Genomic DNA, 71617 nt, shown 5'->3' with positions numbered 1-71617 from the left:
ATCTCTAGGGTTAGAGCCTCAGTTTGTCAGGCTTGCCCAACAACACCTCCACCCTGTGAAGCATCTCCCGGGCCCTTATGGTCTCTCTGTTTCTGTTGCTGTTCTGTGGAGAGCAGGCTAGCTGGCCCTTGAGACCTGATCTCATTCTTTGTCTCTGCCTGCCATATCCCATCTCTCTCCCACCTCTCTCATATGTATGAGTGTATGAAAGTAAAAATGAAAATTTTTCATACATTATATTCTAATCAGGTTCTTCCTCTCATCTCCCAGATACTCTTCACTTCCACATCCATCCATGCCTTTTTCATTTCTCTCTTTAGAAAACAAACAGGCAAAAACAAACAAACAGAATAACACAGACAGCACTGATAGGTACCCTATCTGGCTTGAACCCGTACTGCCGCAGTTACTGTGAGTTCATATGTGTGTCAGTCCTGTTGTGTTTGGAAACATTGTTTCCTTTGTGTCTTCCATCCCCACAGGCTTCTAAAATCCTTCTTCCTCCTCCTCTGCATAGCTCCCTGAGCCCTGGGAGGAGGGGTTTGATGAAGACATGCCATTTATGGCTGACTATTCCAAAGTCTCTCACTCTCTGCTTGTTGTTCAATTGTGGGTCTCTCTATGTGTTCCCATTTCTTGCAGGAGGAAGCTTCTCTGATGCTGGTAGAGACACTGATCTACGGGTATAACAGAATGTCATTAAGAGTAATTTTAGGGGGCTGGAGTGATAGCTCAATGGTTAGAGTGAAAGACCTGGATAAATCCAGACCCCCACACCCCCAGCAGAAAAAATAGAGCCAAAAATCTAAGCAGGGAGAGAAGAATCAGAAATCTAGGATTAGCCAGTTCAGTGACTCTGTTTCACGAACTAGCTGAAGATAAGGTTAGATTGTAATCTTGAGAATAATCTTGAGAAACAGGGAGTTACACCCTTGTGATTATCACTGGTATTTTCGGGATTTTCAATGATGCCCTCCCTACCTCCTTTGGATTACTGGGTTGTGGTTTCTTTCCTTAAAAGCCCCTTCTCCCAGCTACTTGAGGTCGAGCTCCTCCCCTGTGTGGGTTATGTGTCTCGGCCCCAGTACACTGGCTCCTGTCCTATCAATAATCCTCGTGTGATTGCAGCAAGGATGGTCTCTCGTGAGTTATTGGGGGGGGGGGATCGTGTTATCCCGAGACTTGAGTGAGAGTCTCCCTACAGCGGGGCTCTTTCAAGAGCACTGACAGCTCTTTCAGAGGTCCTGAGTTCAATTCCTAGTAAACACACGGTGGCTCTGATGCCCTCTTCTGGTATGCAGGTGTACATTCAGATAGAGCACCATACACATTAAACAAATCTTTAAAAATTATTAGGGGCTGGAGAGATGGCTCAGTGGTTAAGAATACTGACTGCTCTTCCAGAGGACCTGGGTTCAATTCCTAGCAACCACATGGCAGCTCAAAACTGTCTCTAACTCCAGTTCCTTGGGATCTGACACCCCCCCCCAAACATGCAGGCAAAACATCAATGCCCATAATAAATAAAATAGGTATCTCATTCTGTGCCATAATGAAGATTTTCCAATTTCACGTGGTTGTGTTTGTTAATTGTTGGTCTTAGTGTGCTGTTCTCAATGGACTGTTCAGAAAGTCTCTTCTGGGGGGCTGGAGAGATGGCTCAGTGGTTAAGAGCACTGGCTGCTCTTCCAGAGGTCATGAGTTCAATTCCCAGCAACCACATGGTGGTTCAAAACCATCTGTAATGAGATCTGGCGCCCTCTTCTGGCGTGCTGGCATACATGAAGGCAGAATATTGTATACATAATAAATAAATAAATCTATATTTAAAAAAAAGAAAAAAAAGAAAGTCTCTTCTGTGCCAATGACTTCAGTACCACTCCCCATTTCTCCTTCTGCCAGATTCAAGGTATCTGGCCTCATGTTGAGGTCTTTGATCCATTTGAAGTTAATTTTTGTGCAAGGTGATAAATATGGATCTATTTGGATTCTTTTACATGCAGACATCCAGTTTGCCCAGCACCATTTGTTGAAGATGCTCTCTTTTTTTCCAGTGTGTATTTTTGACTTCTTCCTCAAAAAGGTATCCAAAATTTGTGGATTTATGTCTGGGTCTTCAATCTAATTCCATTGAGCAATGTATTTGTTTTTATGCTAATGCCATGCTGTCTTTAATTTTTTATTTATTTTATTTTTTATTTATTTATTTTTTTTTTCAGCTCGGTGGTTTCTTCTTTATTGATGTGCCTCCTACCTCCCCCCCGACAATGTTAATCCCTTCCATCCACCACCCCCCCCCAACAAGAAGGTACTGAAAGGAAGGGAGCCTTCTTGGGCAGTTAGAAAGGGAATAGAAACCAAAACAATCAACGGATGTGACAGAGATTGACAATCAAGAAGTCTAAAGCAGAGTGGGAATGAGGGCGACCGAGGGGAAAGAAAGGAGATGTACGGAGACTGTGCCCACCACTACCCCTCCTGCTGAGAGGGACAGGAGAAACAGCCTCACACATTAAGTGCAGGTCCTGAAGAAGGAGATGGTGTTTTCGCCTGAAGGAGGAAGTAGATGTCAAGGAAGGAGCGCCACCTCTCCTTGTAGAATGGAACCCCCCACCTCAGGGACAGCAGCTTCACAGATCGTAGACGCTTTCATCACTGTAGGCGATGTGTAGAAAGAAGTCTTCCTCGTGGTGCTCCTGGTATAGCTGACCCATCGTGGCACTGGTGGGTGGAATAACATTGTTGACAAAGAAAAACAAGGCATCCTCAGCACGGAGATGAATTCGCAGCCAGATCAAGAAGTAGAATTGACCCACTGTAAGATCTGAAGGCACCAGGTATTTCTTTTTGTCCAAATCTCCTATCCGAGCTTTGGGAGCTTTTTCCACTATCACCGGGACCCGGTCTGGGTATTTCTTTCGGATTTTCTCGCCCTTAGAGTGGCGCTTCTCGAACGGATGCTCCTCTTTGTACACGAACTTCATTCTCCCAAGAACCGGGCTGGACCAAGCTGGGGCCGAGGAAACGGGGAGGGGGGGAACGACACCACACAGACAGGGGGCGGCGGTGGAGGTGGCGAAGGCCTATTTTTTTTTTAATTGAAAAAAATTTCCGCCTCCTCCCCGCCTCCCATTTCCCTCCCTCTCCCCCTCATGCTGTTTTTATTACTATAGCTTTAGTGCCATTTTAGATCAGGGATGGTGATACTTCTGGAAGTTCTTTTATTATTCAGGTTTATTTTAGCTATGCTGCTTTTCTTTCTTTCTTTTTTTTTTTTTACACTCGAAACTGAAAACTATCCTTTCAATTTCTGTGAAAAACTGTGTTAGAATCTTGATAGGGATTACATTGAATCTGTAGATTGCTTTTGGAAGAATGGTCATTTTCACAATATTAGTCCTACCAATCCATGAGCATGGGAGATCTTTCCATGCTCTGATCTCTTCTTCAATGCCTTTCTCTCTTCAGTATCATAAAGTTTTTATCATACAAGTATTTTGGTTTAGAGTTGCCTTAAGTTTTTATTCATTTATTTTTATTTATTATACAGGGTCTCTATATACAGTCCTGGGTATTCTGGAGCTCACTCTGTCGATCAGGCTGCCCTTCCAACACTGTTTCTGCCTCTGAGTGCTGGGATTGAAGTCATTCAACAATACGTTTGGCTTTATGTATTTATTTATATTGATGATATCATGAAAATTCCCTGACTATTTTTTTCAGTTCATTTGTCATTTGTATATAGGAATATATAAAGGCTACTGAGTTTTGTATCTTATTACTTTGCTGAAAATGTTAATTAGTATAAGAGTTTCCTGGTAGAGTTTTTAGGGTCATTTATGTATACTATCATATCATCTGCAAATAGTGATACTTTGACTTCTTCTTTTCCAATTTGTGTTCCCTTGATCACCTTCATTTGTCTTATTGCTCTGGCTAAGACTTCAAATACTATATTGAACAGATATGGAGAGAATGGACAGACTCATCTTTGTCCTGATTTTAGTTTGAGTGTCTATGTTTAGGCTGATGCTGGCTGCGGGCTTGCTGTATATGGCCTTTATTATGCTTACCACTATCCTCTCTAGACTCTCCAGGGATTTTACCATGAAGCATTGTTGGATTTTATAAACAGCCTTTTCTACATCTAATGAGATGATCACTTGGTTTTTGTTTGTTTGTTTGTTTTTCCGAGACAGCATTTCTCTGTAGCTTTGGAGCCTGTCCTGGAACTCCCCTTTGTAGACCAGGCTGGCCTCGAACTCACAGAGATCCACCTGCCTCTGCCTCCCGAGTGCTGGGATTAAAGGCGTGCACCACCACCGCCCGGCTGATCACTTGGTTTTTGTCTCAGCCTGTGATGTGGTAGATTATATTTATTGTTTTACATACGCTGAACCATATTTGCATCTCTAGGATAAAGTCTAGTCAATTATAGCGGATAATCTTTTTGATGTGTTTCAAAGAAAAACCTCAGGGCGAGCCAGCTGTAAACCTCAGCTGCTGCCCAGAGGAGGGGGATGGGGCGAGAAGGGGAAAGCCAGGTACTGACTGGCTGACATGAGGACAGACACAGCACGGGAAGCGAAGCATTAGCAAAAGAGAGCAAGGAAGCCCAAAATGCTGGGGAAAGTCCAAAATTTTAAGAAAAGCACACTTAGGAAAGAGATAGGAAGATGAAAAGAGAAAGCTACACTTTTGAATAACCCAGGAAAATAGGAAACTTATGACCCTACAGGGCTGCCATGGGGCAGAGGTTCTGGGAAGAAACAGTACAGTATCTTATTAAAGACTAATTATTCCATTGGCATGGCTTAAGGTGAGCCCACCTTCCTGGGGTGACCCTTAGCAGAGTGATTGAGTCAGCCTCGCTGGAGCGTTGGGTTTTCACTTAGGCCAGAGAGTCTATTCTCTTCACCTGGGTCTCTCTTCTAGCACTGAGAGCACTTGGTGGGATTTCAGCTGATGAGGTAAGCGGATGTCACGGGGTAATTGTGGAAGAGAAGATGTTTTTACATCCCAGGAAAGATGAGAGAAAGAAGAAAAGTCAAAGCCGGGCGGCGGTGGCGCACACCTTTAATCCCAGCACTTGGGAGGCAGAGGCAGGCGGATCTCTGTGAGTTCGAGACCAGCCTGGTCTACAAGAGCTAGTTCCAGGACAGGCTCCAAAAAACCACAGAGAAACCCTGTCTCGAAAAAACCAAAAAAAAAAAGAAAAGTCAACTTGAAATTGAGACAGGCTTAGACCTCAAGCATGGCTTATTGCTATTGAAAATATCTCTGTATGAAATGAATAGGGTTTCATGTGGGCAGCTTCACAACAAATATTAACTGTGCTGGCCTTTTTTTAGGATTAATTTATTTTGCTGGGCAGTGGTGGTACATGCTTTTAATTCCAGCACTTGGGAGGCAGAGGCAGACGGATCTCTGTGAGTTCAAGGCTGGCCTGATCTATAGAGCAAGTTCTAGGACAGGCCTCAAAGCTACAGAGAATTCCTATCTCGAACCCCCCCCTCAAGTTAATTTATTCTTATTTTATGTGTATGGGTGTTTTTCCTGCATGCTGTCTGTGCACATGTCTGCAGTGCTCTTGGAGGCCAGAAGAGGGCAGTGGATCTCCTGGAACTGTACTTACAGAGAGGGTTGTTAGCTATTGTGTGGGTTCTGAGAATTGAATCCAGGTCTTCAGGAAGAGCAGCAAATGCTCTTAACTTTGGGGCCATCTCTCCAGCCCCTCCCTGTTTCTCAGTTTCACTAAATGGCCAGGTGTGACTTTGAATGTTACTCTTTCTGCTTCAACCTAACTGGTTGGGATAATAAAAGTGAGCCCAAAGGCCTGACTTCAAGACTTTACAATAAGCCAATACTGTAAGTCAAGTGAGCTCCTTATTTCTGTGGATGTTCTAGAAAATCTGTTCTCAACCTTGAGGAGAGAATCGTGAAATACAGAAAAAAATAAGAAATACAGGTGGTTTTGCTTTACAAGTAGCATCTAAACTGGGTAGAGGTGTGGGACTGAGCCCTCAGTTTAGGTACAAGCAGAAAATAAATCCTAGAAGTGTTGTAAAGTTGTGGGTGGGGACAGAATTTAGAGGAAAGAAACAGAAGTGTAATATTCAACTGTATTGCAATAGCAAACCCTAGGACAACCCAGCAGTGGTGGTGCAGACCTTTGATACCAGCACTCAGGAGGCAGAGGAAGAGGCAGGTGGATCTCTGTGAGTTTGAGGCCAGTCTGGTTATAAACCTAGTTCCAGGACAGCCAGAGCCGCCCAGAGAAACCCCATCTCAAAATACCAAACCAAACCAAAACAAAAACCCAAACCTAGAACAGTAAATATAAGATGGCAATTTAGGCCAGGTGGTGGTGGCACACACCTTTAATTCTAGTACTAAGGAGGCAGAGGCAGGCGGATCTCTGTGAGTTTGAGGCCAGCCTAGTCTATCGAGCAAGTTCTAGGACAGCCAGGGCTATACAGAGAAATTCTGTCCCAGAAAAAAAAATTAAGTTTACTTGTCAAGGTATAGTCATTGGTAGGGCATTTATTAGTGGGATGTTGTTAGAAATAATAAAAACCTGCAAAAATGCTTCCAATAACTAATCATTTAATAAGTTTAATTAATTGGGGGTTATTTTCATTTTTGGCTGTAGGTAGATGGTGTCAGAACTGATTGATGACACACCCCTGTGGTGTCCTGAGCCATGGAGAATCCTTTGCCATTGTAGCAAAAATCTTACACATTTGGTATCAGAAGGATTCTGGGGCTAGAAACAGACATTAGGCATCTTTGTGGTGCACAGCATCAGGTAACAAATGTATTAATCTGAAAACAATTAGCCCAATAGTTGGTCTTGGTGGTGCATGCTTGTAACCCCAGAACCAGTAGGACCTAGGCAAGATGACTGTGATAACTGATGCCAGTTTGGGATACATAGCAAGACCCTGTCTTAAGAAATCGAAAAAGGGAACAAGCCCCACCGGCAGCCAACCTAGTCCTGGGACACTGGCAGACCAGGATTGAACCAATGACTTGACTCAGAGTCTGTGATCTCCACGGGGACTGGAGTGGGACTGAACCAGCTATCTAGGACAGAGAGAGACCAAGCTCCACCAGGAGCAGAAGCCAGGAGCAGACCCAGTCCCGGGACACGGGTGGATCAGGATTGACCCAGAGACCAGATCCAGAGTCAATAATCTCCACCGGAACAGGTACAGGGGAGTAACCACTGAGTGAGTGAACCAGAGCCAGAAACTGCTGAGGGTCCAGATGTGAATCCGGGACCTTCAAGGGAGTAGACCTAAGCCAACGCCCTGGTGGGTCTGGGCGAGAGTCTAGGACCTCCCAGGAAATAGGCCTGAGCCGTGACCTCTGCCAGTCTGGGATTGAGTGAACCTGGGTCCTCCAAGGGGATAGGCAGGAACCAGACATCTCAGCAGGACCAGGCATGAGTCTGGGACCTCAGAGAGAGTAGGCCCGAGCCAGGACCTCTGTGGGTTCAGGCATTGGTCTGGGACATCAAAGGGAATAGGCAGGAACCTGGAACCTCTGTGGGTCAGAGCTGGAGTCTGGGACCTCTGAAGAAGTAAGTAGGTCCTCTGCGGGTTTGGGCACACCCTAGCCTGAGGCATCTGAGGCAGTAGACTGGAACCAGAAACCTTTCCAGGTCCAACTGCAACCCAAAGACTTCTGCAGGATGGAATCCAGACCAAGATTTAAAGATACGCCTCAAAGCCAGTAACCTAGGCCAAAGTTGCCCAGAGGCAAAGAACTCCACCTTGGGCAACACATTCCACAGGATTGGAACTGACGCCTAGGAAAGAGGGCCTGAGGAAACAAGCTCCACTGGAGCAGAAGCCAGGAGCAAATCCAGTCCTGGGAGCCAACCCAGGTCCAGAGTCAGCAATCTCCTTCATAACAGGTCCAACTCCAAGCCAGGAACTTCTGCAGGAGGAGATCCAGACCAGGATTTACAAAAGCAGATCAAAGCCAGCAGCCTAGGCCAAAGTAGTCTTGAGACAGCAAACTCCAAGGTAGCAGACCAAAGCACAGGAGCACTAAACTATCTCCAGGAACAGGAGTAACCAACTGCGGTAACTAGGACTGTGACACTGACTGTACCAGGAGGAACAACCATCTGAGCTTTGGATTCACTGACACCTAGAAGATTATTCAACAGAATCTCAGACAGCCCCAGCCACACCTATTAGAGGAAAAGATGAGTAGAAATGGTAAGATCACCTGCTACACCACAAAGTGCAACACAATACCAGTAACACCTAAAGACCCTACAAAAGCAAGACCTGAACAACCAAATATGGATGAACCAGAAGAAAATGATCTAAAAAATAACCTCAAGAGAATGTTTGAAATTCTTTTTTTTTTTTTTTTGGTTTTTTTCGAGACAGGGTTTCTCTGTGGTTTTGGAGCCTGTCCTGGAACTAGCTCTTGTAGACCACCAGGCTGGTCTCGAACTCACAGAGATCCACCTGCCTCTGCCTCCCAAGTGCTGGGATTAAAGGCGTGCGCCACCACCGCCTGGCCGAGAATGTTTGAAATTCTTAGAGATGAAATGAGAAATTACCTTAAAGAAATGGAGGAAAAAACAAACAAAAGTTGGAAGACATCAGCAAATCACTTAAAGAAAACCAAGAAAAAGAAATCAAACATATAAAAGAAACTATCCAGGACTTGAAAACTGAAATAGAAACAATAAAGAAAACACAAGCCAAAAAAATTATAGAAACAGAAATCATGAGAAAAAGATCAGGAACCACAAATACAAGCATGAACAGCAGAATACAAGAAATGGAAGAGAGAATCTCAAGCACTGAAGATACAATAGAGGAAATAAATTCATCAGTTAAAGAAATCATGAAATCTAACAAAAGCTTAACCCAAAATATCTATGAAATATGGGACACCATAAAAAGGCCAAATCTTAGAATAAGAGGTATAGAAGAAGAATATCAACTCAAAGGCACAGAAAATTTATTTAACAAAATCATAGCCGAGGGGGCTGGAGAGATGGCTCAGCGGTTAAGAGCACTGCCTGCTCTACCAAAGGTTCTGAGTTCAATTCCCAGCAACCACATGGTGGCTCACAACCATCTGTAATGAGGTCTGGTTCCCTCTTCTGGCCTTCAGGCATACACACAGACAGAATATTGAATATATAATAAATAAATAAATATTAAAAAAAATCATAGCCGAAAACTTTTCTGACCTAAAGAAAGATATGCCTATGAAGATACAAGAAGCTTAGAGAACACCAAATAGACTGGATCAAAAAAAAAAAAAAAGACCTCTCGCCACATAATAATCAAAACACTAAACATACAGAATAAAGAAAGAATATTAAGAGTTGCAAAGGCCAAGTAACACATAAAGGTAGACCTATCAGAATTACACCTGACTTCTTATTGGAGACAATGAAAGCCAGAAGGTCATGGTCAATCATTATGCAGACATTAAGAGACCACGGATGTCAGCCCAGACTACTATACCCAGCAACATTGTCAATCACCATTGAAGGACAAAACAAGATATTCCATGACAAATCTAGATTTCACCAATACCTAGCCACAAACCCAGCTCTACACAAAATGCTAGAAGGAAAACTCCAACCCAAGGAAGATGGCTACACCAACAAAAACATAGACAATTAATGATCTCATTACAGCAAATCCCGAAGGAAAAAATGCACGAATTAACAACACCAACGATAAAAACTAAATTAACAGGAGATAGCAACCACTGGTCATTAATATCCCTTAATGTAAATGGACTTAACTCACCTATAAAAAGGCACAGGCTAACAGATTGGATACGAAAACAGAATCCATCCTTCTTCTGCATACAAGAAACACATCTCAACCTCAAAGACAGACATTGTCTTAGAGTAAAGGGTTGGGGAAAAAATATACCAATCAAATGGACCTAAGAAACAAGCAGGTGTAGCTATCCTAACATCTAGCAAAATAGATTTCAAGCTAAAATCAGTCAAAAGAGACAAAGAAGGTCATTTCATATGAGTCACAGGAAAAACCCATCAAGAGGAAGTTTCAATACTGAACATTTATGCCCTAAATACAAGGGTACCCTCATATGTCAAAGAAATACTTCTAAAGCTTAAATCATATATTAAACCCCACACACTAATAGTGGGAGACTTCAACACTCCCCTCTCACCACCGGACAGGTCAATCAGACAAAAATGAACAGAGAAATAAGAGAACTAACAGGTGTTATGACACAAATGGACTTAAGAGACATCTGTAGAATGTCTATAGCATATTCCATCCAAACAGAAAAGAATATACATCATGGAACCTTCTCAAAAATTGACCACATACTCGGTAAAAAAACAGACCTCAACAAATACAAAAAAATTGGCATAACCCAATCTACCTTATCAGATCACCATGGAATAAAACTAGAAGTCAACAGCAATACTAATTCCAGAAAACCTACAAACACATGGAAATTAAACAATGCTCACCTGAATCATCAGCAGGTCAAGGAAGAAATAAAGGGGGGAAATTAAAGACTTCCTAAAATTCAATGAAAATGATCACACAACATACCCAAATTTATGGGACACAATGAAAGCAGTGTTAAGAGGCAAGTTCACAGCACTAAATGCCTACATAAAGAAGCTGGAAAAATCCCACACTAGTGAATTAACAGAACATCAGACAAAAAGACGCAAACTCACCTAAGAGAACTAGATGACAGGAAACAATCAAATTGAGACCTGAAATCAACAAAATAGAAACAAAGAAAACAATACAAAGAATCCATGAGACAGAGTTGGTTTTTCGAGAAAATCAACAAAATAGACAAACCTTTATCGAAACTAACCAAAAGGCAGAGGGAGAATATCCAAATTAACAAAATCAGAAATGAAAAGAGGGACATAACAACAGATAGTCAGGAAACATAGATAATCATTAGGCCATATTTTGAAAACCTATACTCCATAAAATTGGAAAACTTAAAGGAAATGGACAACTTTCTGGATAAATATCACTTACCAAAATTAAATCAAGACCAGATAAGCAAATTAAACAGACCTATAACTGCTGAAGAAATAGAAACAGTCATCAAAAGTCTCCCAACCGAAAAAAGCCCAGGACCAGATGATTTCAGCTCAGAATTCTACAAGACTTTCAAAGAGGAACTAATACCAATACTCCTCAAATTATTCCACACAATAGAAACAGAGGGAACATTGCCAAACTCTTTTTATGAGACTACAATTACCCTGATACCCAAACCACAGAAAGACAATACTAAGAAAGAGAATTACAGACCAATCTCACTCACGAACATTGATGCAAAAATACTAAACAAAATACTCGCAAATCGAATCCAAGAAAACATCAGAACCATCATCCACCATGACCAAGTTGGCTTCATCCCACAGATGCAGGGATGGTTCAACATATGAAAATCTGTCAACGTAATCCACCTTATAAACAAGTTGAAAAATAAAAACCACACAATCATCTCATTAGATGCCGAAAAAGCATTTGTCAAAATACAACACCCCTTCATGATAAAGGTCTTGAAGAGAGCAGGGATACAAGGAACATACCTAAACATAATTAAGACAATATACAGCAAGCCAACAGCCAACATCAAATGACCAGAAAAATAGCTTTCATTTGAACAACCTTCTCCCTGATTTCACACATCGGCTAGGATGCTCACCTAATGTGCAGTCTAAAGCTCCTTTCCACATTTTAAGATTCCTCCAGGCTGTCTTGGAACTCTGTAGGCTGTAGTCTGTCCTTGCCGCCTGTGCACCAGTGCCACCCAGCTATAAGATTTTCTCTCTCTCTCTCTCTCTCTTTTTTTTTTTTTTTTTTTTTGGCTTTTTTAAGTCAGGGTTTCTCTGTAGCTTTGGAGCCTGTCCTGGAACTAGTTCTTGTAGACCAGGCTGGCCTCAAACTCAGAGATCTGCCTCCCTCTGCCTCCTGAGTGCTGGGATTAAAGGCATGTGCCACCACCATCCGGCCAGCTATAAGATTTTTATCAAAACTTTTAGATGCATTTATCTTCTTTTGAGTGTATGAATGTTTCACTTGCATGTGTATCTGTGCACAGATTTGTGCCCGGTGCTTTCAGAGGACAGAAGAGGGCCCTGGATCCCAGAGCTGGAGTTACACCTGGTCGTCAGCTGCCAGACTTGGGAGCAGGGGACTGAATTTGGGTCTTAAGCAAGAACAATATAGGCTCTTGCTACTGAGCCAATTCTCCAACTCCCTTTTATTATATGTAATTGAGAGTTATACTCTCTTCAATGCCCAGTTTTCCTTACCTTTCAGGCCCTAAAATAAGATTATATAGGAAGACTAGTCCCTGACCCATTGAGTTGGGCAAGACCATGGGACTCATCCTGTCCACTGGGTTCTGAAAAGCTTAGACAGGAGTCTCCAGACAGCAGTCTTCCCTGGAGGCCTTGTGTGTTACGGACATTTCACAGACAGAAGACAGGAGCTGCCTGAGGTGCTGAGTCACACTGCGTCATCACAGGGGGGAAAGCCTGGAGGTTGCCTGGGCCCAAGAGAGGCTATGCTTGAGTTAGAAAGAAAACTTTTCCTGCCGAATGACACAGATCTAATTGCTGGGAAGGCTGAGGCAGGTGATCACAAGGTCACAGTTTGCCTGCCCTACAGAGTAAAGTGAAGGCCAGTGAGATTCTATCTCAAAACATTTTGTTTCTAAGATTTATTTATTTATTTATACAGTATCCTGCCTGTAGGATACTGAAGAAAAGGGCACTAGAGCTCATTATAGATGGTTGTGAGCCACCACATGGTTGCTGGGAATTGAACTCTGGACTTCTGGAAAAACAGTCAGTGCTCTTAACTGCTGAGCCATTTCTCCAGCCCCCTAAGATTTATTTTTTTTTTAATTTGATTTTTTTTTTTTTTTTTTTTGGTTTTTCGAGACAAGGTTTCTCTGTGGTTTTGGAGCCTGTCCTGGAACAAGCTCTTGTAGACCAAGCTGGTCTCGAACTCACAGAGATCTGCCTGCCTCTGCCTCCCGAGTGCTGGGATTAAAGGCGTGCGTCACCACCGCCCGGCCCTAAGATTTATTTTTAAAGTGTGTGTGTGTGTGTGTGTGTACACTGGTATGGTACTGTACTGATACCTGAGGAATCTAGGTTCTCTCACTCTTGTATGTTTACATCTACTGTAGTGGGCAGCATTTAAGTGAACACCAAAGGCTCACCTATTGGTATCCATTCCCCTGTATGATACCCATGAGGGCTGGACATATTGAAATGCCTCAAATCTGTAGGACATAGCAGAAGTGATAGATGCCACTTCTCAGAGTAGGTTTTTTGTTTTGTTTTGTTTTTGTTTTTGTTTTTCGAGACAGGGTTTCTCTGTGGTTTTGGAGCCTGTCCTGGAACTAGCTCTTGTAGACCAGGCTGGCCTCGAACTCACAGAGATCCGCCTGCCTCCGCCTCCCGAGTGCTGGGATTAAAGGCATGCGCCACCACCGCCCGGCTCAGAGTAGGTTTTGAAACCTGTAGCTTCTGGCTTGGGGAGATGGCTCAGTGGTTAAGGGTACTGTAAGCTTTTCTTGAGGACCTGGGTGAGATTTCCACAACCCACATGGTGGTTTGTAGCTAAGACTCCACTTCTAAGGGACACGACACGCTCTTTTGGTCGCTGTGGGAACCAGGCATGCATGTACTACACAGACATACGCGTAGGCAAACCATTCATACACATCAGGAGATCCCCAGGATCTACGCGGTAGAGAATAATCAGCTCCTGCATGTCGTCTGATTGCCACATGTGTGCTGTGGCTCCGGTAGACCAACCAGGCTGGCCTCGAAGTCATAGAAACCCACCTGCCTTTGCCTCCTGGGTGCTGGTATTGAAGGGGTGTGAGGCCATAACTGGTAGGGCTTTTTTTTTTTTTTTTTTTTTTTTTTTTTTTTTTACCACATCCTAGTCTGAGCTGGCGTCAAACTCTGTCATAGTTTATTTTCCTATTGCTGTGACAAGTATCCAAGTGAAAGCAGCTGAAGGGGTGGGGCTACTTCCCCAGCATCTAAAGGGAACAGCCCCTCGTGGGGGTGGGGGGTGAAAGCAGAAGGAGCCTGAAGCAGCAGCTCATCCCAGCATAAGTAATGAGATCACCACAGAGGTCAGATCCTTCCACCTCACTTAACCCAATCAAGATAATCTCCCAGAGGTAAGGCAGAGGGACACCTCTCACATGATCCGAGATCCTGTCAAGTGGACAATTAACACTAACAACTATAGAAACAAAGGAAAATGAAAAAGAAACTAATCTGGAGTTAGTAATGGAGGGGCGACACACACATCTGTAATCCCAGGAATCGGGAAGTCAAGTACAGAGAAGGGCTACAAATTCAGGTCCAGCCTGGGCTGCATAATGAGTTCCAGGTTAGCCTAACCTACAGTGTGAGACCCTATCTTAAACAAACAAACAAAAAAAATCCCAAACCAGGCAAGGGTACGTGCGTATAATCTCAGTACTGAGGAGGCAGAGGCAAGAAGATCGTGAGTTCTAGGTCATCCTGAGGTACACATGACACGGCTACATTTCCTGCACGGTCTACATCAGACCCCCTCAAACAATATCCAATCAAGGGATGAGGGGAGGGAGAGCAAGCCTTTAATCCCAGCATTTGGGAGGTACAGGTGGGTAGATCTCTGAGTTCCAGGCTAGCTTGAAATACATATTGAGTTCCAGACCAGCCACAGCTACATTTCTTAAAAAAAAATAAATAAATAAACGTAAAAAAGGAAAAAATAAACGAAAATATAATAAAAAATAAATTTACCCAGATGTGGTGACTCTCAATGTAATCTCAGTACCTGGGAGGTAGAGGGAAGGATCAGAAGTTCAAGGTCATCCTTCACTCCAAAGCGACGCAGAAGCCAGGCTAAGTGATGAAAAAGCTTGTCTCTAAAGCAAAGGGGTTGGGGACTGGTCGGTGAGATAGATGGGCTTAGTGGCTTAGAGCACGTGTTCCAGAGATCTCAGCTCTGTTCCCAACACCCAAACGGCAGCTCACAACCTTCTGTAACTCCAGTTCTAGGGACTCTGATGCCCTGTTCTGACCTACTCAGCTGCATGTGATACACATATATAACTGCAGGTGAAACATTCGCATGCATAAAATAAGTCAGCCTAAATTAAAAGTAAAATAGAGGGGGCTGAACCTGGTATACATGTATTTCGTTTATTCTTGCTTGTTATGTGATGTATGTGGATATGCCTGCACCATAGAGCACAGGTGGAGACCAGAGGACAGTTCTGTGGAGTTGGTTCTCTTTCCACCTTTCTGTGGGTGCTGGGGATTGAACTCAGGTTGCCTGGCTTGTGCTGCAAGCTCTTCACCTGCTGCACCATCTTGCTGGTCCTTCTGGTATAATTTTGTGACGTGGGAACCTTTGAAAATGAGGATGCAAAGAAATAGAAAGCTATATATATCTTATGCTTCGGATAGTGAAGAGTGGACTCTCCTGCAGAAGTGTGGTGGCTGAAGGGGTGTGGCCAATGGTGACAAGCGTGGCACTTGGATAGCCTGTGCACAGGTAAGGATGCTCCTTTCTTCTGAGTACAGGTCGATTGCTGCTCTGCAACCTTTGTTCGAGAGTGTCAGAGAACTTTCTATGCTTCCTGATTTGCTCTACCGTAGTGGTTCTCAACCTGTGGGTCGGGACCCCTTTGGAGGGTAGAACAACCCTTTCACAGGGTCACCTAAGACCATCTACGTATCAGATATTTATATTACAATTCATAACAGAACGGTAGCGAAATTACAGCTATGAAATACCAACGAAAAGAATTTTATGGCCGGGCGGTGGTGGCGCACGCCTTTAATCCCAGCACTCGGGAGGCAGAGGCAGGCGGATCTCTGTGAGTTCAAGGCCAGCCTGGTCTACAAGAGCTAGTCCTGGGACAGGCACCAAAGCAACAGAGAAACCCTGCCTCGAAAAAACAAAAAAAAAAAAAGAATTTTATGGTTGGGGTCACACAGCGTTAGGAAGGTTGAGGGCCACTGGTCTGAGGAAAGGGCAAGGGGAAGCTGTGTTTGTTGACTGTCACAGCCGAGACAAAATATCTGCATGAGGTTATTGAAGGAAGACTCATTCTTGCTTAGTCCCAGAAGGTCCAGGCTGTGGCTGGTGAAGCAAGGCTGAGCCATCATGGTGAGGTGTACGTGATGACGACGGTGGAACGAACGGAGGGATCTTTAAAGGCATGCCCGGTAACCCACTTCCTCTCACCGGGCTCCACCTCCTAAGAGCCCATTCACAGATGGACTTCTTAATGGATTCATCCACCAATGAAGATTTGTACCTTCTGTTGCTCAGTCAACATTTCACAGCACCACCGGAGGGGACCAAACCTTTTGGGGGGTCATTAAAGAAGGGAGGAGTGGTCTTCCTGCTCCTGCCGTCATTCCAGATGCCACATTTGGGGGTGGGGAGTGGCAGTAAAAACTGTGAACTCTATTGTTTTTTTTTTTCTTTCTTGAGACAGATTCTCACTGTGTAGCCTTGACTGATCCTGGAGTACAGGTAAATGAACTGGCCTTGAACTCACAGAGATACATCTTCCCCTGCCTTCCTCTGCTTGGATTAAATGTGTGGGCTACCTCAGCTGGCATGAATCTGTATTCTGAACCGAAGGCATATTAGCTCAGGTGTCAGCGGTAGCTCTTGGCTTGCCCTGGCATCTTGTGGCTCACCAGTTTCTGAAAGGACCCCTCCCCCCTTATATATTTAAGGAAGGAGGTTTTCCATGCAGCCGTGAACCACAAGGTGGTGGTTACAGTGCAGTCAGGTGGCCTGTTAGCTTCCTAGTCTTAACTTTCTCTCTGGCCCAGAGCCTCTCTCTGGGATAAAAATAAGAAGTGTGTGGCAATCCGGAGCAGACAGGTGCTACTTAAGGAGAAAGAGCACCCGAACCCTGCTAACGTGCCCTAATTACTTTCGACCGCAGAACAGCCAGTGAAGAAAGTGCAGGGCGAAGCCACAGCCCCAGACCGCAGGACTTCAGGACTTGGATTTCCACTGTACTCTTTTCAAGCCTCCAGAGCTGTGGGCTCAAACCGAAAGCCTGCATCAGGGTCCCTGGGGGGCTCGTGAAAAGGCAGGTTGTCTGTGTTGTCTCTGGAGAGTCTGGCTCCATGTGCCCACAGGTATTTGAGAATTTTCCTTTCTTCCTTTCCCGGATTCCACAGAGTGCTCTGTTACTGAGCCCACTCTCTCTTGTTTGCTGTCTTTCATTTTGAGATAGGGTCATTTTGCCCAAGCTGACCTTGAACTTGTATTGTTCCTTTCTTAGTCTCCCAACTAGTTGGGATTACAGGCCTGCACCACCAAAGCTAGACTGAGAGTTTTCAAAAAAAAGAAGTTTTATTTTGTTTGTTTTGTTTTTTTACTTCTTTTTCTTTTCTGCTTGCCTCTGCCTCCCGAGTGCTGGGGTTAAAGGCATGTGCCACCACTGTCCAACTGAGTGTTCATATTTTTACATGTGTGTGTTTGATGGACGCACATGTCTGTGGAGATGCATGTCCGTCTACCCTGCTGTCTTGAGAAAGGGTTTCACACTGAGCCCAGGGCTAGGCTGGCAGTCAGAAAGCTTTACACCCAGCTTGCTTTTTGGTTGTGTTTTGTTTGTTTGTTTTTCAAAGCAGTGTTTCTTTTTTTTTCTTTTTTTTTTTTTTTGGTTTTTCGAGACAGGGTTTCTCTGTGGTTTTTTTTTTTTTTTTTTTTTGGTTTTTTGAAACAGGGTTTCTCTGTAGCTTTGGAACCTGTCCTGGAACTAGCTCTTGTAGACCAGGCTGGCCTCGAACTCACAGAGATCCGCCTGCCTCTGCCTCCCAAGTGCTGGGATTAAAGGCGTGCGCCACCACCGCCCGGCAGCTTCTCTGTGGTTTTGGAGCCTGTCCTGGAACTAGCTCTTGTAGACCAGGCTGGTCTCGAACTCACAGAGATCCGCCTGCCTCTGCCTCCCAAGTGCTGGGATTAAAGGCGTGCGCCACCACCGCCCGGCAAAGCAGTGTTTCTGTATAACAATGCAGGGTTGCTCATGTTCAAAGGGGTCATGACCCACAGGTTGAGAACCACCGCACTAGTTGGGAAGAAGTGGGAGGGGGACAAAAGAAAGTGGGGGGTAAAGGGGTTTGTTCCTTGCCGTGGTAAATGCCTGGAGGCAGAGACAAGTGGATTTCTGTGAGTGCAAAGATAGTCTTGGTGTGGGAGGGCCTTCTGCCTATGTGTTGCTTTTATTGATTAATGAATAAAGAAACTGGCTTGGCCTATAGCATGGGAGGAGGAAGGCAGAGTTAGAGAGAAGCCATGAAGCCATTGGGGCTAAACGCTGGAAACTTTACCCTGTAAGCCACAACCATGTGGCAATATACAGATTAATAAAAATGGGTTAAATTAATATGAGTTAGCCAATAAGAAGCTAGAGCTAATGGGCCAATCAGTGATTTAATTAATACAGTTTCTGTGTGATTATTTTGGGTCTAAGCTATCTGGGCAGCTGGGTACCAACAAATAGCCTTCTCCAATACAGTCTGGTCTACATAGTGAATTGAATTCCAGAATAACAGGCCTATGTGGAGAGGCCATGTTTTTTAAAAAAAGTAAGGGGGTAGGGAATAAGATGTAAATATATTCTATACATGTATGAAAATGTCATAATGAGTGAAATTCATGGTGGAAGTGTAATTCAGCAGTAGAAAAGCTGCCTAGCATGTGTAGGGCCTTGGGTTCTACCCAGAACTATAGAAACTCATATATTCTAATAAAAAAAAAGACCATGAAGGAAGAGTAAATGTTCTGATGGAGTTTAACCTAATTCATTATTTTCTCGAGTTGTTTCTAAGTCCACATATTGAAAATTTCCTTCTGTTTTTCTCTTTATAAAAATCGGTTGCTTTGTAAAAATAAAGAAGCCGGGTGATGGTGGTGCAGACTTTTAATCCCAGTACTTGAGAGGCAGACAGGCGGATCTCTACAGAGTGAGTACCAGGACAGGCTCCAAAGCTACAGAGAAACCCTGTCTCCAAAACAAAACACACACACACACACACACACAAAACCCACAAAAATCAAAAACCAAAAAAAAAAAAATAAAGAAAATGGAAGGCTGGGAGTGGGGAGTTAGGGTATGGAGGTGATTCATGCCTTTAGCCCCTGTGTTGAGAATGGGGGGAAAAAAGGAGAGAGAGAGAATAAAAAAGAAAAAGAAAAAAAGAAAATGGACAAAGCATCTCTCCCCAAACAAACAAACAAACAAATGAAAAACCAGGCTATGGTTGTGCATGGCTTTAATCCCAGCACTTCAGAGAAAGAGGTAAGCAGGGATTTCTGAGTTTGAGGCCAGTGAGTTCCAGGACAGCTAGGGCTACACAGAGAAACTCTGTCTCAGAACATGAATGAATAAATAAATAAATGATATTGAGACAAAAAAGCAAAGCAAAACAAAAAATCTTGAGGAAGCTGGGCATAGGGATAAAAACCTGCAGTCCTCGCATTTGGAAGGCTGAGACAGGAGGATGACTAGTTCAAGGGTAACTTGGCCTATATAGAAAACCTGCGCCAAAATGACGGAATGATCAGGTATGGTGGCAAAGGTCTGTAATCCCAGGGCGTGGGGGGGTGGAAGCTATCCCGTGAGCTAAAGTTTTTTCTTCCTTCCTTCCTTTCTTTAATTTGTTTGTTTATTTATTTATTTGGTTTTTCTGAGACAGAGTCTATGTGTATCTTTTGGGGAACTCTCTTTGTAGATCAGGCTGGCCTCACAGAGATCCACCTAGCTCTGCCTCCCAAGTGCTGGGATTAAAGGCATGTGCCTCCACTGCCAGGCTTCGACCTTGTCTTAAAACCAACCAAGCAACCAACAGACAAAACAACTACCATGGCTAAAACCAAAACATAAACCTTGGAAAATGTTCATTATATAATGTGGCAAAGAAAGCCATTCCGGGGCCTGGAGAGATGGTTCAGCGGTTAGGAATGCTCTCTCAGAGGGCTGGAGTTCAACTTTCATTACCAGGCTGGGAGACTTGAAGCTGCCTGTAATTTCAGCTCCAGGATTCCAACACAGTCTTTTGGCCTATGAAGGTACTGATATATATGAGTCCTGTACACACACACACACACATACACACACACACACAAAAATAAATCTTTTTTTTTTAAAACAACATTCCAGTAAACACCTGTTTCATACAATTTCATTCATCACTTGTAATCATTGTGTTTTCACCTCTCTTATGCTGGTATTTTTTTTTTTTAAAGAGAATCTTGTGATGGTTACCCTTGGTTGCCTGGCCATGAACTCCTGGCATTTAGTCTAGTTCTGCTGAGTGCTAGGATTTGGAGTATGTGTTTATTTCCATGTTGTAAATATTTGCTTGGTGGCTGAGGATGCTCAGGATGTCCCTGAAGAGGTAGTAGGGTAGAGGTATGTAAGTGGCTATTGAGACTCAGGTACTCAAAGGCTACATAGGTCTCAAATACTAGTGAACACCCTGTGTTTATATAAAAGGCTGGAAAGAGAAGCGATGAAAGGCAAGAGTTGAGTAGGAGTGGTGCTTTTGCCAGACGTCACTCAGACAGGTAAGATGGCCTTGGATCACTTAGATGGATGGGTGCAGAGTCATGGGACCACTCAGATAGCTGAGGTGGCATGGGACCACTCAGACAGGGGTAGGGTACGGGTTGTAATCCTAGCACTTAGGATGCTGTAGCAGAAGAAATTAAATGTGAGGCCAAGCTCGGCTATAAACTAAAAGCCTGTCCAAAAAAATGAAAGTAATAATAAAAAGAAACCCTGAGTTCCAGTTTAGTAGGAAATGACTTGGAGAAGATAACTGCTCAACCTGTTCCCATTCTCTGAAGAACAGACTCTAGTGAGTAGCAAGCGAGAGTGGAGAAATCAGTTTCTTCCAGCTGTCTGAGCAGGCAGAGATTCTGACCAGGATGCTAAAAAAGGAGGGGAGTATGGGAGAGATAGCTCAGCAGTTAAGAGCACTGGCTGCTCTTCCAGAGAAGCTGGGTTCAGTTTTCAGTACCCACATGGCAGCTTGCAGCTGTCTGTGACTCTGGTTCCAGGGGACCTGACACCTTCACACAAATGCACATATAAGTGAAATAAAATATTTTTAAAAAGGTTAAAAGAGCAAAAGGCAAGTTACACCAGCAAACCCTGCCTGTAAGGAAGCAAAGGACTAGGCTCAGTCAGTAGAGTGCCTGCCCAGTATGCGTGGACTCAGGGGTCAATTCCTAGCACAACATAAACCAGGGGTGGTACTCCATGTTGGCAATGCCAACACTCCTGAGGTGGAGGCAGGAGAATCAGAAAATTGAGGCTATCTTTGTCTATACAGTATAGGACCAGCCTGGGATATGAGACTCTGACTCAGTTTTTGAAAACAGTTGGGGGTGAGGTGGAGGGAAGGCTGGAGATGTGACTCAGCAGTCAGTGGTTAAGAGTGATTGTTTCACAATCCTGGAGACCAGGGTTTGGATCATCTCCCTCATCTAACAAGTTACATGTGACCCCAGATTTAAAAGTAACTGATGAGACTGAGAGCTTTGACATCTTACAAACAGAACAGAGCTGATATAAAATGTTTCTAACCAGGTGGTGGTGGCATTACACACTTTAACCCCAGCACTCAGGAGACAGAGGTAGGTAGATCTCTGTGTTTCAATCAACCTGGTCGACAGAGCGAGTTCAGAGACTGGCTCCATAACTACTGAGAAACTCTGTCTCAAAAAAAAAAAAAAAAATCTCCTGGGAAAAATGTAAGTGTTTGGGGCTTAAAAAGGAAAGCTCTGATATTAGAGAATATTGGGCAGAATCTAAGGTGAAATGAAACCAGGAAGTAGGTGTGTTTCTTTAAATCCCAAGCAATGCAATGAAGCCTACTGAAAGAACAGGTCATGTCCCCCCCCCCCCCCCCCCCCCCCGTGTGTGTGTGTGTGTGTGTGTGTGTGTGTGTGTGTAAGTTTTTAAATGAGATGAAAAGACTCATCCTAATAAAAGTGGTGTCATTCCATGCTCTAGGGGGACTAGATGTATAAACAGGGGAAGCTGCTGGGCAGCATTCATCCTCTCTATCCTGTCTGTGGACACAATGTGACCAACGCCTCATGTCCTGCTGCAATGACTTTCCTGCCTGACTGGCTGCAACCTCAGACTTCTTTAGTTAATTGATTTTCTTACTTCTTTCATAACAATTGGAAAGTAACTAATGCAATGTAACAATGTAACTATTACTAAAACAACCATTAAATCTGAGTGTTGTAACTGGGCCTTCAATCCCACCCCTCTGAAAGAGAGACAGGCGGATTTCTGTGAGTTCAAGGCCAGCCTGGTCTACAGAGCAAATTCCAGAACAGACTCCAAAGCTACTTAGGAACCCTGTTTGAAAAACAAAAAAACAAAACAAAAATCCACTGAGTGTTGTGAAGCCTAGATAGGGTTTTTGTCTTCATTTGTCCTATTTTTTTTTTTTTTTTGTTTTTTGAGACAGGGTTTCTCTGTGGTTTTGGAGCCTGTCCTGGAACTAGCTCTTGTAGACCAGGCTGGTCTCGAACTCACAGAGATCCGCCTGCCTCTGCCTCCCTAGTGCTGGGATTAAAGGCGTGCGCCACCACCGCCCGGCTCATTTGTCCTATTTTACACTGCTTGTTTTCTAAATGTTTCCCAAGCTGTTGTTTATTTAGACTGCAGGGCAATTTGTAAAGTGAGTATTTAAAAATTATTATTGTGACTATGATGTATGTGTGCATTGAAGCCTGCCCATGCCACTAGGTGTGTGTAGTTCAGTTCTCTCCTTCTCTTTGGACTCCAGGATCTCACTCAGGTTCACCATCTTTCACTGTAAGATCTTTTACCTGCTAAGACATCTTGCCAACCCAAGACGAATGCTTTTTTAAATGTACTGTAACTAATCAGGTGTGATGGCACATGCATTTTTGGGGAGGGGGGCATGCTCTGATCCCAAACGATTTCTTAAATCTCTGACATTGGGCCAGGCAGTGGCTTGTTTTCCTCTATTTAAAAAGTCTTGAGGCAGGTATCTATGACATCCACAGGGCCACTCCACACTCAGAGACTGTCTTCTTCCTACTCCATTATTTTTGTGCATATTACAGTCCTAAGGGCTACCTCATAATCAAAGATGGCTGTTGCAAGCCAGTATATCTTGTTTGTGTTCTAGGAAGCAGAAAGGAGGAAATGGCAGGGGTAAAAAGGGCAGGCTAAACAGTTCCTTTTAAATAGTTTTCCTGGAAGCCCCACCCAAGCACTTCCTCATACTATTTCATCATCCTCCACTGGCTGAAAGGGAGGCTGGGAAATGTAGTCTTTTAAACTACAGTGCTGGGTTTAAAGGCAGGCTCCACCACGCCAGTCTCACATTGCCCACTTAAATAACACTTAGGTATTTGTATCAAAGAATCATGGTGGAATGGACATTTGTGCCAGCTGGGTATCACATTTGAAGTTTTAAGACATTCTCAAAGCCGGGCGGTGGTGGCGCACGCCTTTAATCCCAGCACTTGGGAGGCAGAGGCAGGCGGATCTCTGTGAGTTCGAGACCAGCCTGGTCTACAAGAGCTAGTTCCAGGACAGGCTCCAAAACCACAGAGAAACCCTGTCTCGAAAAACCAAAAAAAAAAAAAAAAAAAAAAAAAAAAAAAAAAAAAAGACATTCTCAAGGAAAACCTGCCATTCCATATCTAAGATCAGAAATTCTGTCTCTCTCTGTGTGTGAGGGTGGTGGTGGTAGGGAATGGGTTGGTGTTAGGGGGTATGCATGCTTTTAATCCCAGCACTTGGGAGGCAGAGACAGGCAGATCTCTGCGTTCAAGGCCAGTCTGGTGGATGTCCTGAATTCCCTGAGAGTCAGGACTGTGGTAATCTGTTGGCCAGCCTGGTCTGTTTCGTGAATTCCCTGTCCCTTTAAGAGACAAGCTCTGCTTACTCCCAACCTCCCTGCCCCTTCAGCAGAGGCAAGGCAAGCAGATCTCCGACCTCCTCTCCAGTCCTCTCTCTTTCTCTGTCTGTCCTTCTTCTGGAGAGGCTCTCTCTCCTCCCCTTTCTCCCCTTCCCTTTCCCCCCCACAACCCACTAAGTAAACTCTATATCCAAACTCTCTCTGCATGGCATATCTATCTGTCTGTCTTCCTCCAAGGTCTCAGGCTACCCACCAGGGGATCTGCCACTGTCTCTTGTGGAACTGGTCTCCCACCACCCTTTTATATATTTTTTTTATTTTTATTTTTTATTTTTTTTTTGGTTTTTCGAGACAGGGTTTCTCTGTGGCTTTGGAGCCTGTCCTGGAACTAGCCCTGTAGACCAGGCTGGTCTCGAACTCACAGAGATCCCCCTGCCTCTGCCTCCCAAGTTCTGGGATTAAAGGCGTGCGCCACCATCGCCCAGCTCCCACCACCCTTTTATAAATGATAACATTGATGTGTGACTTGGCCAGGTTCTCTCCACGTTTCCTCCTGCCTGTGGGCAGGGTGGTTGAGGACTTGTGGGGACCCTGGACTCGGACCACTTTCCAATGTCCTGTGCCTGCTCCATCCCTTCAAATGGTAAGGTCCCCTTTTTCAAGTCAGCTTTTGCTGACATTCATCTCTGGTTATTCCCTACGGCTAAGGATGGAAATTTGGCTCCTCACTGCTTGGATTTTTGTCCTCCCTTAGGCTGCTTGGAGTGGTCCTATCTGGTTCCCAATTTCTGTACTGAGGGGTCTCAAATTGGCTTGACCTAGTCTTCGACCTTCACATTATCTGGAAGACGTTCTGATTAAGAGCCATTGGGTCCTCATCTTTCTCATGCTCTTGCCTTGGGAAATACTCCCAAAACTATCTGTCCAAGCTCCCCCACCCCAATGTCTTTTACAGACCCGTAAACCTTTGCCTTACTTACAGATTCCTAACCTTACCCACATTTGCACTAACAAATGGTCTACGTACCCCTTAAATAACAATTTAAAGTGGGAACTTTCTAATTTCTGCTGGCATCATACACCTATCCGCTTTTCCTTTCGCTTCGTAATCCCACCCCCACCTACGTGTAAATGCTCCTTTTCTTGCTCCAATTCCTTCTATTCTGTTTCTGCCACTGCTACAGCTGCTGGTCCTGCAGTAACTGGCAAAACTGGCCTCATCTGAGGCGGCTGTTCCATTCCCAGTCCTCGCTCCCCACTAAGTAACCATCCTGTCTACTTCATGTATGAAAGAACATGTAAATGTTGTGGCCACACAAATTTTATTGTGTTTTAAATGTATGTTCTGCATGGCTTCTATGTCTCTCATGTTATCTGTATTTGTTTAAAATTCTCACTGTGGTTCTAAAACCATTATTCTCCATACAACCCATGATCGCTGCCATTTTGACTAAGGACAGGTCAGATGACCTCACCACCATCTTAATTAAGGGCAGGTTAGGTAACCAAGTCACTATCTTTACTGAGGTTTTCCTTGCCTAATCTTGTGGTTTACTTTTTGTCTCTAAATTCCTCTTACTAACTCTGTTATGTAATAATCTGTTCTGTCCCTTTAAGAGACAAGCCACACCCTCCCCCAGTCTGCTAAGACAAGCTGGTCTTCAGCTTCCAGCCAGAGTCCCTTGTTTTTCCTTCTTCCTCTCCCCACTTCTCACCTTCCCCCACCCCTTCTCTTTCCTTTCTCTCTCTCTCTCTCTCTCTCTCTCTCTCTCTCTCTCTCTCTCTCTCCCTCTCCTCTTCTCCCCTTCCCTTCTATACCCACTAAATAAATACCCAACCTCTAACCTGCATGACATGCCTATCTGTCTGTCTCTCACCTGCTGCTGGGAACCAGCCTTCTTTGGAGACATGCAGCATGGTCTCCTGCACTGTCCCTGCCTGGCACTGGCTGCTCTCAGGACCTGCTGCCTGCCTGCACTTTGGGGACCTGCAGTATGGTCTCATGTCACTCGGGAAACCACAGCATTTTTACTTTTACCATTACATGTTACATGTGTGTTTTGTACAGTGGCATGCTTTTTGTAGGATCCACCAAAGCATCCACTTCACCCAATTCCTGTTTAATATATGTGTGTGTATGCATATGACTTTTGAGTTAACTTTATGTATAAACATAAGTTAGTTTTATACTTTATACTTTAACTCTGTGTATATATGTATAAAACTTAAATTCAACTGGGTGTAAAAGTATATATTCTTACTGTTAATTGTTATAATTGTCTGTTCATTGTATCACATTCCAGACTAAGAAAACAATAAGTCTCATGTTTTAAATTGGTATGTACTCTTACCTCTCTTACAAAAATACTGTGTATGTGATCCAACTCTGCTATAAAATATACTGAGCTGTTCTCCACTACAGTCAGTTCTACCGCTAAGCTTCTATTGCAAACAGTTTTTTCTTGTTTGTCTTTCACAAGTATAAATCTTTTTTTGTATTTTTTTTTTCTGAGACAGTTTCTTTGTAGCTTTGGGGTCTGTCCTGAAACTAGCTCTTGTAGACCAGATTGGCCTTAAACTCATAGAGATCAGACTGCCTCTGCCTCCCAAGTACTGGGATTAAAGGTGTGTGCCACCACTGCCTGGCGGCCCACAAGTATAAATCTCACCTGTTAAGTTGAGAGCTAGTACTGTCAAGCTTGGACCCAGCTCTCCAGGAAGATCCTATGCTGTAGTTACCACTTAATCTATACCCAATAAACAGCCCTTGAATGCTCGGAGATCTAGGGAACATGGTATTTATTATTAAAAGACTTTCCATAACAGAGAGACAGTTGGCTTCTAGCAGCAGCACTCTATTTCCTCCAAAGAAGACAGATGGGCACAACATTCATCTGCAATTTGCAAAAGCGCTAACCACTGGTAGAAACTGCCTTTTGTCTAAACTGAAGATCTCCAGACAGTGGACAGAATCACTGGAATGGACAGCCTAGCTGCTCAGGTCAAGATTTCCTAACCCACAGGGTCTTCTGAAGCTTCTAACAACAGAAGAAAAATACAGTCCTGATGCCCATGCCCTCAACAACCATGGAGGACCCTGAAGGAGTGACTCTAGGTAGCCAATAGAGTAAGCTCTCTGTCATTTCTTAATCAATAACTCAAGTAAAATTTTATCCTTCTCAAAGATCTCTGATGCAGTTTGACAGCTGAGAGGTTTTGTCAGTTTGAAAGGACAACCTCACCAAACAAATTTCAGTATGACTTCTTAATTTGTTCTGAATAAAAGGTATTTTAAGATATACAAATGCAAGTTATTAAGGTATGTACCTGCAAATTATAAAGATGTGAGGACAAATTCAAGTTATCAATTTTCTCTCTCACGCTGCCTTTTATAGTATTAAAGATACTTTTCATTGTACAAAAACATCTGTTACAGCCATTCTGACATAAATATGATAAGAAGGACTACATAGAGAGACCCTGAAATTTAGAAGTCAGAGATTCATCTCCTGGAGGTGGGGTTTCAGCTTAGTTGTCAGAAATATTATTAGAGACTGGAGAGGTGGCTCAGAGGTTAAGAGCACTGGCTGCTCTTTCAGAGGTCATGAGTTCAATTCCCAGCAACCACATAATGGCTCACAACCATCTATGATGAGATCTGGTGCCTTCTGGCATGAAGGCATACATGCAGATAGAACTATATACATAATAAATAAATAAAATCTTAAAGAAGAAAAGAAATATTGTTAGCATTCTTTCTTTTTATTGTTAGCATTCTTGAGTATCCGGCTTTTGTTAGTTTCTTATCTATGTAATTTCAAACTAGCAATTCTCCTTTATAAATGTGTATTATTATACCTGGTCCATGAGGATAGATGTTTCTGGCTTTACACACACACACACACACACACACACACACACACACACACCATATGCTGGGATCACAGATATGCACTACAGCTCACATTTCCCAAGAATCTTTTTTTAATATTTCAAAATTAGTTTTGTGTTCATTTTTATATGTATGACTGTTTTGCTTACACATATGTATGCATACCATGAACATGCTTGGTGCCTATCAAAGTCGAAAGGGGGCTTTGGATCCCCTAGAACTGAAGTTATGAACTGTTATGAGCAGCCATGTAGGTACTGGGAATTGACTGAGGCCTCTGCCTGCAAGAACAAATGTTCCTAACCATTGAACTATCCCTCTGGTCACTCACAGAGGTCACATTGTTACTTTCATATTCCTGTGTTCCATGAGTCACTAATAATAAGGTGTAGAGACCCAGGTAATAAGGTAGAGAATATTAGCTTGACTGGGGGAGGGGCTGGAGAGATAGATGGCTCGGTGGTTAAGAGCACTGACTGCTCTTCTAGAAGACCTGGCTCTAATACCCAGCGCCAATATGGCAGCTCAGTTAACTGTCTTTAACTCCAGTTCAGGGGATCTGACACCCACACACAGACATACCTGCAGGCAAAACATAAATAAACAATTAAAAAATAAGTTGGGCATAGTGGGACGCGCCTTTAATCTCAGCAGTCAGGAGGCAGAGGCTGGTGGATCTCTGAGTTCAAGGCTGGCCTAGTCTATAGAGCAAGTTCTGGGACAGCCAGAGCTACACAGGGAAACCCTGTCTCAAAAACAAACAAACAAACAAACAAACAAACAAACAGGGCTGGAGAGATGGCTCAGTGGTTCAGAGCACTGGCTGCTCTTCCAGAAGTCCTGAGTTCAATTCCCAGCAACCATATGGTGGCTCACAACTATCTATAGTGGGATTTTACACCCTCTTCTGGGATAAAGTTGTTCATGGAGACAGTGTACCCATATACATAAAACACATAAATCTTAAAAAAACAAAAACAAAACAAACAAAACACACAAAGAATATTACCTCAACTCTATGACAATTAGCATCAGAATTCAGAAACTCTGACCTGCTAAAGTTGCTTGCTGATAATCTGAGTTTGATGCCTGAGACACATGTGTAGCATGCACAGAAACACAAACAATTGCAATTTTAAAAGGGAGAGTCAGGTATGGTGGTACAAGCCTTTCATCCTAGTACTTGGGAGACAGAGGCAGGTTGATCCCTGAGTTCGAGGCCAGCCTGGTCTGGCCTACAGTTCCAGAACAGCCAGGGCTACACAGAGAAACCCTGGGGTAGGAGAGAAAGAAATTGAAATAGCGTGTCAGGGTGCATCTCTGGAACAAACAAACCAAGAAACCTTTTTGAGAGGTGAAAATAAAGGCTTGCCCCTGCTGGCTGAAAGTTCTGGTAAGAAAGCAGACATCTTCCCATGTTTATTAGAGACCTAGTATTTGTGTAATATAATCACATTCCTTCTTGGATCTATGACCAAAAATAGATGTCTTCACAAGGAAAGGTCAGGGTCAAAGCTGCTCATTGAATCTGAGAACAAATACGACCTCATTTCTTAAAGCCTTAACAAGAGCCAGGTGTGGTGGTACATGCCTTTAATTCCAGCATTTGGGCAGATCTCTGTGAGTCCAAGACCAGCTAGTTTAATGTTGAGTTCCAGGCCAACCAAGGCTGCATAGTTAAATACTGACTCAGCAAACAAAAACAACTTCCAACATGGTCCTGGCATGGTGGTGAGTGCCTGTCAGTCCAGCACTGAGGAGGTTGAGGCAATGGTTTGAGGGCAGCCTGGACTACACAGTGAGTAGGAGACCATCTGGGACTACACAGTTAGCCCCATCACAAAAGAGAAATAACAATGAAAACAAAAACACCTGAACTCCAAACTTGACTCTTCAAAGATGAGGTAGTGCATGATCGTTGCGCACAGAGCAGACATTGGCTTTAGCTTAGAAACATTTTGTGCCGGGCGGTGGTGGCGCACGCCTTTAATCCCAGCACTCGGGAGGCAGAGGCAGGTGAATCTCTGTGAGTTCGAGACCAGCCTGGTCTACAAGAGCTAGTTCCAGGACAGGCTCCAAAACCACAGAGAAACCCTGTCTCGAAAAACCAAAAAAAAAAAAAACAAAAAAAAAGAAACATTTTGTATTTTTTTTTTTTTTTGAGACAGGGTCTTACTAGCCTTGGTTGGCCTGGATCTAGGGGTCTACCTTCTTCTTCTCTGAATGCTAGGATTAAAGGTGTGCCACTATGCCTGTTAGGACTTTTGATTCAGCAAATTGGGCAGGTCGTGTTCTTTCCTCTGTGGAAAGGCCGTGTCTCACAGTCCACTACAACAGGAGTGAAGTGTAGAACTCTTGGGATTTTGTTTGGCAACATTGGCATTGAATCTGAGCAGTTACTGCATTCAATGAAGCAAAGCACCTGTACAGGCCTCTTTTCTGTTGTTAACTTGACATCATCAGACAGGAGGGAGCTTCAGTTGAGAAAATGCATCCATAAGATCAGGCTTTAGGCAAGCCTGTGGGGCATTTTCCTAATTGTGACTTACGTTGAAGGGCTCAGCCCATTGTCGGTAGTGTCACTCCTAGGCTGGTAGATCTGGCTTCTATAAGAAAGTAGGCTGCACAAGCCATAGGGAGCATGCCAGTAAACAGCACTCCTCCATGGTATCTGCACCAGTTGCTGCCCCCAAGTTCCTGCACTTTAGTGATGAATAGTGATGTGGATGCATAAGCCAAATAAACCTGTTCTTCCCCAAGCTGCTTTTGGTCCTGGTGTTTTATTATAAAAATAATAACCTTAACTAAGACAGCACCTCTATCTAAATGTTTGCAAACTGGATGTGGGGTCACATAACTGTAACCCCAGTACCCAGGAGATTGTGGCAAGACAATTGCTATACATTCCAGGCCAGGCTGAATGACACTGTGAGTGACTCAGTAAACCAAACCCCAACCTAATCAACCCCCCAAAAACATGCTTGCTGATTTCAGGTTAGTAGAAAGACACTCTCCACCTCTGCCTACCATTGGCTCATTGTGGTGACTCTAGTTAGAGACCAGCCTTGGCTGCATAGCAAGACCCTTTCTCAAAAGTGGGTGGGTGGGTCTAGTGAACTGGTTCAGTGGGAAAAGGCATTTGCTGTGCAAACCTGCTGACTTATTTGAGTCCCAGGATGCATGTGAAGTTGACATGACAAAAGGTTTCTGATCTCTACATGTGTGACTTAGCATGTGTGCCTATTCATATATCATGCACAAATGTAGATAATAAAAAAACTAAAAAGGGGAAGGCTGGGGATGGATCTTAGTTGGTAGAGTGCTTGCCTCCCATGTTCTAGCTTTGGAGGCTGTCCTGGAACTAGCTCTTGTAGATCAGGCTGGCCTTGAACTCACAGAGATCTGCCCGCCTCTGTCTCCCGAGTGCTGGGATCAAAGGTGTACACCACCACCTAGCCACTCCTCAGTGTTTTAAGAGTCCAATACCAGGTGATGTGGGTTAAATTCAGATGTAAGAGTTAGCTAATAAGAAGCTAGAGCTAATGGGCCAAGTAGTGACTTAATTAATATGGTATCTGTGTGGTTATTTCAGAGCTAAGCGGCCAGGAACTAACTAGTGGCCTCCTTCAACAAATTGATGCCCAACGTGGTTGACTAAAATCCACTTAAAACCTGAGAGGACTTGAAAAGGAATTCTAGACACAAAAATACAGAGTTTAACAAAGCTTCTTTCTTGCTGTTTGCTGGTGGTGTGCTGCAACTCCTTTAAGAGGTTTTCCTGATTCAGTGGTAGCAGAAAAAAAGCTGTGCTGTTTTGAAATACCAGCTTTCTGGGCCATGCTGTCAGCAGGACCTCTGGTTCTTTCAGAAGACCGAATATTTGGATGGGGTTTGTGAGCAGCGTGCTACGGTTTGCCTGATGGCAACTTGGACCGGCTGTGTTCCTGTAAGTGGGGCGTTGTGCGGCAAGTGGCTCTGCCATGCTGAACTGGGTGGGACAAGCAGGCAATGCCATGTTACCCATAGCAATGATATAGCTGAACAATTTTTTTGTTGTTGTTGTTTTTCGAGACAGGGTTTCTCTGTAGCTTTGGAGCCTGTCCCAGAACTAGCTCTTGTAGACCAGGCTGGCCTTGAACTCACAGAGATCCGCCTGTCTCTGCCTCAGGAGTGCTGGGATTAAAGGTGTGTGCCACCACCGTCCGGCCTCAGGAGTGCTTCTTAAAATAATAAATGCTGCTTAAATTGTTCAGCTGTGCCGGGCAGTGGTGGTGCACGCCTTTAATCCCAGCACTCGGGAGGCAGAGGCAGGCGGATCTCTGGGAGTTCGAGGCCAGCCTGGTCTACAAGAGCTAGTTCCAGGACAGGAACCAAAAGCTATGGAGAAACCCTGTCTCGAAGAAGAAAAAAAAAAGCACTCCTGGACAATAAAGAATTGCAGATACACAATAGGACAGATTCAAACATAAAAGACCTCTAAATGAGTCACAGTGTGTTTTTAAAAATGTATGTAGGCTTGGGAGACAGAAGAAAAAGAGTATAAAGAGTTGTAAAAGTTGGGCGATGGTGGTGCATGCCTTTAATCCCGGCACTTCGGAGGCAGAGGCAGGCAGATATCTGTGAGTTCGAGACCAGCCTGGTCTACAGAGCTAGTTCCAGGACAGGCTCCAAAGCCACAGAGAAACCCTGTCTTGAAGAAACCAAAAAAAAAAAAAAAAAAAACCACCAAAAAAAAAAAAAGAGTTGTAAAAATAAGTAAATGGTTTATCAAAAAATGAAAAAGTCTGTAAAGAGACAGAGTACAGACAGTCATAGATTAAAGGAGTAACAATAATAAAATAAATATTAAAAAGTAATAGATTTAAAGCAAATAAGTCATGTAAGGATGGAGAATACACTGGGAGTCTGGATTATATATATTATTGTGTTTTCTTTGAATTTTTGGCTGTGAAGGATCTAAATACAGAGAGACATTTTATTGCATGGGCTGCTAAGATAAACCTACATATGTTTTAAAGGTATCTTGTCTTCAAAATTTGGGTCTAAGGATATATTGCTTTGGAGAAGAGATTCTTCTTTTGTTTCCACAGAAGATAAGAATCTGTGGATTTCTTCCAAATTAATGTGGTTTGAAGGACCAAGACCACCTGAAGGTTGCCTTGAATAACCCTCAAAAAATTACTTCTCGCCGGGCGGTGGTGGCGCACACCTTTAATCCCAGCACTCGGGAGGCTGAGGCAGGTGAATCTCTGTGAGTTCGAGACCAGCCTGGTCTACAGAGCTAGTTCCAGGACAGGCTCCAAAGCCACAGAGAAACCCTGTCTCGAAAAACCAAAAAAAAAAAAAAAAAAAAAAAAATTACTTCTCCCAATAAACAGCAGGAAGCAGTTTGGAGAATAATTACACCCATATTCCCAAATATTGTCTGTAAATGTTTGTTTACATTTAAAGGGGGATATGCTATAGAGATTTGCATGCTATGGATCTTGGTCTATTGATACAAATTTAAGGTCAATTTTGTTATATGTCTATTTCTGCTCTTGAGTTTGTGCAGTTCATTTAAAATGTAATGTATAATTAAGTAATATAGGTTAATAGATAATCATCTATAATAGTCAAGCTTGTAGTCATGTTAGTTAGATTTTCTAGATGTACAGAGATGTATTTCAAATAGATAGTTTTTTTTTTTTTTTTTTTTTTTTTTTTTTTTTTTTTGGTTTTTCGAGACAGGGTTTCTCTGTGGTTTTGGAGCCTGTTCTGGAACTAGCTCTTGTAGACCAGGCTGGTCTCGAACTCACAGAGATCCGCCTGCCTCTGCCTCCCGAGTGCTGGGATTAAAGGCGTGCGCCACCACCGCCCGGCGATAGGTATTCTTCAAACCTTTCAAAGATTACAGAATATGGCATTTAAAATGTTTTAAGAAGTTAGGACTTTTCATGACAATGAGACATATCTGCTCCTGGCAACACCAGTAACTTCAAGAGGAAGATGGGCATCGAAGAGGTTCCTTATGGAGTCTGTTAGCCATTTGGGTAAGAAACTGCTCTTGCCTGGACTGCTTGATGGCATGCTTTATGAAATGAACATACAGGACCCACAGAGAAATGACTGCTGAACTTGCTGAAAAGTGAGACAATCCTTCAGGGTTCCTGTTTCAGGAAAGAGACTGCCAGACATTCTGCAGGACACAGAAAAATGTGACTGACAAACTGCCAATATAGGCAGAACTGTCTTTGAAATTTCCTGCTTCGTGGAAAAGTCTGCTGGATACTATGGGCCTGTGGGATGAAGATGGGTGCCTGAACATTGCAGAAGAACTTTGGGTGACTGTTCAGGCAATGAGATGTCTCTGTCAATTCTAGAGTTTTGGAAGTTGCTTACAATGCACTTCCTGTTTACTTAGGTAATATGTTTTTCTGGAGTCTTTGATGGAATTGAAGAATTTATAGTGATATTTATGTTTTCCTTAGTTATGATAAAAGATACAGTAGATATAAATATTGTAACTGTAATTCTTGCTTGATACCTGTTTTGTTATATGTAATTTTACTAAGTTAAAGTTAAAACCTTCCTTCTTATTTAAACAGAAAAGGGGAGGTAATGTGGGATTCCCCTCTGTATGCTGTGAATATCATTGGTTAATAAAGGACTGCTTTGGACTTATAGCAGGGCAGAACTTAGATAGGCAGGGAAAAACTAAACTGAATGTTGCGAGAAAGGAGGCAGAGTCAAAGAGAAGCCATGTATCTTTCGCCGTAGATGGATGCCGGAACTTTAGCCGGTAAGCCACAGTCACTTGGCGATACAGATTACTAGAAATGGGTTAAATTCAGATGTAAGAGTTAGCCAATAAGAAGCTAGAACTAATGGGCCAAGCAGTGATTTAATTAATACAGTATCTGTGTGGTTATTTTGGGGCTAAGCAGCCGGGAACTAACTTGCGGCCTTCTTCAACAAGGTGATGGTAGCACACACCTTTAATCCCAGGACTGAGGGGGGAGCAGAGGCAGGTGGATCTCTGTGAGTCCGAGATGAGACTGGTCTACAGAGTGAGTTCCTGGACAGATAGGGCTACACAGAGAAATCTTGTCTCCAAAACCAAAACCAAAAAACAACCCACAGTCCTTTGCTTCCTGACATGATTGATATCCAAATTGTTATGAGGAAAAGGTTTGGAGATTGAAGAATAATAACATGTAAAATAATCATTTCACCAGGCATTGAGACACTTGCCTGTTATCCCAGCAATTGAGAAAAACAGGAATTGCCAGTAGTTCAAGCCCAACCTGGGCAAATAGTGAGTTCTTGGTTAATCTGACGTGAGATCCTGTCTCAAAGCCCTAATCAAACCAAACCAAAACAAGCCCCCCTTCAATGTATTTCATTTATTATTATGGTGGGCGTGTGTGTATTGTGCATGTATGCCTATGCGTGTGGAGGTCAGAGGGAAACTTTGTGAGGCTGGTTCTCTCATTCCCCCTCTCTATGGGTTCAGGCTGTCAAGGCAAACACCTTTATGCTGGGTTCAGCTAAATCAAGGACTCACGCCCTAGGCTGACTTGGAAAAAATTGCTCTATAGCCTAGGGCTGGAGGAAAATTTGTAGTGATCCTTGAACCTCTGCCATTCCAGCTATCTCACCCTCCTTTCCCCTCGAGGGAGGACATCTACCTCTAGAACAGGACTTCTCTCTCTCTCTCTCTGTCTCTCTGTCTCTCTGTCTCTTCAAATGACTCAGTTCTCAAAGGTTATTTCTGGGGAACAGGACTGCTGGGGAGGATCTGATGAGACAGGCAGAATGAATGACTTACATTTTTCATTCTAGCTTCTCCAGTCTGCTAGGAATTTATCTGTGCCTCACTCCCTAGTCAGAGAAACTGCCCCCTTTAAGTATCTTCTAATCCCACGCTGGGACTTGTCTACCTCCCATATTTGACTTTATGCCCTGTGATTTTTGCAAGGCTGTTTTTTAAGATATAACTTAAGGTTTGGAGAATAGGTCTGCCTATGATGTCCTGGCTTATACGGAAGGAACTCAATTTGTGACGATCCTCCTGAGTGCAAGGATTGATTTCGGGTGTGTTCCATCAGGTCTCTCTGAAAGATAAGTTGCTTTTTACAGGCTAGTTGTGGGCACCTGAAGGATCCATGTGTTGATTTGTGATAACGTTGCTTAGGCATCATTGAGGCCAATTTAGGATTTAAAAACAACAAAACGAAACAAAAATTTACCAGGTGTGGTGGCACATGCCTTTATCCCCAGATCCCCGGGAGAAGAGGCAGGAGGATCTTTGTGAGTTCGAGGCTAGCCTGGTCTACAAGAGCTAGTTCCAGGACAGGCTTCAAAGCTACAGAGAAACCTTGTCTCGAAACCGCCCCCCCCCAAAAAAAATACCCAAAAAACAAAGCAAGGAAAGCGACACCACGCCTGCCTTTGAGTCCTGTCTTAGTGAAAAAGGAATGTGAGCTTTTAGACAGACCAGAGACTGGATTTGGGGGAATGCGACAGGTCGGGGTAGTGGACAGAACGGAGGGTGATTTCGGGAGAAGCCAGAGCAGGCAGGGCAGGGACAGATCCTGCTGGGACTTTCAGGTTGTGCAGACGGTGCAGGGACCCCGGCCTAGGCTGTCAGCTCGGAAACTGAAAGGTCCCGTCATCGCCGCTGCCCTCCGCCTCCCAGACCCGGTACCTGGGACTGCCCAGCCTTGGGCGCTGCGCAGGCGCCCGAATGCTAGCAATTGCACAGCAGGGGTCGGGGGAGGAACGCGGCCGTCGCACGCGTCCCGGGAGCGCGCACAGGACAGGTGCGGGCCGCTACTAGCCCCAGACCGATGCCCAGCTCGGACGGTCCCGTTCTCCCGGGAGCCGCGGTGGGAGAATTTTCCTTTGGACTCGCACGATTTATTTGTCCCACTAAGGTTAGGAACTCAGGCATAAAAACATGGAATGCGCTATGGAGACAGATCGAGACTGCAGGGCCCAGGAACCCGGAGTCAGCACATAAACACCCCGTGCGCACGGGCTCTCAGGCCCCAGAGAGGCCCCCGCCGGGTGCGGTCACCCGGCCGCGTCACGTGACCCGAGCTGGACAATACGGCTAGCAGGCACTGCGCACGCGCAGCCCCTCTGCGCCGGCTGACATATACTTTTTTTTCTGCTTTGGTTGGGTGCACGCAAACACTGTCAACTCCTCCCCGCTCCACCGTCTTCATCTTCCCTGACATTTACTCCTTCCTCTCCCCCCCCTCACCCGCCCACTGATGACATCAGGGCGACAGGCGGGCGAGCCAATCAGAACGCTGTGTTCAGGGGCCGGCACGCGGAGCCCGTTACAGCGGGCCAATGGGGAAGGCTGACGGCGGGCGCGCCCCAACCGCCTCCTCCCGGGGCTGCCGCTGGCCCAGTGGGCGGCGCTTTCCAGTCAGCATGTGGGCGGGGGAGGGCGGGGCCCGGTCGCCGCAGAGGCGTCGACGCCGCTGCCGTCGACGACGTTCCTCAGTCTTCGGGGTGGGCTCGGCGGCGCAGGCCGGCCGGGGGACGCCGGGCGGAGAGCGGCGGGGGTCGGAGCGAGGTCGGGGCGCCGTGGGCGGGCGGTAGAGGGGTGCGGGCGAGGCCAGGGCAGGGTGCGGAGCCTTCGAGCGGGGTCAGGGGGGCAGAGGCCCCGGGCTGTGCGGGGCGGGCGCCGGCTCCGCGGGGCTTGTAGCAGAGGCCTGGGCCGGCCGCCGGGCCGCTTGTCCCCGGGCTTGTTGACGACGACGCTCCCGCGGGAACCTCGCCTGAGGAGGACGCGGCGGCGGCGGCCAGGCCGCGGGAGGCCGCGGAGGATGGAGGAGCGGAAGGAGGAGGGCGAGGCGGAGATTCAGGAGCACGGGCCCGAGCACTGGTTCTCCAAGTGGGAGCGACAGTGCCTGGCCGAGGCCGAGCAGGACGAGCAGCTGTCCCCCGAGCTGCAGGAGGAGGCGGCGGCCGCCGCGCAGCCCGAGCACAAGCAGCAGAAGCTGTGGCATCTCTTCCAGAACTCGGCCACTGCCGTGGCTCAGCTCTACAAAGGTGAGGCCGCGCCGCCATCTTGGCGCCGCCCCGGCCTGCGGAGCTGCCCTTCCGCCCGGCTCCCGGCTCGCTTCCCGGGGCCCCGGTCGCTCCCCGCACCCTGCGGGCACAGCTCGGCGGCGGGGAGGGGACGGCCGCGCCTCGGACCCCTTGTCATCCGACTCGCACGACGCCGACGGAAGAGCGGCCCTGGGAGGGGGAACGACGCTGAGACATGGGGAGACCCCCCGACTTGGAGTACCCCTGGAGGGTGGTCCCCACATACCGGTCCGGGTGTCCCCGGCCGGATCGAGGGGATAGGGGAGGAGTCCCTGTCACAAAATGGCGAAGGAGGCGGTGGGGCGGCCCTATTGTGCCCCGAGTCGGCCTCGGGGCGGAGACTGCGAGGGGCGCCTCCCTGCGCCTGCCAAGTCGCATTTGCAGCTCCGGCTTCGCTGATGTCAGGTTCCCCCTCCTCGACCCAGTAACTCCGGTCTCTCGCTCTTTTGGGATCCCCAAACCCCGAAGAAAATGGCGAAACCTAATATGGCCGTTGCGGAGTGACTGACGCCCAAATAACATTCTCTTCTTTCTCTGTGTCCTTGTGTGTGTCTTTTTATCTCCCCTATTGTTTTTCCCTCCCTTTTTATTTCCAGACCGAGTGTGTCAGCAGCCAGGACTTTCTCTCTGGGTCCCCTTCCAAAACGCAGCCACCGCCGTCACCAACCTCTACAAAGGTAAAGATAACCTTGCTGCAGTGCCAGGCTGAGGGGGAAGGGAGGAAGGACGGGCCGCTTCAGATTGACGGCTGACGTTCTGAGTGTGTTTTCTGTTTCTGCTAACCTTGAATGCTTTGCACATTGAGGTTATCATTGGTGTTCTGGCTAGATGTCTAGAGGCAATTTTTGACAGTCCTCCGCCTTCTCCCTTGGGGGACATGTATGTGACAGTGTCTGAGGGATCTGCTGTTGGCATGTGGTGGGTAGAGGCTGCTGATTATTCTGCAGTGTCTTGAGACATCCCCAGCACCTACCCTTTAGCAAGGACTTAATTTACCAAGTCTTCAAAGTGCTGAGATTGATTGAGACGCTCTGCAGTGGAACACTGGTGAGTCTTGTTCTTTTGGAAAGGCTTCGAGGGAAGATGTGTGTGTGGATCACCGGCCCTTGGAAGATTTGTGAATCTGGCCTCTTAGAGCATGGCAGTTTGAGAGCATTCAGTGAACTCTTGCTGTTTGGGTTAGAGTTGTGCACACTGCCCTGTCTGTAGCAAGTTCATCAGATCTTTTTCAAAAACTGCTTTGTAACTGAGTGTATATTGCTGGCGTCTGAATGAGAGTTTTAAATGGCTTTGTGTTTGGTGCTTTTGGAGTTCATTTTCAGATCTGATTGAAGGTGTACAGGTCTTGCCATTATACTCTTGGTAACAGTAGATTTGACTTTGCATTGTTACAGCTTTGGGAATATCCTTGTGATAAAATTAATTTGGATTTGATTGTTAGTGCACATACTTGTTGCTAAAGTCAAAGGCTTCAAACGTTTAAAAATCCGGTAATGATAATAGAAATTTGTGCAGTTCAGCAAATAATAATTTAGGTTGGAAGATTATGGAGCATCTTTAGTGTCAGGATCTTTTTGTTGTTTGTGGGTTTTTGTTTGTTTTGGAGACAGGATTTCTCTGTAGCTTTGTAGCCTCTCTTGGAACTTTGTCTGTAGACCAGGCTAGTCTTGAACTCAGAGATCCATCCGCCTCTGCCTCCTGAGTGCTGGATTAAAAGTGTGCCACCACTGCCTGGTGAGTGTCAGATTCTTTTTTTTTGTTGTTGTTGTTTTTTTTTTTGTTTTTCGAGACAGGGTTTCTCTGTGGTTTTGGAGCCTGTCCTGGAACTAGTTCTTGTAGACCAGGCTGGTCTCGAACTCACAGAGATCCGCCTGCCTCTGCCTCCCAAGTGCTGGGATTAAAGGCGTGTGCCACCACCACTGGGAGTGTCAGATTCTTGTTGTCAGCATTTTGTAAGAGTTTTAGAGTATACTTGGCAGCTTGAAGGGACAGTAATTTTGAGAACTGTTAACTGTAATGTTAATTTAGGGAACAAGAAACTTATAGTCCAGTCTTACTGAAGAATCAGAAACCGCTTATTTATTGACCTTTTTTGCTTTTGTAAGATAGGGTCTTTTTCACTTTGTAGCCTAGGCTGGCATCAAACTTGTGGTTCTCCAGCTTGTCTGTACAGTGCTCAGATTATAGGTTTACATCTCCATGCCCTGCTAGAAACATAGTTTACGTGATTACTGGTCAGCTTTGATTTTTATATAGCTGGGTTTAAGTTTTAGGGCAGAGTGTTAGGGATGGAGTCTAGGGTCCTCAAAAATGCTAGGCAGTTAGATAGCTGCTGAGTCTCAACCCTAGCCCAAGTTTTATAAGTTTGACTACTGAAAAAATTGATTTTTAGCATCTGTTGGTGCTTGGGGTCTTTGGATAGCTCATGGTTTAAATAGAAACAGAATTTCGAACTAATACTTAAGTTAAAATTTTACCAAATTTTAATTCCTTAGTGTATAATTTGCATACAATAAAATTGCCTTCTAAAAATGTGCCGTTTCATTTTGACACATACATTATTAGCAAATAGAATATATCTTCCCCTCCAGTCCCTGGCAACCAGGTGGCTATATACTTATAAAATAGCTACATCAATTTCACATTGTAGGGTATTAATAGCTCAATGCTTTGCTTTATTTTTTTGAGACAGTCTTTCTGTGTAGATCAGACTGGCCTGGAACTCAGAGGTCTGCCTCTCTGCCTCCTGAGTGGTGGGATTAAAGGCTTGCACCTGCCACTATGTTCTCCCAAAACTCAGTACTTTAATGTTGTAGAGTAATAATTCTGTTATCCTGATAACTAAGGCTTATCACTTTTTGCTTTTGTAGTTTTTGTCTGAAAGGGAAGATATTTTTCTGGTTGCTGGGTCCCTAGCCTAAGCCATATTACTTTCTGATGTGACGTCCCATGACTTGGTGTTGGTGCATGTCCCTCCAGGATTAAAGCTAGAACTTCTCTTTAAAAGATGGGATGAGTTGGGTGTGGCGCACACACCTTTAACCCCAGTAATGGAGAGGCAGAGGCAGACGAATCTCTGATTTTAAGGCCAGTCTGGTCTACAGAGTGAGCCCCAGGATAACCAGGACTACACAGAGAAACCCTGTCTTTCAAAACCAAAACAAACAAAAAACCAAAATTGGTTGTATTCCGAAATAATTTTTTTTTTTTTTTTTGGTTTTTCAAGACACGGTTTACCTATGTCAGCCCTGGAAGTCCTGGAACTCACTCTGTAGACCAGGCTGGCCTTGAACTCTAGAGATCCAGCTGTCTGCCTCTGCCTCCTGAGTACGGGGATTAAAGGTGTGCACCACCACCCCCTCCAGGCTAAAATAATTTTTAGTTGATTACTTCATTTGAAATGCTTATTGCTGGACATTGTGGCTAATGCCTGTAGGAGGTAGGAGGATCACTGAGTTCAAGGCCAGCCTGGGCTCTGTAGGTGAGACTCTTGTTTCCAAATAAGACATGTAGTTCCTGGATTATCGGTGTGAATTGATACTAATAAGTGTCCTGTTAAATAAAATATGCTTTTTACCTCACAGGAATGGATAAATTTTGTATGGAATTAGGTATTTTCAACTCCTAAGTTTTGTTATAAGGAGGGTGAATAATGTACTTTCACACACTCCCACCTTGTCAGAGTGTGACCACTATAGGACAGGAATACAACTCCCCCCCCCCCCCCCAGGGTTTCTCCGTAGCTTTTGGTTCCTGTCCTGGAACTAGCTCTTTTTTTAGATCAGGCTGGCCTCGAACTCACAGAGATCTGCCTGCTTCTGCCTCCCGAGTCCTGGGATTAAAGGCGTGCGCCACCATTGCCCGGCCAGGAATACAACTTTAAGAATATTTTGCTATCTGGGAATTGGAGAAATGGCTCAGTGGTTAAGGACACTGACTGCTTTTCCAGAGGATTCGGGTGCAATTCACATCACCGCAACTGCCTGTAACTCCAGTTTCAGGGGAATCTCACACAGACACACATGCAGGAAAAACATTAATCACATAAAGTAAAAATAAATTATTAAAAAAATATTTGACTATCTTAAATAGAACCGGTAAAATAAGTAATGTCACAAGTAAATTCAACACTAAAAATTTAAGTCAGATTGTTCACAGTTCTGATGATCTACGTAGGTGTTAACTGATTGACAGGAAGACAGACTTTGGAGGGTTCCTCTTAAGTGGACGGTGCTCTCATGTATTTAATGTAATCAAGCATATGATAAACTAAAAATGGCTTATTTTTCCAGCCAGGGAAGAGTGGTGCTCCTTGGTAATTCTTTGATTTGAGCACACAGGGAGATCAGAGTTGGGGTAGAACTCTTTTAAAAGGGTCTTTGGGAACATGCTTATTTGCTTGCTTGTTCATTTATTTATGAGTGTCTTCTTATGTAGCCCAAGATGGCCTTGAGCTTGAGTATTTGAATAATTTACTGCCCCTCCCCCCCTTTTTTAAAGAGGTCCTTTTTCTGAAAGGCTCTGTCTTCTTATTTGACAAACTATGCCCCTGATTTAGACATAACCAGATCTCCAGGTTAGAAATGTTGAACTGCAGTCTGGTAGGATTGATGATGGATGACCATGATTCAGACTTAAAGCCTCAGTTTTACCATTGTGTGAATCCTTACAGACCCAGCTTCGTTCTCCGCTAGTGTCTTTTTGGAGTCATACCTGATTCTGTTAGTTGTTTTTATCTGAATCCTTTGAGGAACTGGATAATTATGCTTTTGTTTCTTGGTCAGGGCTCCTTTGATTCTGAAAGTCTTGTGAGAAGACAGGGTGAAAAGCAGAGTTGGGTATGGTGCACCATGGCAGAGGAAAGGAGAAGCACAAAATATTTTCAAGTTACATTTATTTACTTAGTATGTGTTGCATGTGTGTGCAGAAATCAAGGACACAACTTTGGGGAGTTGGTTCTCTCAAACATGCATCAAAACCAGGTCATAAGGCTTGGTGGCAAGGACATTTGCCTGCTGAACCTATTCACTGACCCTCAGGGATCTTTTTAATTGTCAGTAAGCTTTTGAAAAATTGAGCATGCTGTGTTGGTTTAGTTGGGATATGGCCAGAAGGAATTGGAAAAGAAAAGCAAGTTAGTTTTGTCTCCGTGTTGAGGACTGCAAATATGGCTTGTTGATGAGAGACCCTGGACCTTTTATGCCAGATCTGTCAAATTGTCTGCTGCTTTTGGGGGGTTAGACAAGAAAATTCTGATGACTGGTTCCCAAGAACCAGTGATCATTCCAAAGAGAACAGCATGCCTTAAATGTTGGTTCCTTGGCATAGTATGAATTTTATGTCTTCAACTGAAGGGAGTGAAGTGGTTGTTCCATTCTGCGTAGGTGCTCAACCTGCTTTACTTTGTTGAGGGTAGTGGTGTTGGATCTGGAACCCAGTTTGCAGTGATCTGCCATAGAGCTGCACCACCAGCCACGTGTCTGCTTCTCGTCGACCTCATTTCCTTGGGTGATTTGTTTCCATTTTGGTCTCTTGGTTCCTCATTAGGAAGGTATTGCATATAAATCTTTTTTTTTTTTTTTTTTTTTTGAGGCAGTGTTCTTGCTGTGTGGCTTAGGGTGGTTTCCAGTCAGTATACCCAACCACTAGGATCATAGACATGCTATCATGTCTCTGAATTCTTTGGCTTGGAGAACCATAACTCCTTAAGATTGGATTGGTGGTTGTCATTCAGGACAAGGTTAGCCTGAGTGCCTTATAGAACACTTAGTCTGGGCTGCGAGTTAGTGCCCTGTTTATTAACCTTTCAGAACCACAGAGAATCACTTCTCAAATCCCCGCCCCCCATTATTTCTAGTCTAGCCTGGCCTCCTGCTTCCTTTTTAGCTGTTGATGACCTTGAGTTTGAGATCGTCCACCTTCCTGGGACAACAGACTTGTGTTATCAAAGTCAGTGTATTCCATGCTGGGTATCAAACCTAGTCTATCAGCTGAGCTGCATTTCCCAGCTCCAGTTGTGTTTGTTTATTATTTTATTTATTTTTTGTTTTGTTTTTTGAGAAACATCTCATCACATAACTCTGCCTGGCATGGAGCTGACTTTGTAGACCAGTACAGCTTCAAACTCTGATTATCCTGCCTCCACAGTGCTGACATTAATGATGGACCACTACATCTGGCTTAGTTTTTGTTTGTTTCTTTGTTTGTTCTTGAATTTTCTGTTTTTGTTTTTTGTTACACTGTCTTATGTGCTATGTGGCCCTGGGCTGTCTTAAATTGTGGCAGTCCTGCCTCGGTCTCCCAAGTGCTGGGATTGATTTATAAGTGTTGTGTGCCAGCATTCCTGGTCAGTTTTTTTCCTCCCTTCCCCTCCCCTCCCTTCTCCTTCCTTCTGTTTTCTTCTCTTCTCTAAGTTGTCTTTGAAGCATGGGTTAGGTAGAAGTCTGTCACATTGAGAGCTTTCTCTTGATACTGCATACTTTGAGTTGTTGTGTATCTGCTTAGTAGTATTGAAGGATAGGTGGAGCTTCATGCTTCAGAATCTGCTACAGCACAAGCGCTTCGTTTTGTGTTTGGCATTTAGGGGGTATTCAAATGTTGACAGTGCTGGTGATCAGGTTTTAACTGTTTCAATTATTTTGCATAGTGCAAAGTGCTTAATATGAAAAGGACTAATTCTAGTATTTTTTTTGTCTTCTAAAGTTGCATATGTCAATAAACTTTGCAGTGTGCATTCCTTTTTTTTTTTTAACAAACAAATTAAATCTCATGTTACATTCTCTCTCTCTTTGGTTTTTCAAGACATGGTTTCTGTTTCTCTATGTGTAGTTCTGGCTGTCCTGGAACTCAATTTGTAGACCAAACTGTCTTGAACTCACAGAGATCTGCTTGCCTCTGCCTCCAGAGTGCTGGGATTAAAGGTGTGCACCACCACCACCCCTCACATCTTGTTTCTAACAATCATTTCAATTCAGTGTGGCCAGTTTGGACTTAACCTTTCATCTGTACTCCAGAGGTGAATGGGCATAATGAAAATCTGGTACACGTTGGGGAGTGCCTATAATAATAGTCAGAGAGTGATTTGCCTGGAGTAGACGGTAAAGGTCTTGTGACTCTATTGTAAAGCGTACCAAACTTTGAAGCTTTTTATTATTTTGTCATCTTTTCTTTTTGAGACAAGATGTTGCTATATAACAAATATTTTAGGCTTTCTTGGAACTCACCATGCAGCTCAGGCTGGCCCTGAACTTGCTGTAGTTCTTTTGCCTTGTGTTAGGATTGCAGGTGTTTGTCACCATTCTGTCTTTAAATTTTATAGGATACAAGCATTTTCAGGTCAGTGAAATGGTTCAGTTGTTAAAAGTGCTTGTTCCCAAGTCTGAGGACCTGAGTTTGCTTTCCGCGATCCATAAGGTGGAAGTGTTAACTCCTATGGTTGTCTTGACCTCTGAGCTTGTGTCCATATACATCTAAGTAAATAAGTTGGCTTTATTGGTGTGGACCAATTGATCTCCTAAGTTGTAGGCTATATATAGGAATAACTTGATTTGGTGACCTGCTTTGTGTTTTTTCCTTGTTGTTTATGTGTGTGACTTATGTCCATATCTATAGTTTTGTGTTGAGCTTGGTTTTATGTTAGTGCTACTTTGAAATGTAGAAGAGCTCGTACTAACTTGCTACAGAATTCTTGTCTAGAATTGAATGGCTTATTGAGAATTAGTACACCTAGCTAGGTGTGGGATTATACAAGTTAGTTGCTTAGGACTAAGTTACATGACATGTTCTGTTCCTATATCAAATGTGGAGAAAACTTTGTTCAACACATAGTTATCCAGACAAAAACTTGGAGTAATTTAGGGAGCGGGGAAGGACAGGGATGCTTATAGCCATAAGTAGCTGCTGTGATTCTCTCCTGGTTCCCATCTTTTGTTCTGGGTGAAGATTAGAAAAGCACATAGGAGGTGAAAAAGAAGTTCTTAGTTTTTGGTACTAATTTCTTAGGGACTACAGGAGAGTTGTGTTCCTAAAATAATTGGAAAAAGTTTCATTTTGACTTTTAACCCAGATCCTTATGTTCCTAATAAAAACATTACTTTGGTGCTGGTGATATAGCTCAGTTAGTTGAATGCTTGTCTAGCATGCTCAGTGGTCCTGGATCAAATACAGCACCTCATAAACGAGGCATGGTGGCATATGCCAGTAAACCCAGCTTTCAGGAGATGGAGGCAAAAGGATAAGAAGTTTAAGACCATTCTTGTTATAAGTGAATGGCATTGCAGGTCAGCCTAGGTTAATGAGACCCTGTCTAAAAAAACAAAACCTAAATACCTATTTTTCCTATTTGTTGAATTGTAGATGGTCAGTGTAAATTTAAATTTCAGTATTTTGTGGCTAGCAATTTTCTTTAGAAGTGTTGTTTTGTTCTAGTATTGTGTCCTAGGCTTGTAAAGAAGACTCATTTATTTATTTATTTAAAATTGAAGAAGTGGATTTTTGGTGACGGAACTCTGCCTCTTAACCTAGCTTTGGATAGGCCCTTTGAGTCTCAGTTCCAGTTCCTCAGTTGGGATACCTGCTTTGCTGACTCACAAAGTTTTGTATTTAAAAAAAACATTAAAGGTCTGATGTACTCAGTGGCAGAATATGGATATAGCATGTGCAAGATTTGAACTTGAGCACCAAAACCCTGATGAATTTTGGCTCTGTGAATTATGTATGAAGGTGCTGCATAGATTGTTTCTAGTGCATGCCACTGCTGTTCTAGGAAATCCAGACTTTAAACGTCTATTTGGAAAGCATTTTTTAAATAGAGCATGGATTGTTCACTGTGACTCAAGTAATAAGGGCGTGTATTGTAGTTAAAGGGTAGGTTGGCAGTTTGATGCTCTGAAGCTTTACCTTGAGGTTTATGGTCCTTTTCCAATAATGACTTTGATTTTAGTAAACTAGTTCTGGACACAAGGCTATCCCACAATTTTTTGTGCCCTGGGTTTTTGAATAAGAGATCTGAAGCCTACAGGTGCAGATGTGTTCATCAAAACAGTGTTCTGTTATTAAATTTAACTTATTTTTGAAAGATAAATCTTCCCCATTTTCTTAAGCACAAAACTCTCCGGTTAGGAGAAATAAAGAAAAACCTTCCTTTAAGTAGAGCAGATTTCTTTTCTTTTTTAAATTTTACTTATTTATATTTTATGTATGAGTGTTCTGCATGGATACCTGCATGCCAGAAGAGAGCATCAGATCTCATTATAGATAGTTGTGAGCCACCATGTGGTTGCTGGGAATTAAACTCAGGACTTTTGGAAGAGCAGCCAGTGTAATCACTGGGCCATCTCTCCAACTCTAGCAGTTTGTTTTGTTTTGTCTTGTTTTTGTTTCTTTTTGAGACAGAGGGTGGGTTTTCTAAAAACCTGATTGCTTGGGTTTTATATTTTTCTTTGGCCCCAAGGGATGATGCTTGATTTTCTTTCTTTCTTTCTTTCTTTCTTTCTTTCTTTCTTTCTTTCTTTCTTTCTTTCTTTTTCTTTCTTTTTTTTTCGAGACAGGGTTTCTCTGTAGCTTTGGTGCCTGTCCTGAAACTAGCTCTTGTAGAGCAGGCTGGTCTCGAACTTACAGAGATCCGCCTGCCTCTGCCTTCTGAGTGCTGGGATTAAAGGCATGCGCCACCACCGCCCGATGCTTGATTTTCTTAACAGACTGCTTAGTTCTTTCAGAATTACTGAAACTCTCAACAGAGCTTTTCAAGTTCATCTGAGGTTTATCTACTTCTTAAAAATATTTATTTATTTACTTATTATGTATACAATATTCTGTCTGTGTGTATGCCTGCAGGCCAGAAGAGGGTACCAGATCTCATTCATTACAGATGGTTGTGAGCCACCATGTAGTTGCTGGGAATTGAACTCAGGACCTTTGGAAGAGCAGGCAATGCTCTTAACCACTGAGCCATCTCTCAAGCCCGGTTTATCTACTTTTTAAGGATGCCTTTCCCATCTTTCCTCCAAGAGTTGGAAAGTGCTGTGTGTGTAACCTTCATGAATACTGTCTTCATGTCTATTCTTATTTTTGAGGAAATGAGAAAGCAGCAGATATTGATTTGGTTGATGGTGATTTGGATTCTAGAAGTGATACTGGAGAAATGATCTCACTCTTGAGTTTTTTGTTTTGTTTTTTTTTCCTTTGGATTTTCGAGGTGGAGGCAGGCGGATCTCTGGGAGTTCGAGGCCAGCCTGGTCTACAAGAGCTAGTTCCGGGACAGGCACCAAAGCTACAGAGAAACCCTGTCTCGAAAAACCAAAAAAAAAAAAAAAAAAAAAAAAAAAAGAGACTGGACCTAGCTGGGCGGTGGTGGCACATGTCTTTAATCCTAACACTCAGGAGGCAGAGGCAGGTGAATCTCTGTGAGTTTGAGGCCAGCATGGCCTACAGAGTGAGTTTCAGGACATGCTCCAAAGCTACAGAGAAACCCTGTCTTGAAAAACCAAAATGGGTGGGGGAGAAGGGGGTAGACTCTGCGACTGGACCTATCCCAGTTGTTATTCCACCTTTTTTTTTTTTTTTTTTTTTCCCCTTAAAGATAGGAACTCTGTGGTCTTTGGCTCTGGAACTCATTTTGTAGACCAGGTTGACTTCGATATCACAGATACCCACTTGCTTCTGCCTCCAGAGTTCTGTGATTAAAGAGTGTACAAGATTTGCCATCTACTACAGAGAAAGTCTTGTTGCAGAGTTCTGCTTATACAGCTGTCATGTGGGATTTCCCTCTGTATGCTTTGATTACCATTGATTAATAAAGAAACTGCTTTGGACCTATAGCAGGGCAGAAGAGAGGTGGGGGGGGGCGGAAACTAAACTGAATGCTGGGAGAAAGAAGGTGGAGTTGAGAGATGCCATGTAGCAGCCAGAGGGAAAAGACGCATGCTATTAGCTGGAATCTTGCTGGTAGGCCACGAGCCTTGTGGTAAAATATAAAATAATAAATGGGCTAATTTATTATGTAAGAGCTTGCTAGGAATATGCTAGAGTCATTGGCCAAGCAGTGTTTTAAATAATATAGTTTCTCTGTGATTATTTTGGGTCTGAGCGGCCAGGAACGAACAAGCTACCTCCTACAACACAGCTGTACTCTTGTCATCCTGCATTTGACCATGAAAACTGGGGATTGAGGCCAAGACTTGCATGCTAAGCTAGTCTTTGCCCTATTTAACTACTATTACTGCTTTGTTGTTGTTGTTTTAATTCAGATTTATTCACCTTGGGATCTCTGATGTCTGGATGATTTGTCTTAGTGGGACAAACCTCTTTGTTGTATGATTTTTCTTTTTTCCTGTTAGAGGCTACTATGTAGTTTGAGGCCAGCCAGGGTACGTAGTGAGATCTTGTCTCCTAAAATAAAATATACTCCATGTGTTTTACTAGCTCAGACTTCAATTGGAGGGACTTTTAAACTTTGAGATATTGTTTTCTAACTACATAGAAAAACTGAATGCCTGGGTTTATTTTGCTGAACTGAGTTTCAGTATACACTGGGAGGCTCATCTGGGAAAATTTAAGGCAAGGGAATAGTTATGACTTACAAAAATACGCTGGTTGGAAGCAGACTGCAAATATATTGAGGGTGGTGAGTGAAGTTTTTTGGTTTACTTGTAATAGGGACACAGTACTCATTCAAGAGTGGATAGGTTTCTTTATTTCTCAAGTTAACACCTACTACTCTAAAATAGGCTAAAGTTTGACAAGTTACTTTGGCTAAAGAACAGTTCTTCCTTTTTTTTTTTTTTTTTTTTTTTTGGTTTTTCGAGACAGGGTTTCTCTGTGGCTTTGGAGCCTGTCTTGGAACTAGCTCTGTAGACCAGGCTGGTCTCGAACTCACAGAGATCCACCTGCCTCTGCCTCCCAAGTGCTGGGATTAAAGGCGTGCGCCACCATCGCCCGGCCCAGTTCTTCCATTTTTGTATGTGGTGTTTATCTTTTTGACAGGGGTTGGAAGTAAGGTTTAGAATTATGTCTTGAACTTTAGACTTAGAATATAGACTTAGAAGATTACATGTTTAATGTTTTAAACATTACTATGGTATATTTTGGATTAAAAGACTGCTCATAGCTTATTCATTTTGGTTAAGTGCAAAGTGGGTTTCTTTAGGAGCAAATATAGTACAACTGTGATGATAACTGTATATTTTCCTTTTCTTTTTATTTCTAATAGAAAGCGTGGATACCCATCAGCGAAGTTTTGATATTGGAATTCAGATTGGCTATCAACGACGCAATAAGGATGTGCTGGCCTGGGTTAAAAAGCGCAGAAGAACTATTCGTAGAGAAGATTTGATCAGCTTCCTGTGTGGAAAGGTTCCTCCACCACGGAACTCTAGAGCTCCCCCAAGACTGACTGTAGTGTCCCCTAACCGAGCTACTTCAACGGAAACTAGCTCATCTGTAGAGACTGATTTGCAACCCTTCCGGGAAGCCATAGCTCTGCATGGTAAAGCCGTTTAAACATATTTCTTTGGAAAATGGTTAAGGGTGTGCCTGTGGACCCATTTTCATGTTTAGGGTTAGGTCCAGATATATTGTCTGTTTTTGTCTATATAGTAAATCCTGGTTCTAGAAGTGTTGAAATAGAATGCAAGCTACAAGCATACATTGGCAGCCCATCTGACGGGTTAGTTTGAGCTTATTAGTATTATAGTAATTATTTCTGCACCACTGATTAGAATTTATTGTTTTGCACCCACATATTGTACATGTTTTCTTAGTCTTTTTGAGTCAAGGGGGAAGTCCTTGTGTCTTAAGAATTCTGTTAGTTACAGTTGCTTGGAGTGCTTGGTCCATGATAGTCAAGTAAGACAGGAATTGTTGGAATTTGTTAACATGGAAAACAGGGACTACCTTTAACACCTTTGGTTATCTAGTATAGAGAGTGAGTTGGTAGCCCAGGGGAAAGAGGTTGGAGAAGTCATACTCCCTCTGCTGCTGTTCCTCAAACCTTTATTGTTTAGGTGGATAGGATTGTGAGAGGTATAGCCAATGGCCAAGTCATCACTATTTCCCAGGCCAAATCTGTCATGCAGATGTGTTTTTGGCTCAGAGGATCTAGATATTAGAGAGATGGGGAAATGTTTTCAGTGATAAATTTGCTGTTACTGTCTACTACAGACTTCCATAGGAAATAGAGAGGGCTATTTACTTTGTGACATGTTAAACTGCTGTGACTTGTTTGAAACCAAGATGGACACATGATCAAACAGGTGACTAGCCAGGTAGAAGTGAGTCAGGTCATGCGTCCTGTTGACAGCTAACATTTTTAGGCCATAGAAATGGTCATAGGTCTTTAAGGCTAACCTGCTAATAAACAGTGTGATATGTCTAAATGGCTTCTATATCTTGGAAATTTTAATCTCTCCAGAGACCATACGTCCTTTGGCAACCTTTTCTAATTTACTTTGTTTCTTGTATCCCTAGTGAAAAGATGAGAGCTGGAAAAGCGTTGCCTCCCTCCACACCATTTCAGATTTCCTTGCTAGTTAAAGCACTTATTCCAAGAAGAAATTTATATGAATGCGATACCTATGATTTCATACTTTTTTTGATATTATTACTATTTAGGTAGTTTTTCCCCCCTACTGTATTAGTGTGTCACATACTTCCTTTTAAATTTGGAAAAGCAATTAGAGGTGTATAATATGTCAGATTGATTTAGTGAATGGCAGCATACGATATAGTTTCCTCTCAAATATTGTCATTTTTTTATGATTGAATTCATACTTCAAATATTTTTCCTACATACTAGTATCCTACAGAGCCAGTTTTACAAATCAAGCCTTGCTTTCTAGCTAATAGTGTCAGGATATATTAGTAAAAGGCAGCCCAGATTCCATGAGGAAACTCTTATCCTAAGTGCCAGTGTGTTTTTTTTCAGATCCAATTTGTTCAACCTGTGATTTATTATTTTTTGAACTTTGAGAGTCTTGTAAGATATAGTTGTAGAAAGGACTATTACTTATGCTTAAGTTATGAGGGCATTAATAAATGTAAGTATAAAACCAGTAAAAATAAATTTTACCTATGGTGAAATCACAGTAAAATAACTAATTCAGTACATATTTGAGCAGAGCGTATTCTTTGTTTTTTTGTTTTGTTTGAAACAGTGTACCCTTGACAGGTTCGTACCTCTAAAGTCATGTAGTTAAACAGTTTTGGGTTAAAGTTTTAGGGCCTCTTCAAAGAATTTTTAGAAACAATTATACTTGAATGTCGTGTTCTAATGGCTGTCAGTTTACTGAGGAGAGGGCTAGGCTAGTCTTATTGAAGATTTAAATGAGGGTATTTGGATTAGTCAGAGGGCATTGTTAATTAAATGGTAAGGTAGGCAAATGACTATGATATTCTTATCTGATTTGTATTGAACTCTTAAGGTGATTATTTGGAAACATCTTAATTGGATAGAGATACCAGAGTTTTTTGTGGATTATTTGCATAGTCAATTTTGAAATATAAGGTCAAATTACGAGTTTTTAGAGTACTTCGTTGGATTTATTGAAGGGTGAGTCTAAATTCATGAAATTTTAGAGCAAGGAGGAATGGAAAAAGAGTATGGCGAGGCAGAAATTTGTGTTTGCAATGGAAGCAAACATCATGTTCTTCATCATTTTATGAAAGGGACAACTTCCCTCTTAAGTGTATTCATTAGTTCCTGGACCCCTTTCACCCCCAATAAATACCTCCACCAAAAACATCTGTCCACACATAATGTCTTTCATTATTGGGAGAAAAAAATAGCAGGGACTGTTAAGGTGATTGCAGAGTGTTTCATGTAGATGGGGAGTGTCAAAGAAGATGACCCCCTGCCCCCAGGGATAACCTCATCAGCTGGGAACCAGCTTAATGTGAGATTTGGGTAGTTTCAATCAGAAGTGGGTTCTATTCCAACATTTCCAATAGATATTTTATTTTAAGGAATGGACTAAGAAAAATATTTTGGTGTACAGAAGTATTAAATAGAAAATAAATAGATATAAGCTGTCTTACTGATTGTTTTATAAAATAAACTAGTACAGATGATGAAAACTAGCACAGATATGAAAGATAACCATATTTACATTATGATTCATAATAATAGCAAAATTACAGTTATGAAGTAGCAACAAAATAATTTAATGGTTGGGGGTAGCACAGCATGAGAAACTCTATTATTAAAGGGTCACAGCATTTGGGAAGGTTGAGAACTACTGCTATATAGGATTTTTCTTTTTTGTTTTGGGATAGGTCTCTACACAGCCCTGCTGGCCCCTACTCAACTGTGTAGACCAGGGTGACCTCAAATTCATTGAGTTCTGTGGAGAGTGTTGGGATTAAAGGCATGCACCACCACTATTTTTTTTTTTTTTTAACGGGAAGGTCTCATTCTATAGCCCAGAAAAATACTCCATTTAATGCTCATCAAACAACTTCAGTTAAAACTAAGTGATGGTGGCTAGCAACGTGTGAGACTTACAAGACTAACCTATGCTTTATTTGATCACTTTTCTGTAGCATGTTGCTTATTTTCTGTGTACTATAGGACTTAGTTATTAGATGTTACATTCACAGAAAATGAAATATATAGGTCCATGCTAATTGATTTTTTTTGTCTTGGTTAATTCTTAAAATAACACTGAAAATCTACTGAGATTCTCTCAGAATTTTTTTTTTAATTCTTTTAATTTATATTATGTATGAGTGATCTGCAGGCCAGAAGAGGGCATCAGATCCCATTATAGATGGTTGTGGTTGCTGGGAATTGAACACAGTACTTCTGGAAGAACAGCCAGTGTTCTTAACCACTGGGCCATCTCCAGCCCACCACATTCTCCTTTTTATGTAAACAATAATTCATGTAGACCAGAAATACCTAGAGTACTTTGGTTATTTTCTGCTAACCTTTCTGTTGACACCCTTTCTCTTTTAGGGTGTTTTGTTCTCTTTTGCTACTTGGGTTTCTGAACTTTTTTCTCAGGTTCCTTGACTGACCTACGTTAGATTTTACAGAATCTCTAACCCTAGCTGCCACTTCCTGTAGACTCTTTAGGGGCCTCTTACTTTTAGCTTCCAGATCTCTCTACTTGTCATTTAGAACTTTGTTGGCTGTCCCTCATATGTTTTTGTCTTCTGGTCCACATCCTTCAGGGTGTCCTGTGAACATTTGTTACACATGACATTTCCCTTTTTTCCTTCCCGAGTACTAGGGCTTGAACCTGGGGTCTTGTGCATGCTGGGCAAGTGCTGTACTACTGAACTGTACATTAGTTGACATTTCACACTAACCTCGGCAAATATATACCATCTCCTCTATATAACGATGCAGCAAGCAGTTTGTGTACTCTAGAAAGAGACAGGTGAGAGTACTTCCATTTTCTGTTGAGACAAACAATAGGATGATTTGTGTTAATGTCTTAGGTGTGGTGTGGAATTGGGAGGAGGACAGCAGAAAGGGCTGTCTCACGGTTTAGCTTGGCTATGGACAAGCTTGTGGAAGGGTCTCTGGAGGAGTTGTGTTTGGGCTTAGGGTGATCTGCTATAGCTGTTATTTCTGACATGATTTAGGTGCCAGACTATCTTTTATAAAACCACTGGAATGATCTTTCTTCTTCTCACCCTCCCAACCTTGTCATTGCTTTGCCTAAGATTTTTCTGTGGTCCTACAAGGGCAAATAGAAACTCATTGTAGTCTGGTTTTGATTTGGGATCAATATTCCAGCTCTACTGTTAATGTCTCACAAATCTTTTTATCCACCTGTTTACACTGATCATGTAACTTGTGACACAGCCTTTTTTCTCCATTTCTCTCTATTTTCATCATTATTTTTAATACAGGCTAGATTTCAATTCTTGTCTTGATTTTTCGAAACAGGTTTTCTTGGAGCCTGTCCTGGACCTTACTCTTGTAGTTCAGGCTGACCTCGAACTCAGAGATCCACCTGCCTTTGCCTCCCGAATGCTGGGATTAAAGGCGTGTGTCACCACTGCCTGCCTGGATTTGAATTGTTGATCTTAGTGACTCATTCTCTTGACTGCTGGGATTACAGATGTATACGACGACATCTGGTTTGTTGTCCCCATTTCTTTGAAACTGTTAAGACAGGGTCTCCTGTTGTTCAGATTGTCTTAGAACTCCTGATCCTTATGCCACTACCTCTCAAATTCTAGGATTTACAGGCATGTGCCTTTTTGTTTTTAAATGTAGTTAGTAGTAACATACTACAACATACCGATTGGCCTGCAACTCAGTATATAGATATGCAGAAAGGCGGCCTTGAGCATCTGGGTGGTTTTCCTGCCTCTGTAGTACTGGAATTGTGTGTGTCATTACACCTGACTTTCCCTTCTTAAAGCTTTTCTTGAACAGGGTCTCACTGTGTTCAGATACTGTACTTTTCTGATGATTGAGGGCATGTTGTGCCATCCCTTTTGGCTTTTATAGAACCTAGCAAAGAAAATGGTTAATTGTGCTTCTGAATTTACCATAGGAATAAATACAGAGGTCTAGAAGTGACTGTAAACAGCACTTGGGGACTGAGAACCTTTGGAAAGAGGAGTGATCTGTGTACCATTCTTGGAAAGGAATCTTGCATTTGCTGGTCCTGAGAATGAAACCATGAGAGGTAGTCCTTTTTTTTTTTTTAACATTAATTTTTTGACAGCTTCATACATGAGTACTATGTATATATCATTTCCACCCCATTTCCCCCTCCAATTCCTCCCATGTTCCTCTCAAATTTACTTTTTAAGTTACTGTTTTATATACATGTATAAATAACTATAACTTGTTCATTTATCTCGATGTATATTATATGTGTTTGAGACTCACCACTTGGAATTGAAGATTTGATTCTCCTTCACTCAGCAGCAAGTAGCTCTTCATTTAGGATTTTGTCCTTGTGATATTTTCCTGATCGATCTTGGAATGTCAACTGGTGGTAGATTTGTTCAGGTCTTGTTGAGAACTAGTCTTTGGTATATACTAAAAAAAGTTTTTTTAATTTTATGTGAAAAGTTTATTTTGTGTATATTTACTAAAAGATGTTTGTCTTTTGGTGCTTGTTCTTACTGAGGAGCCTGTAAGTTCGGAGCTTGCTGTGTATACCAGACTAGCTTTGGATTTTTAGGTAGTGATCCTCTTGCCTTTGCCTCTCAAGTGCTGGGTTTGCAGACCTGGGGCTTCTTAGTATACTGTGTATCACCAAGCCCAAAGGTTCTTCATTTAATATTCACCCGCTCTGTTCATTGATGGAGAAAGGCTAATTTTGTTGTGGTAGAGCAGGTTAGTAAGTAAGTGATAGGTTATTTGTCTGGCTGTAAAATTTGTTCTTCTGCTTACTTGTCTCTATGTATAGTTTTAGGGTATCTTTTTATATCACTCATCTCTCTCCCCTCCCCCCTGGACTTACTTAGGTGGGTGGGAAAGATCTTGATATCATTTCAGAAAAAATTCAGAAGAAACATTAAAATTTTAGTGTCTGGGATTCTATCCGTGAATCTGGATAAGTGTTTTTGAAGATGAATGTTTGGTGGTCAGCTTCTGGTATCCTTGACTTACTGTGGTAGGAAGAGTGCATAATTTTTATGTGCAGGCCTCATAATCCTATGCAAACTTGGGCAATGTGCTTAACACATTTATTAAAGTGATTTCTATGTGATAGTATATGAGAACCAACTAGGTTGCTGACCCACCTGTCCCTCCATGATTCTGTCTAAATGTTCTTGTTCTGACAGCTACAGCTTTTCTTCTTCTTCTTGCTTGTAGTGAATTCCAAGTATCACTCTACAGACTTAATTTAAAGCTTTATTTTTTATTTTTGTAAATATCACACACACACACACACGTATTTTGCCTGCATGTATGTCTGTGTATCGTTTGTGTGCATGGCCATTGGATTCCATGGAACTAGATTTACAGATGGTTGTTAGCTACCATACCGGTGCTGGGAGGTCAAATTTGGGTCCTTTGGAAGAGCAGCCATTGCTCTTAACCTCTGAGCTATCTCTTCAACCCGGTCTTACTGTTTTTGTTTTGTTTTTTTGCCTGTTTATTACTTACTAAATTCTTGAGCTTGGTTCCTGTGGACAAGCTAGAGAAGTTGGTTCTGAGTTTTCCTGTTCAAGCTAGTGCTGTTTGGGGAGCCTTAGGCTCCTTTAGAGTTGTTATGGAGATAAGTGCTAGGGTGCAGAGTAGGAAGGCACATATATTCTAGAAGTAAGGCTTGTTACCAAAACAAACTTTACTCAATCTCATAACTAGTAAAGCTTCATTCTATGTCATCTCATAATACAAGTGGGCTTTGTAGGTTACTAACTCTGGTCCACACTGATTCTTAAAAATCAAAGGTATCTATTTTCATTCCAAAAATTATTTTCATGACAGTCTTGACTTTTGTAATACACTTCAACCCATTTGGCTTAGGTGGTTCTTCTAAAAGTACATACTGTTTCTGATTCAGGCCTATACATACAGGGTCTGGTGTCCCTTTTGGCACTGGTGGGAATTATTGCTCTTACTTGGCATTTTGGTTTAAGATATCATGTTCTCAATTTTAAATTAGTTTTGTGTTGAAAAAAGCAGTGAGATTTGTGAGAAGGACTTGGGCAAACTCAGTCAGACAATGAAGCCTTTATGATTATGATACATTATAAAATTAAAAGAGAAACAAACAAATCTTTTGTTGTAATTATTACTGCCTTCATTCTTTCTTTTTGGGAGACAGGGTCTCACTGTACATACGTGGTTGGCCTGGAGTTTGTTGTGTAGAACAGGATAGTCTTGAACTTTGGACTTCAGGGAATCTCCTGCCTTAGCCTTCCCAATTGCTGAGATTACAGGCATATATTTTTTTTTGTGTGTGTATATGCACGCTGATGATCAAACTCAGGGGCTTTGCGCTCTACCCTGGAGTGATACTCCAGTCTTTGGAAAGGTACCTTTAAAAAGGATTACTTGGTAAGTCGGGACAAGTTTCCTTAGTGTTGAAGGTTGAAACCTTTTTGGTTTGAAAACCCTTCGTTTTGTTTGTGGATTTGTTGTGGGTTTTCTGCAGTTTAGAATGTATGTATAATGATATACAAGTATGTATGTTGTCTTTCTGTAGTTTAGCACTTCCTATAGATAACATTTACTTAGAGTGAATATCAGGTGTTATTTTGTAGACATAGGGACAGGTGACTATAAAAATGATTAATCTCAAGGAATGTCTGATCTGGTAAAATTAACACCATCCTGAAACATAAGCCTAGGGAATCAGTCTGAGGTTCAGTGTGTGTTTGTTCATTTGACTGGTAGGGGCTAAAAATCTGAGCCTTGTGATATTTACTTTATTTTCCTTGTTGTTCTGAATGAACTCTGGGCTTTCTTGTATGTACTAAGCTACATCCTTAGCCTAAGTCAGTTAAGTTCCTTGGTAGCTCCTAGACTCTAGAGAATCTAGGTAGGGCATGTAAGAAAAGGCAGTCATAGGAATTTGAATTTAGTAATATAAAGTGTGACAAGAATTCTTAGAATTCCTAATTCCTCAGACACGAAGCATTAAGAACCCCAAAAGGAAAGGAGTTTTAGGCATCGTGAACCAGCAGATTTTTTTCTCACTAGTGACTCACAGTGGTTATTTTGGAACATTCTTGGACTTCCATGTGGCAGAATGATTTTTAAAGAGAGAAATAACTGCATTTAGGAGATCTGTGGTAAAGAGGACACTTGACAGTGCCTGGAAGAACTTACTTTGGTTTTCTTCCTTCCTTTGATTCTACCATCCCTTCTGATGCTTCAGCAATAACACGAGAACTTTTATCTTGAGCTAACACAGATGCTTAAAAGTTACTAAAGTGAAGAGATAGTATAGAAGAAACTGCTCTTTTTTTTTTTTTTTTTTTAAGCGGCAGAGGACTGGCTAGGACCAACCTTTGAGAGTTTGTTGCTGTCTGCCATCTTTCTCGGCCCACAAGCGAACCTCTCCCCCCTTTTTTACCCTGAGGAGAAACAATCCTGGTGTGTGGAATATTGTAGCCAGGTGCATCCTGTTGGAAGTATGTGAACTGTTGATAGAATTTCAGCAGATGGTTTAAAAAACATCCTTGGAACTTATGTAAGAGATTTTGGCACCAAAGCAGTCTCTTAATCACTTACATTTGATTTTTTTCTTTTTCTTTTTTTTTTTGTTTTTTGTTTTTTTCTGAGACAGGGTTTCTCTGTAGTTTTAGAGCTTGTCCTGGAACTCTCTGTAGACTAGGCTGGCCTCAAACTCAAAGAGATCCGCCTATCTCTGCCTCTTGAGTGCTGGGATTAAAGGTGTGCGCCACCACGGTCTGGCTTCCTATTTTCTTTTTTGTTTCTTTGAGACAGGGTTTCTCTGTAACAGTCCTGGCTGTCCTGGAACTCACTCTGTAGACTAGGCTGGCCTTGAACTCACAGTGATCCACCTGCTTCTGCCTCCAGATTTCTGGGATTAAAGGTGTGCACTACAAATGCCTAGAAGGAACTTTTACAATCACTCTTTCCTCAGACCAAAATAGCAGGGCACTTATAATCACATTAATTTCAGATGAAAAGTTGATATTTTATGTACATTAAGGATATTAAATAACCAAAGGTTTTGGAGATAGACTAGTATTCAATATTAATAAAATAGAATTTTCTTGGACTTGTAATAACATTGTGTTAGATATTGTAGTGGAAAAATTAAAAGGCTATGAGATCTCAAAGCCAGTTTAATTACCCTAGTACCTATTCAGTAATCTATTGGTAGCTATTAAACAGTTGAATTATCTGAGTTTTCATTTTGGAAAATTCCCCCAAAGCAAAACGGTTTAATATCTTGTAATTTCACTCTATAAAAACAAATACAGCCAAATGATTAATTTTTCTAGTCTTTTTTTCAGTGTATAAATATTATTTCACAGTTGAGATCATATTGCATATATGGTACTGTATCTTACATTTCTCACTTAACACTTAACGTCGTGAACCTTATTTCCTGTGGCATTAAAAACTGTCTTTCAAAAATGATGTCTTTGATAAATGGAAAGCATTTTGGGCTGTCAGTATAACTGAAAATGTTTTTTTGGTGTGACACATGTACCTTTGTAATTGGCTTGATTTAGTGTGCTTTACTTCAATAAAAATTCAGTATTACAATTTACAGATTGGGGTGGGGAGTGGTATCTACTTTTAAATGACCAGAACCTTCCTGGTAGTATTGTTATTTTTTTTAATGATTGAACTCTAAAACACTAGATGGCATTGACACTGCACGTGCTTGCACCTCACTCAGCACATTGCACTTGAGTATACAATTCATTTCAAAGGAATAGAATGCCAACTTTTTAGGGCTCTCAGGCAGGTTGATACCACTTCAAAGTCTGAGGGATTTAGGCCCCCACCCCTTTTCCCCAGATAATGCTGGTTGAGCAGTCTGCAGAGGGACCTGAACCTGTCGTTTGCCATTATCTTGTGCACCCCTAGGGCTGGTGCTGAAAGTCAGGAGAGCATAGATGCAGCCTCCGTTGGGCTGTGAGGTTTTCTGAGTGGGGATTTGTCTTTGTGACTTAATGCTGGGAAATTGGAGTTTTATGTAATCGATTATACAAACAGCATTTTCATATTACAGTATGAAATGATGAAATGGTTTGAAAATAATAGTGATGTGCTATTTTTAATGATTTCCATGTAATCTGGATTTCTATAACCTGGACTGTAAACTTGTTTCCACACCACTGGGAGTTTTCAACAAATGATTAAATCACCCTAAGTTGTTTTTTTTTAATTACTATATTGCTCATTTCAAATGGATGCAGAAACATTAAAGCATGAGTTTGTTATCTTATGTTAAACAATTGAGACTCTTCTGTCTAATGCTACCTATTCTGCTTCTGTCAAATGATATTTTCATAGTCTGCTTGAAAAACACAATTTTGGTAGAAATTAAGTTGTACGTCCTAAGGACGTACAACTTAGTTTTTTAGTTCTGAAGCATGTTTAGATTTTCTGTACTTATATGGGCTGATTGTGTTCATGTGGCAGAGCAAGATTTCTAAAGTGGCTTCATTAGCTGTCACTGGTTTTCAAAATAAAATTTGGGCTGTTTAAAATTGCTTTTCCCCCTCTGTGGTTGTAATCTTAATTTTTGGTTTTGACACTTGTGAAAAGTCTTCTTTGGGGAACGTTAGTGACTCAAACTTTGAAAAGATTGTCATAGCTGAGGATAGGTGACATGCACCATGAAGTTAAAACCAGTACTCTATAGAGAAAGATGCTTTTCCAGGTGTTATGGGGATTTTCAGATTGGCCAAATTGCTGCATAATGTATTTTCTTTTTCATGGATAATTGAATCAATAAAAATTGGCTGGAAGTGACTAGTCTGCTCCTTGCTGGAGTGCTTTTGAGTCTTTGGTAGTTGTCATCACCATCATGAACATTCATGAAGAGTATGCGTTGGCTGATTGAAGTCCCCTTGTAGTTTCATTTGCAAAAGGGATCCTGAATTATGGAAGTAGACCAGTTTATTGCCCAGCTCTCAGATTTTACAGTAGAATTACTATAGAACCTCTGCATCCTGGAGCAAATATAAATGATGGTAACTGTTCATTGTAACTTGACTGTAATTCAGCATTTGGGAGGCTTAGGCAAGGCTGTTGTGAGGTTGAGGCTAGCCTGAGCTACAGAGAGCAGGACCCTGTTTTTAAAAAATCAACACACACACACAAACACTAGAGAAAAGGCTGAGTGTAGTGGCCTTTGCGTGTCTTTACTTCCAGCTTTCAGGAGGAAAATGCAGGTAGAGTGTAAGCCCTGCCTGATCTACATATAAACAGGAGGTAGGGCAAGTACAGACGGCTTTTGAACCATTGGATATCATCTAGTAAGATGTTATTGCCTGTAGGGCTAGGAAGAAAAGCAGGGCTTTCTCAGCAAGTTGTTAATGGTCTCTGTGTAGGGGTAATAGAAAAACCAGCAAATTGGATGAATAGTTGAGTCTAAAGTGATGGCATTGATTTAAGTGACTAACCAGCAACAACTTGGGTTTATTTCCTGAAATGAAGCCCTGGATTTCAATGAGTTTTGAAACGTGGGGCAGGACTCTGAAGCATTGTTCTTTATCAGAATTCTGTGAAGTCCTTCAGGTAGATAGCGAAAGCCTGCCCATAGGAGGAAATGGTTGATTGTGCTGCTTAAGCTCCGGATTTTGGTTTCCCTCCGTTTGTTTGTTTAAACCTCTGTGTGGAGGACAAAGAAGTGTTGTTCCTCAAAGAGCTATTAAGTCTGAGCTCTTCAGGAAGCAGTTAGAAAGAAGAGTGGGCCTTTGAGAACAATACCGGGATTGCAAGCTAAGGGGTGAAAACTCCCAATATGTGACACATCTGTCTGTCAAAGGGGCAGAAGGAAAGCCGATAGGGCAGCTAAACAGCTGGTAGGTGTAGGTGGGGAGGACAGGAAGGAGTGGAAAGTATCAAATGGGAAGGAAGCACCATCATGAGGCTAAAAGAGAAAAGTAGATTTAGTAATCTCAGGAGAGTTGTGAGCGTTACGGACTCTGGCTGAGCAAAGTTGGGAAAAAAAATACAGTCCTGACTTAAAAGAACCACTAATCATAGATACTGGTGATACACAGTAAGTCTTAGGGTAGGATAAAAAGGGCAAGGTGAAGAGCTGTCAAGATGAGTCTAAGAGGCAGGCTAGCCTTGAATCCTAAAACTACTTAATAAATTAGTTGTGTGTATGTATGTGAGAGAGACAGATTTCTGAAAATAGGGTCTTGAGAGGCAGATTTCTGATAATAGATTCTTGACCTAGAACTTAGGAGGATGAAACACAAGAATTGTGTTTTTATATTACGAGGAGGCAGTGCAACAAACAGTTCATTAGCGTGTGGACTCCCCTTGCCCTCTTTTGCTGAGACTCAGCCAATCGCTTACTACCTGATGACCTTGGGTAGGGTGGGGGGTGGGGATACTTTTGTATTGTAATCTTAGCTTGCTGAATGGAGTCACAAAGCTATATATCTTAGGGTTACTTTGAGGACTAACATTCCTGACCTGGGAAGCATTCCAGGATTAATGCCTTCCTACCCTCAAAGAAAGAAAACCAAAATCAAGCAAGAGCTGGCCTTTGAAAGGTAGAGCGGTAAAGAGGGACACTTTTGTTTTTCCCCAGATTACCATTATAAAAAGGTGCATCTTTATGGGGTTAGAATATGGAGGGGCGGGGCCTGGTTGGTTGACTGAAAGACAGGGAAGTGGGAGAAGTCTTTGTGTAGTAAAAACAACTTTGGGATTTAGTAGATTTGAATTGGTAGATGCATAGTTTTTCCACTTAATCTTCAAACTTTTTTTTTTAATAGAATTCAAAATAGGGAGTATGGCCTTACTAGATCAAACCTCGAATTTTGTTTTAAAGATCAGGTGGAATTGTTACGCTTGGAAACACCAGTGATTCTTGATCATTCTCTTTATTCAGGCAGTGGCAAAATTTGAGTGAGGGAGAAATTCATGAAATAGGAGATGGACTGCCCATGCTAGTGTTTAAACTATAATGTTATAAGTTTATATGTCCTGGTCAGGCACAAGGCTTTTGCAGGCATATCCTGAATATTCAGAGCAGAATGTGTATTTTATTTCTTAACTACTCCTGTTCTAAGCAACAAATGTTCAGCAGTTAGTGCTGAGACTTAAGAACTTGAACATGAAACAGGATTCTTTACCCTACCCTTCCTTACTCTTTCATCCCTGAAGGATTGGGGATGGTATTGACGTGGGCTCTTGTTCTCTTAAGGGTATCTGCCAGATACAGTCCAGATCTTGGATAATGATAAGTGCCCTGTTTGTCCAGGGCATCCCCACCAGTGGTCCAGTGTCGTTTTTAACAGTGATTTTTCAGGCTTAATAATGGAGTGTTGGGATTATAGATTATACAGTCACCTTGTCTAAAAGGATTGTTGGACTAAGCCTACTCAGACCTAGAAATGTTTTCTTGCTTTCTCTACATACATCATGCACAGACACACTACAGAGACGTTGTAAGAATGGTGACATTGGACCAAATAAAATGCCCTGCTTCAAGCATGCATCTCCTGTCCTGGTCTGTAAATTGTATATAGCACTTGCCTAATAGTATAGATGGGAGAATCATATCTTTGTATTCCTAGCACAGTACTAAATACATGTAGTTTTCCATCATTGTTAATTGCCATTATTACGAATAATGGTTGTATTGCCAAGAAAACGGAGGTCAAAGCCAGATGATTGATCCTTACAGAATAAATTTAACTATTCACTGCTGACCCGTTACAAAGAATGCCAGCAGGCACTCTGTGACACTGTGACAACATGGAAAATAGAGTGGGTTGCTTTCAGAAGGGTCGACTAATTGAGCAACTCTAAAACCTCTTTTCTTCTTCCTAGGTCTTAGTGGTGCAATGGCTAGTATAAGCGTGCGTTCGAGTACCCCAGGCTCTCCTACACATGTAAGCAGTGGACCGAATGCTAGTCGAAGGAGAAATGGACTCCATGATGTCGATTTGAACACTTTCATAACAGAAGAAATGGCACTCCACTTGGACAATGGTGGAACTAGAAAGCGTACCTCAGCCCAGTGTGGCGATGTCATTACAGACTCACCAACCCATAAACGCAACAGAATGCTCTAAACTGCAGACATTTTCACACCCACCATGCTGCTTGAAAGCCACTCGATCCTCAACATATACTATTATTGCAAAGGAAACATGAGGCCATCTTCCCTTGTTCACTGTTTAAGACAAGTGAATTCTCTATTGGTTGCCATAAAAGGAAGTTCTAGGTATTTACAGTAGATGCCTCCTGTAACTGGCTTTCTCAAACTATAATCCTAGCAGAGGACATGAGATAATTGTGTAGTCATTAGCAAGATCATCATAGGCAAACATATCCGTTCCAAGGCAAAAAGTGACCTTAACTGTATTTATTCTCAAAGGGAAAGGAAATATCAGATGTTTATTTGGTTATAGAATACTTTCTTATTTTTATTTTTTGGTCCATTTCCTGCTGTGTTGAGTATTTTTGCTTAAACAGTATTGCCAGGTTCCTATAATTGTTAAAACCTTGATCTGGCTAGTAAGCCAGATCTGCAGGCTTCCATTTTTGCGGCCACACTGAACCATGCACCTGGTTTCCTTAGCGTGCAATTTCTGATTATCAGATTATGCCCAGTTTTCAGTTTTCAAAACAGTTCTAACTCTGGTGATTGTGAGATGTAAAGAGGTGCTATGATGGTCATGCAAGTAATATTTAATACTGAATCAATACACAGAACTTTATTGGATTCACTTTGTGTGTGTTAGTGCTCTGAAAATAGCAATATTATTAACCTGTCCCCAGAATAACCCTGTAGGCTTCAGATACTCAGTTTTAAAACAAGTACTACTTCCTATGCCAGGCACTTTACTTCTGGTTAAACACAAGCTGCATTCGGAGTGACCTGAAAAATGGGTCATGATCTTTGAGAGTGGGCTTCCTTTTTGGTTTGGTAGTAGTGAGAGGAAATGGATGGTGGGAGTAGGTATTTATTCTTTAGTTTTTTTTTTTTTTTTTAATTTTTATGGATGCCCTACTGTGTGTAGTTGTCATAGTGGGTGAAAGATGATAAATATGCTTTATCTGCTACTAATGTGAACGTAACTTAAATAGTAAAATCCAACTTTTCCTGTTCCTCCATTCCTCTCAGAAGTGCAGTTTGGAATTTCATTCTGGAAAAGATGAGATCGCATGGAGATTCTCTAGATGTTAGGTAGACCCAAATAAAAGCTCTCAGAGTCCTCTTTGGGTAAATATAAGACCTCTTGTAGCTGCAACATTTTAGAGCATGTTTCATCTGCATTTTTACTACCTGAACTGAATGGTAGTCTATTTAGAAGACTGATGTCAGCCTGCCAGGCACTGTGATCCATTCTATCCTGTGATATTATATATCAAGTAGGACAGTGAAAATGTTTCTGTGCAAACTTGTAGTCCAGTTCAGTTACTTCTATTTTTATCCTTAATAACCATTGCAAATCAGTGTAAGGGTTTTTCTGATAATTACAGCACTTTGTTAAAAGTTTGCAATTTTGTCGGCCATTTAATAATACCTTTCTGTGAAGAGACCTTGCTAAGTTAACCATTACTGACTGAGTGGGATGTGAGTGGAATGTTAGGAATGTTGTGTGAATTGAAGTTCTGTATTCATTGTAGGTGTAGCCCTTATTTAAGACAGTGAAATCCATATTCAAACTAGGAATGAAAATAAGGTATTTCTCAATTTTTGCAAAAGTGGAGCTTTCTTTTATTTGTTTGAAAAGCAGGAAGAATTACAGCAATTTGTCGTTATACCTTAAACAGACAAGCCTGTGCATCACAAGTACTTCCAGGCTTCCCTTGGGATATACCAAGTTATGGAGTTCGCTTTTGCTTTTCTGTGGTTGTGAATACATATTCTGGAATTGGGGTTTGATGGTGTGATGGCTGCCGACAAGAAGACAGAACTCCTATTCCTAAGGGACTTGAGACCGAGGAACACGTTTCATCTTTCTTCCTGCCTTGGTCCTGCTTCCTCTGTCCAAGTTGATTAACGATGTTCTTGGTTGTTTGGTTTAAGTTGGTGCTCTGAAGCTGAATCTCAGTGCCCTTTACTCTGTTGTCAAATTTTGATAAAACGTGCCATTTTCTTTGGTAAGAGAAAGCAGGTCTAATGTCTGCCAGAACACAATTTATATGCCGAACTATTGGCTCCATTAAACTTTTTAAAAACATTAGCATCCGTTACTTTTTTCCTTTGCATTCAATATCTAGTACCTTCCTCACCTCGTTAGCCTGCCCTCTCCCTCTTCTCTGTCCCTGTTTCCAGATTCTACCAGAAGAGAGTAACCCTGAGACCCACCAGTACAAAAGTGAAGGATTTTCTAATCTTAGCAAAAGTTAGTCTGACATAGTTCAGAATCTTTTGGAAATTTCCATTTGCCAGTTTAGGTGCAGAACATCAAAAAAGACCACATACTACTTGTATAGTACTCTTTTGCTGTATTTTTTGGACAGGTCTTCTGTGTAGTTCAGACTGACCTCAGGCATGCCATCCTCCTGCTTCAGTTGCCTGAGTGCTATAGTTTACTGGCATGGTGCTTGCCTGGCCTTTTCAGTTGATCAAGAAGAGAGTGGATTGCTCTTGAAGCTAAGCACTTGAGTGTGGGGGAGCTCTATCTTTGTTATGAGTCGGAGTTTGCGTCTCTAGGTGGTGTGTGAAGTTTTGTTAACTATAACCCGACAGGGAGAGGAGGCTGGGTTTATCCCTCCACTTCAACGTTTTGAATATCACTGAGGGGTTCAAGTTAGTATTTTTTTTTAAATATTTATTTATTATGTATACAATATTCTGTCTGTATGTAGGCCAGAAGAGGGCATCAGACCTCTTACAGATGGTTGTGAGCCACCATGTGGTTGCCGGGAATTGAACTCAGGACCTTTGGAAGAGCAGGCAATGCTCTTAACCACTGAGCCATCTCTCCAGCCCCAAGTTAGTATTTTATAGAGCAGATTTAATTGGATATTAGGCTAAATCTAAAGACTTTCAATGTCGTTTACCTGACTGAGGTAGTGACATACACCTTAAATCAGAAATTGAGTCAATCATTGAACATACTAAAAAGACAGTAGCTTGTCTGGTTTTATTTTGGTCATCAAGTTCCAGTAACTTTGTAATCACAAAGTTTAGGTATAAGAAGGGATGGCTAACTTGTGATCAGAGGTGCAGGATAGTGAGGTTTTTCAGAAGCTCTCTACTTGGAGATGTGGGCAGCCTGGTTGGTTAGTCTTAGGGAAGTACTGTGCAGAGTCGTAAAGTTTTAGGTAATGATTACGGTCTACACAGAGACATTTATTTATTAGTGATATATTTGTATTAGATAGTGAACTTTTTTTTCTTTTTGAGGCAAGGTCTTATGTACCTAGTGCTGATCTTGAACCCCCTAGCTTCCTGACTTCACTTTCTGAATTCTAGGATGACAGGTTGCTGTCACTGTGAGACACACTACTTGGATTTTACGAAGTTTGGGAATCTTCAGACCGGATGCTGTTTGGAATCATCATGTTTTAAAGTAAATATTCTGGAAACAAAGGACATCCATGTCAACACATATATAGTGCCTGTGACCTTTCTTACCTTTCCGAAAGCTGTTATGTTGTTGGTTCAAGTGTTCTTTCCTGGAAAAGAGAACTTGTGGATTGCAGTCTAGAATAAGCTGAGGTGTGTGAAGATTATGTGGGAACATGGTTTGAGACTGACGGGAGTGCCATGCTATGTGACTGGCATGCTTGTAGCAAGGTTGGGGCTTTACTCGTATGAAGGAATCTGCTCGCTCCTTGTGACATCAGTAGACAGCAGCTTGTGCTCAGTGGGCTTGGAGGTTCCAGCACAGGTGTTAGTTTCATGGATGCTTTTCCAAGTTTTTTTTTTCCTGGTACTATGCTTATGTTTTTTTTGCCTCAGTAGAGAGGAGCAGCTACAGAAATTTACTGTGTAGCTTGTCCTATGTTCTACAGATTGTTTCCTATCAGAATATGGTGGAAATCTTTATTTTTTATTCAGGTCCCAACTTGTCATAATTAGTCATAGTACAGTAGTGACGATTCTTGCTTAAGTTTTATAAGGATTCTGTACAGATGAAATTAATAATTCAGGCCAGTGATGGACTCACACCTGTAATCCCAGCATTGGAGAGACTGCGACAGAAGGACCACCATGAATCTGAGGCCAGCCTAGTCTATGGTAGTGAGTTTTCTGTTTATAAAGTGAGACTGTGGCTCAGTAAAATAAAAACAACAAAGGGAATTACCAATGCAAATGAATTCATGTTTAAAATACTGATGAGATCTCGCAGAGTGCCTTCTGCAAAGGCACAGGTTAATCCTTGCATTGACACAGTCACAGTGTCTATTGCCAGTCTCTCGGCCAGCATTAGGGCTAGGCTTCATTGCAGCAGGCTTCTCCTGTGAAGGAAGCTGGCTTACTTAATTATGCGTGGATTTCAGCACCTGTCTTAACTATAACTGCCTTTCCTGGCACATTTTCATCATCTCTAAAACAAGTCTGGGTGGAAAGGATGATTTTTTCTCACAAGTTCCTTGAAAGTTGGAAAAATTTTGGCCATGTTTATCTTGGGTGAGCTCTTGAATTCTGGAATGTGATTGATAGTTTTTCATTGTTTTCCAGTGTGTTATTGATTACAGTGGATCATTGAAAAATAAACACATACATTTTTGTGTGTGTGAAGAAAATTTAAATTTCAGTGTAAAGGCCTTTTGACTTGTCATCTCTCTCACTTTCCTCAGAGGTAAAATGAATAGTTTTGAAGAGAACTTTCTGAACAATTTTCTATATATTTATAAATCTTTTTAGTTTTGAGACAGTCTTGTACTGTAGGCTGGCCTTGAACTCTAAGTGATCTTCATGCCTCATCCTGTGATTATAGGCTTAAGCTACTACTCAAGTCACTTCTGGAATTGGCTGATGGTTGATTTCCTCTTGTCTCAGGGGCAGTTGGAAAGGGGAGGGGGCAGGCAGCAGAGGCTGTATGCTGTAGAGTGTTTTCAGAACAAGCGTTTGTCCATATGTTGAAGTATTTTTCAGGGCTGGATGCCTTTATAGGAAGGTGCCAAGGGTGAGTCCCATCCTCAGGTAGAAGGGTGTGCTTCTGGCCTTAAACTACAGGCAGTTTAGAGCATCAAAGAGGGAGCTGTTGGGGGTTGTGTTCCTGTGCTTCAGGTCTGGTGGGCTCCAATCATCTAGGACTGCCTTGGAGAGTTCCAGCATCTGCATCAGGAAGTTCTGCAGTCCCAGAGTGGTGTTTGAATCCACCCCAGGAAGGTACTTACACGCTCCTGGGGACCCAGCTGCCTTAGAATGCAAAAATCCCTAAATCCACCCATTTAGGAATGGGACACTGTGGTTGAGCTTTGAGGAAATTCTCAGACCATTGACCTGTCCTTGGGGTGGAGGTGCTAGGGCTGAAATCCTGGGGAGAGGAGATCCCTTGTCAAAAGTCCTGAATTGCAGAGGTAAGAAATGAATTACTCTTCAGTAGTTTCTTCTTGCTGTGATGAGTCTAAGGGTCACAGTGGAGACTGGATTTCAAGGTGCAGTATAATTCTGTAACTCAAGTTCTTTAAGGTTGCATAGAACTAACTGTGGGTTACACGTTACACTGAGTACATGAAGGCCTGCCTTTTGTTCATCTTGGTTTCTCATACTTTGGACCATGCTCTCCAATGAAAAATGCCTCCTCTGCCAAGACAATGGAGAATACATACACATGTGTACACGTGTCTACTGATAAACAGGCCTCAGACATCAACATTCACCTTTCTGGATGATGAGTTCTGTAGTTTGCTGCATGATACTGTAGCAACATCACCATTGTGAGAACCTGGGCCCTGGACGAGCAACAACACCCAGCAGAGGGTATGGATATTTCCTGGATGAGTAAGTAGATTGGAAAATGGCTCCCTGCACCCAATACACAAAATCGGTTTTCCTTCTTGGCCTTTAGATTGCCAAGAAATCAGAACAAAGGGTTGCTACAAATATGGATTGGGGATCGGGTGTGGGCGAGAATCCAGTTTTGCCCCTAGCTGCTGCTACTTCAGCCCTGCCTGGAGTCTGTTGTGAAGATGTCTGCAGACACTTGGATTCCAGCTGATAGATGTGGATATCCTCTTGCTTTTTGAAGTTTCCTTTGGTTCTGGGGGCTCTCTTGGATTCTGTGCCAGTTCCCAGCCTCTAGCCCTTCCAGAACTCTCTTCCCTCCAATTTCATGTTCATGTTTTTAACTTTGCATATTGGAATCAACCTTTCTCAAGCTATACACGGAAAAACGAGACAGGGTGGGGCTTAGGCACCAAGATAGTTAAAGCTGTCAATAGAGAATCACCAATCAGGAGCTTCTGAAATATTGTGCAGAAGGAATGTTGGGTTGGTGCCTTGCCGGGTTGGCTGTGCGGGTGACCAGTGACACCAGGCTCCTCAGGCCCCAGGAAAGGGCCTTTGAGGAAGCCAGTGTGACCATTGTGTTCCTCTGGAGCAGGCCTCATCACTGGTCTGGGCAGGAGGAAGATGTCACTGGCATAAGAAGGTCTGAGTCGAGACCTGACCTGACCTGACCTGGCAGTTCTCTGTTACCTTGGGTTTTAAAGCAGACTCCTGGACTTACTGCCCATGACTGCAAGCACACACAAACCAAAGATTTGGGGCAGAACAGGGCATCTCTTGTCCCCCCCCCCAATAAAGGTGAATTAAAGAAGTTTTGAGTCCTACCCATTTATGTCAGTGTTTTTAAATGACACTATATTGATTGTGTACAGGTACAGCTGAGTTCTCCAGCATTTCATCTACTGCAGGTGCACCTGGAGCCATGGCCCTGTGTGCAACGCTGGACCAAGGTCAAGCCTGGTGGATACAACAAAGAAACTTGGTTCTAGAGTGCATGAGCCATTGCATTAAAAACACCAGGAATCCTGCTATAGAAGCAGTTACAAGGCCTGGGGAGATAGCTCAGAGGTTTAGAGCACTGACTGTTGTTCTTCAGAGGTCCTGAGTTCAATTCCCAGCAACCACATG

At 42.6% G+C, this 71617-nt stretch overlaps 2 protein-coding genes and 1 pseudogene across 2 annotated transcripts; 1 reads left to right on the top strand and 2 right to left on the bottom strand.

Moving 5' to 3' along the window:
- Positions 1-2310: 2310 nt before the first annotated feature.
- On the bottom strand, positions 2311-3009 carry LOC130877882 (gamma-aminobutyric acid receptor-associated protein-like). Its single transcript, XM_057775518.1, has one exon. It carries the CDS (start codon positions 2982-2984, stop codon positions 2631-2633), a length of 354 nt encoding a protein of 117 aa, XP_057631501.1. The 5' UTR covers positions 2985-3009; the 3' UTR covers positions 2311-2630.
- A 34434-nt stretch (positions 3010-37443) lies between these two features.
- Hapstr1 (HUWE1 associated protein modifying stress responses) lies at positions 37444-66764 on the top strand. The gene is made up of 4 exons (XM_057776433.1): positions 37444-37934; positions 38570-38650; positions 50182-50457; positions 64399-66764. Exons 1-4 carry the CDS (start codon positions 37709-37711, stop codon positions 64641-64643), a joined length of 828 nt encoding a protein of 275 aa, XP_057632416.1. The 5' UTR covers positions 37444-37708; the 3' UTR covers positions 64644-66764.
- On the bottom strand, positions 42640-42802 carry LOC130877304 (60S ribosomal protein L39-like; annotated as a pseudogene).
- Positions 66765-71617: the final 4853 nt, after the last annotated feature.

Source organism: Chionomys nivalis, chromosome 7 (assembly GCF_950005125.1).
Source record: "Chionomys nivalis chromosome 7, mChiNiv1.1, whole genome shotgun sequence".
NCBI lineage: Eukaryota > Metazoa > Chordata > Mammalia > Rodentia > Cricetidae > Chionomys > Chionomys nivalis.
The sequence above is the reverse complement of the archived record's forward strand: the minus strand, read 5'-3'. Positions and strand labels throughout refer to the sequence as shown.

Bases quoted from the DNA above. Each gene is read 5' to 3' on its own strand.
- LOC130877882 (XM_057775518.1), bottom strand. From the start codon at position 2,984: ATGAAGTTCGTGTACAAAGAGGAGCATCCGTTCGAGAAGCGCCACTCT.
- Hapstr1 (XM_057776433.1), top strand. From the start codon at position 37,709: ATGGAGGAGCGGAAGGAGGAGGGCGAGGCGGAGATTCAGGAGCACGGG. The intron at 37,935-38,569 runs GTGAGGCCGCGC...TTTTATTTCCAG, and splicing joins CGTGGCTCAGCTCTACAAAG to ACCGAGTGTGTCAGCAGCCA. The intron at 38,651-50,181 runs GTAAAGATAACC...TATTTCTAATAG, and splicing joins CGTCACCAACCTCTACAAAG to AAAGCGTGGATACCCATCAG.